Source organism: Hakea prostrata, chromosome 5 (genome assembly GCF_041222555.1).
Source record: "Hakea prostrata isolate BN-2017 chromosome 5, UWA_Hpros_2, whole genome shotgun sequence".
In the NCBI taxonomy this organism is placed as follows: Eukaryota; Viridiplantae; Streptophyta; class Magnoliopsida; order Proteales; family Proteaceae; genus Hakea; species Hakea prostrata.
In genome coordinates, this window is record NC_142604.1 from 12,294,552 (window position 1) to 12,355,499 (window position 60,948).

Below are 60,948 nucleotides of genomic sequence, written 5' to 3' on the forward strand. Positions count from 1 at the left end.
GACAAGCATTTATTTATTAGAGAGAAACTGATTTCACGTTTTATAATTTTTTTAATTAATTAATACTAAAAACTGTCGGTGATGAGTATTTTATTAATTAATTAATATAAGGACTGAACCGTGATAAGTTTTCAAAATACAATATATTATTTACTGAGTTTTGCATGATGGGATGTGAGTTATATATTTATATTATTTATATCAAATGTTATTTTCACTACAAGCATATATCGGCGAAAATCGCGGCAAGATTTTGCCGGTTCCCATGGTAACGAGCCGGTGAACTTGGCCAAAATTTCGCTCCTTGGTTGTGGGTTTTGAAAAGACTTGGAGTGACTTGGAGTGAGAAAGTTGGGTTGCCACATCACGAAACAAAAACTTGTCTCTCATTTTCCCATTCCAAGCAACCCAACATTTCACACATTTAGAATTTAAAGGAAAAATAAAAAAATTGTGAATGCATCTGAACGGAGTATCTTTGACAAACGTGCGTGTGGCAATGTGAAACCTTGAATCATTCTGGCGTTGGCAAAGTTGACTACCAACATGCCAATATTTTTATATTTTTTCCACCGCAAATTGAACTGAGCCTCCACCAGCATTACTATTTTTTATTTTTAGGCTAAATGCGATAGCCGACAATCAAGATTAAATCTTGAATGAGATTTTGATCTCGATCGTCCATTCACAGATGGTGAAAGCTCAAAGAGACGGTCGAGATCAAAATCTCAATCTTTATCGAGGGCAGCAAGGTGCTTAACGGGCAACATTGGAGTTGAAGCCACTTTTGACTTCATCAAGAGAGTGGGTGGGGAATCTTCTTCCTTGGAAAAACATTTCTTCAATATTGAAAGTTAAATTCTAACGCATGTTTTTGTTAATAAAGTATTATTTTTCGTTTTTCTTGTTAGTACCGCAAAGCTTTCAAAGAGAAATTTTGCAGACATGGTCAATAGTCCATGGTTAAACGTCAACGATTGTTTGCCAATAATGTCAACGATTTGAATAGACCACCATGAATAAGAAACCAAGAAGCGAAGCCTGAGAGCTATATAAGCAAAGCTACGCTAGAGAAAGCTCATTCAAGTGTCAAATCAAGAGTTGAAGTTTGTGAAATTTTAGTTCTGAGAAAATGTGTTATGCAGTGAAATGTTCTTCATGTGCCAAGACCACCTGGGCTGGATGTGGAAGGCACGTTGCCTCTGTGTATAAGCAGATCCAAGATGCACAACGCTGCCAGTGCCGTGAATGGCCCGGCATCACCCCCGGCGCTACTGCTAGTTCTGTTGCATCTGATTCTTCTACCTGTACCATCCTCTGAGTTTAACTACTGCTGTTATCATGTTATCGGTTTTCCCCTTTCGAATTCCACCTAGAAAATAAAATAACAAGTGTTTTCCCCTTTCAATAAGAAGAGTTCTTTTCTTTACTGCTTTGTTCTGATAGATGGGTTATGGTTTTGACTAATGTTTGTATTTGTAATCGTTGTATGAATCAAAGATAATCAAAGTTGTCTTTATTCCTCTCAATTTCTTGTGCATTTATCAAATTTTCAATTGCTGGATTTTACATTTTTTGTTGATCGGATTCATCTGTGCCCTTAGACTTGTGGATTCCTTTCAGAAACTTGGTAATGCATACAGATGTGGCCCTCAGTGTTGCAGTCATTAGAGCTGCTTCTCGGTGTTGCTAGGATACCCCATCCTGCAATTTCTTTATGTCTTATTGGGGGTTTTGGGAGCAGCGCGTGAAGGCCATAGAAGTTTTCAAGAGAGACACAGAGAGAAAGATGCGGAGGGGGGGATTTTCGGCAGGGTGAAGGAAGATAATGTTTCCTTCACTCACCTGAATTGCCCTTGAAGAAAGGGCATGAGGGCATTTGAGTCATTTTAACATACAAGGCCTAATTTGGTCATATTTTGAAAAAGACTTTGAACAGACTTTTAAAGAGGGGACCATGGCATAATAGGGAGCACGCCCATGAAGATGTTGAGGGTTTGACTTTTTGCCGATGGCATATGTAATATCTCCACTCTCTATGTATAAAAATTGCATCTTATCCAAAAAAAAAAAAGAAAAAAAATTCATAATAAGTGTGGGACCTGTCCCGATCAAAATCAAGGCAGGGTAATGTATGGCTAGGCAGAGCAGATCGAAATTCAGGTAAATTTTCTTGAAATGATACCAATGATTGAGAAGTAACATCGTTATAGGGGTAGCAATTAAAGATCAGCAAATCAAATGAAAAATAGAAAAAAGAAAAAAAAATCTTAGAACTGATTTAATGATCCAGGTAGTTTCATCCAAAGATTCCTCCTTTGAATGATTAATTCCCATGTAAGCAAACTGTTTACATTAGAACCTGCACTTGCATCCAAACTAAATTACTTGGATTTGTCTCTTTTTGATACCAACTAGACCGCTTACAATAGATATTCATAACTAAAAAATTACTGGGAGATTCAAGCTAAATTGTGTATTCTGCTCGACTCAGTGCCACTCCAGATGAACTTTGATTGCTAGAACACTGAAAATTTTGTAAGTCAATCGTCCATTTTCTAATGCCAGATTGTTGATGGCAGTGAGTTTTTCAGTGCTTTTCATCCTGTAAAAACTTTACACCGGAGGTGAGAGATCCGATTGAAGCAGAGAACTTCTGGCTCAACAATGCTTATTATTTCCGTTTTGTGAATTGCGAGTGCCAGAGTGATGTATGATACTGGATGCTCAATGCATGGTTGATATTAACTATAGGTGCTGGCCTGGGCCATTCATGAGAGTTGCAATATTGGAATTCAGTGTGTAAACAACACCGCCGCAGCAGTGTATAATCATTATTAAGCCCAATAAGAAAGAGGGTTTTTGACAAATAAAATGACCAAATGGTAGGCTCTCTTGCTCAAACTGACTCAGTCATGGGATCCGTGGTGGTCAAGCTACCAATGAACACTACCAATTCTTTTGTTCATATTGGAATTTGGCAGACTCTGGGATCATAGGACACCAACATTGTTGTGGTCAGCCCTCTTGACCTCGCTGACTTCTGGTTGAGTTTCTACAGGGAGAACATTGGTCAGTCATCTTCCTCTCTCTCTGTATAGATTTTTCATTTTTGGGTGAAAAAAATCAAGCAGCAGGTTAATGAGCGTTGGAAAATACATTACTACATGAGCAAATCGTATACGACAAATAAAATATAATAATAAATATGAAAACTTATCTTGTTTTAAATAGCATGAATGATCTCATTGTCAAAAAGTGGCGGAGTTGAAATGTGCGTGACTGGCACTTTCTTTAAGATATTTAAACGCCCCAAATAGTGCACACGGGTCAAGAATATGCGTTTTCACCTCTAAGATCAGTCAACCCCTCAATCGGAGACAGTGCACCCCGTAATTGATGAACTAAGGGATTCGTAAAGCTACATTCACCAATTTGTTTTTTATAACATAATTTAAAGAAAATAAATGCTTTTCAAAATGTTTGTACAAGAATAACAAACTCCTTCCACCTTTATATAGGAGAGCAAGAGACACCAACGAAACTGGAATGGGGACCCGTTACTGGCGAAGTCGATTCCTCTAGTGTTCGGAGAGGCTAACGTTGGTGAAGCGATGGGGATAAGAAAAGGGCTATAGTTAGTAGCCGAGCAAGGATGGCTTCATGTAATCCTTGAGACTGATTATCTCTCAATGGTACGACTCCTTTTAAATCTAGCTCTTCCAGTTCCAATTTAGTTACAAAATGTATTTTCTGATATCAGACATCTGGCGAGGGTTACCCTGTCATGTGTTTTTTCATTTACTCCAAGAGAAGCCAACTCTGTGGCTCATTCCTTAGCTCAGGAAGGCCTAGTGCTAGAGACAGCACTGGTTTGGCATAATTCCACAGTCTGGTTGAAGGAGAATGTTCCTCAGCCCAAGCTTTTATCTCTTTCTACTTAATCTAGTTTTTTACAAAAAAAAAAGAGACACCGACGAAGGTTGTCTCCAAAGGTTATATATTTTCCCTTAAGACATGTTTGTTAGTAAAGACACCTACCTGTATTTAGGAAAAAACCCAAATTTTAGAAAAATAAATTATTTGAATTTTCAAATAAATTATGAAAATTACAAAAATGAGGCGTGTTAAAATAGTTCAATACATTTTTCATCGCTAAAGAAAGGAAAAAAGAAATAGATCTATACATAGTAGACAATAAAGAGTTACATTGGGAAAGACACCATTTTTTTATTTTATTTAATTTTAAAATTAGGGGAAATGATCAAGCACTGAGGTACACGGTCCGGATGGATTGGATGGTTGAGGGTAATATCTCGACCACCCTATTTGCATTTTTTTAAAAACATTTTCAACCATATCTACCTATAACTAAAAATAAAAAAGGGAATAATTAATATTGTTTTCTTGTACTTTGATTTTATTATTACTTTATTCTCTTTACTTTTTAAAATTGTTAATCTAACCTTTAATTTTGTCTACAATTACTGGTGCCCTCTACTGTTAAGCTCCGTTAGTTTACTAATGATGTGACATCTATATATTTTTATTTTTATTCAAAATTTCAAAATAACCCTGTAATTATATTTTTACTTATTTATTCTTTTATCAAATTATATATTACCCTTAATTAACTATGTGAAAAAACTAACTTTAAATTCACTTTTCTTTTTAAAAAATACACTACCAAATAAAGGAAAGATGTGATTTTTCTTCTATAAAAGGAAATCATCAAATAAAGGAAAGATGTAATTAAATAAAACTTAAAATAGAAATTAAATATTAAGAAATATAAATAATTCAAAGTTGAAAATTGAAAATCACCTAATATATGCTGATCATTATGCACAAATGCTATCAAATTTCTTATCAATTAGCATATTATATGTTAATTTGTTTGTAAAACTTCCGTCATTGTTATTATGAAAATTTTAAGTAGAATGTGAGAGTTTCAACAATCATAAATATATAATCCCACCAAATCCAAAATTTACTTTAAAATATAAAATTTTAAAGATATAATTGACATTCAATATATCAATTATTGAAGAAAAAGAAGATAGAGGCGTAGGATCAAGATCGAGAAGCAAAAAGGGCAGAGGCCCAGTTATAAACCTGAGATCATATTTATTGAAGTAAATATTCTTATATTTAACTATTCATGGTGCCTGGCCGAGTTGATTGCCGAGTCATTGACTGACTCTGAATTCGTTGCTGAGTCACCATCTGTCTAACGGTAACTGGTCATTCTCTGGCGTGTGAATGCATGTGAAGTTGTGAACAGGGTGGGTATCTTTGACAAACGTTCGTGTGGCAGCGTGAAACCTTGAATCATTCTGGTGTGGCAAGCAACGTTGAATACCAACATGTCAATATTTTTATATTTTTCCACCGCATCAACTAATCGAACTGGACCTCCACGAGCATCACGATTTTGTAAGGTTAAATGCGCAGAACGTCCTGCCAGAAGTCGAGATCTCAATCTTAATCATAGGCAGCACGGTGCTTAATGGGCGCGCAGCATTGGAGTTCAACTTAATTTAGTCTTTGGTTAAACGTCAGCGATTGTTTGCCAATAAATGTCAGCGACCTGAATAGACCACCATGAATAAGAAACCAAGAGCGAATCCTGAGAGCTATATAAGCGAAGCTAAGCTAAAGAAATCTCATTCAAGTCTCAAATCAAGAGTTGAAGTTTGTGAAATTTTAGTGTTGAGAAAATGTGTTATGCGGTGAAATGCTCTTCATGTATCAAGACCACCTGGGCTGGATGTGGAAAGCACGTTGCCTCTGTGCATAAGCAGATCCAAGAAGGACAACACTGCCAGTGCCGTGAATGGCCCGGCGTCACCCCCGGTGCTGCTGCTGGTTCAGTTGCATCTTCTTCTTCTACCCGTACCATCCTCTAAGTTTAACTACTGTTGTTATCATGTCATCGATTTTCCTCTTTCTAATTCCACTCAGAAAATAAAATAACAAATGTTTTCGCCTTTCAATAAGAAGAAACCTTTTCTTTACCGCTTTGTTCTAATAGATGGTTATGGTTTTGAATGTTTGAATTTGTAATCGTTGTATGAATCAAAGATAATCAAAGTTGTCTTTATTCCTCTCAATTTCTTGTGCATTTATCAAATTTTCAATTGCTGGATTTTACATTTTTTGTTGATCGGATTCACCTGTGCCCTTAGTTAGACTTGTGGATTCCTTCCAGAAAGTTGGTAATGCATACAGATGTGGTCTTTAGTGTTACAGTCATTGGAGCTGCTTCTCGGTGGTGCTAGCATTCCCTATCCTGCAATTTCTTTATGTCTTATTGGGGGTTTTGGGGGCGGTGCGTGAACGGCATAGAAGTTTTTAAGAGAGACATAGAGAGAAAGATGATGGTTGGGGGATTTCCGGCAAGGTGAAGGAAGAAAATGTTTCAATTCCTTCACCCACCTGAATTGTCCCGAAGAAAAGGGCATGGGGGTATTTGAATCATTTTAATACAAAAGGCCTAATTTGGTCATATTTTAAAAAAGACTTTGAACAGACTTTAACCGAGGGGACCATGGCATAATGGGGAGCACTCCCACAAAGAAGTCGAGGGTTCCAATCTTGCTGATGCTTGATGGCATATTTAATATTGCTATTTCCTATATATAAAAATTGCAATTTACCCAAAAAAAAATCCATGATAATGTGGGACCTGTCGCGGTCAAAGCAAGGCAGCAATGTTAATGTATGGCTTGGCAGAGCAGATACAAATTCGGGTAAATTTTCTTAAAATGATACGAAGGATCGAGAAATAACATTCTTATAAGGGTAGCAATTAAAGATCAGCAAAACCAAATGAAAAATAATAGAAAGAAAAAAAAAATCTTAGAATTGATTTAACGATCCAGGTAGTTTCAATTAATTACGTAACCCTTTTGGATTTACAAGTTCTTGTTTCATCCAAAGATTCGTCCTTTGAATGATTGCTTCCCACGTAAGCAAACCATTTACATTAGAGCCTGCACTTAGTATCCAAACTAAATTACTTGGATTTGTCTGTTTTTGATACCAATTAGACCGCTTATATTAGATATTCATAACTAAAAATTACTGGGAGATTCAAGCTAGTAAGGACGCTCGCCTTCATAGTTGCCTGGAGGATCATAGCTGCAGATGACAAAGTACTCCTCATCAGGTTTGTTTTGACACCTCAATCTTGCACAACCAAGATGAACAGATTTACGCCAAACCACCTGAGTGTAGTGAAAGCACCCATACTGATCATTCCCTCTGCAGGAGTTGGACCTATGGTTATACAATGGCTTCTCCGAGACCCACATATTGATAGCGTCTGTGCCGGCACCACCGATGGCTAAGTTCTCTCCATAGGGTCCCTCTGAATGCACAAGCTTGCAATTTCCAACCTTCGTCCTTGCATAGTTGTAAGCATAGGCTGCTACCGTCTTGTTCCATGTCATAGGACCAACTCCCACCGCCGCTCTTACTTTGTTGTGGGCATTAATGTAGTCTCGTGGGTAGCTTTGTGCAAGGGAATGATAGACCAAACCAAGGCACACAAGTGAGAAAAACTTGATTTGAAGCTTGCAGAAACCCATCTTCTTGTGTCTCAGATATTTCTTGAGCAGATGATGGAGGGAATTGAAGTTGGCTTGGGTATATATATATATCTAACAGGTTCACCTTTTCTGTTGCAGGAAGTGATTAGGAGTTATCCAAAAAAACTGGTCTGAACAGTGGGATTCCAATCTTGTATTCTGTCTAACTGAATCAACAACTGTATTTGGCCAAAAAAAAATCAACAACTGTATAAAAGAACGTTTTACAAACCGAAAACTCTCTCCTTCAAATGGCTTTCGATCTTCATATATTAATTAAAAATACAAAATATTATTATTTCCCATTCATGTAATCTTATCTCGTGGGGGTTCAAACTCAAATGAATAAAAGAAAGTTCAATTTGGGTGATTTTTGACATTCATCTCTTCTACCTAATTTCTTTTTGTTAAAGGCTCTCCTTTTCTTACGTTACCCAGAAAAAGAATATCCATTCTTCTTAATTCATGTGAATTGAAGTCTAAGGGCCTATTTGGTTACATGAATCCAGAGATTTCAATAGATTTGAAATCTTTGGATTCAAGAATGCGAGATTTATACTCGTTTGATTGTGAAAATCTCTAGATTTATGAAATCAAGAGATTTGTCTTTTTATACTAAAAACATTAATCTTTAGATTTTTAGAAATGGGGTGAAATCCAAAGATTTCATCTCTACTATAAAAACGCTAAACATTTGTGCATTCACAAAAATCACAGATGAATCTACAAATTTCATTCCACATATTCGATTAACCAAACGTTAATTTCATAAATTATGATCTACAGATTTGAAATCTCTAGATATTTGAAATCTCTAGACTCATGTAACTAAACAGGCCCTAAAGTCACGGATTGGGAAGACTATAAGGGGAATCTAATCTCTGTTCCCCTAATAACGCCATGAAAACTGGCTCTCATGACCTGTGAGAAGCTCAGAAAGCCTCCAATCATGCTTGCAACTTGAAAATGCTGCGACAATACAGGGTTTGCAGGTTTATGATAACATCTCCATTAGAAACGAAAAGAAGTCTATATATGATGACATAAGATATATGTATCTTGAACATCATGCACCAAGACTCTAGAAATATGAACTTACTCTTCCGCCCTATTAAGTCAGAAAGTTTTCTTATGTTTGGCATAGATGAGGTTGAGCAGATGATCCTCAATCCTTCATTGTATGCACCCAAGGATCGTGTCAAATATATATACACGAGTAACATCCTCTACCATGCACCATTATGTGCTGTGCACTGTGTGCATATATACCAAATAAAAAGCTGAGAAAACAAAAGAACTAAAAGGTTATTTCGGACTATGAAGAGTGCATTGTTGTGCACAACAGAAGATTTTTTTTTCTCAATCTGCCAATAGAGACACTATGGCAACCACTCGTTTTCCTTTCTAGACTGCTCCTCCAGCCCCAATTTGGATTGCTGTCTTAGTTTGCCTTCAAGAAAATTGAATGGAAGGAAAACAAATAGCCTTTAGAAAATTACTTAGAAGGCTATACTATTCTATCCATAATATCTACACAAATTTTTATAGTAAATATTTATTTTGCCTCTTAACAGAATCCCAAGTTTCCCCCCCCCCGGTAAATAGACTTTTGATTCAATAGGACGGGAACCACACGAGGAACTCACCACAGGGTCGAGAAACCACGAAGTGGAACATGGCCGGAAGAGTATTCTAGAATTGCATATGAAATATTTTGACCAATGTCATCATGACATCATGGTCATTCACCAAAAATCTCTCTTTCAAATGGGCTTTTAGATTCTCATATCAATTATTAACAATTAAAAATAGGAAACAAAATCCAACTTACTGTTATTGGTTATTCATGTAATCTTGTTTGAGGGAAGAGTGAAAATCGGGTCCAAACCAAAACTCAGCATCATATGAATTGTTTTCTCCAACAACAAGAATAGAATCAATAGTACCATCATGTTGTTCAATTCTTTAAGTCCTAAAATTCTTGACCACAACAGAGAGGTAAGATAGAGAGCATCTCAAACAGAGAAACTTAGATGGAATGAAGTGAAACCCATCTAATTTTGATTGTGTAATAATGAGCATGATATATTCTCCATTTACTGACATGTGATACATAAAGAGATCTTCTCTTACAAAACTGATGTTCTTTGTTAAGAAACGCAGCCAAGTTATCACCATCATTGCTGGTTTTGTACAGGACAAAAGAAGACATACAAACAAATGCATATATATACTGCTACCCCTAGAGGCTAAAGAACTAACAGCCCATACAGATCGCAAGGCATCAAGAGTGAAAACTTAAACTTGCAGGGGTTACAACTTACCTCCTCACTTGCTTATTAAAGAAGTCAAGTGCCACACAACTACATCTTCAAAATTATTGCAGGGACTATATGTAGTAAATAAATCACAATAACAAGCAAAATAAATGTAATTACAAGCACTCACAACATTTCCCATAAATGCACGTTGCCTCGTGCATGAAGGACAAATAATACCCAAGTTTGTCATTCTCGCCTTCTTTAAAGAACTAACCAGTGTTGGGGTGCTGACATTTATATACATTTTTAACTATTAAAACTTTCCTCAAGAGAAACTCTTTGCCTTATCAAGTAGATAGAGTCTTCACTTCTGCAAACTGGTCGCCTCAAAAGAACTGTTGCAGTCCTACAAAATCTTGAAGTCTCCACTTTCTAGTGAAGAATATAAAGAGTAAAATAAAAAGAACCTAGAAGAAGAAAACACAGAGGTAGTTAGCTATAGTCAGGTATATTCGAAAACTTTCTTTTCTCTTTGTTGATAATCCATATTCGATGGGTGACCTACCAACAATGTAAATCAAATCATGAAAGTTTGATGGGTAAACACCTGATGGTAAACAAATGAATTAACTAAACCCAACTTTAAAATCTTACTGGAAGATGGCCACTTGGCATGAAATGGGCTCGACATGCCAATAATGCTAATGGGATTTTAAACCCAAATATCAGAGTATTTGACATGCCAATAATGTTCAAATTTGACAGAAACCATAATGTTCCCTTACAAGTTACAACATGTGTCATTAGTCTAAATCCAAAGTTAATTGGGATGCAATCCACCGTCATAAACAAATCATATCAGGCGCGAACCAAGACTCCTTGGGAACAACTAAATGATCCAAGACTCTAAAATTCTCAAAAGAACTAAGTAATCATTACATCCACTGAAATAACAGGAAAAAACGAAACAGATCAAACCTAAATAACAACATTTCAAATCGTTTTCTTCTGCCTTGGAATCAACTCTAAGATTTCATGCGTATAATAATTCAAACAATCATATACCAAATCTTATATCTTTTAAATACCTTAAAAACCGTCAGAAAATACATTACCACATGGGTAATCGTATAAAACAAATAAAGCATAATCATAAATATGAAACCTTATCTTGTTTCAAATAGCATGAATGATTTCCTTGTCAAAAAGTGGCATAGTTGAAACATACATGACTAACACTTTCTTTAAGGTATTTAAACGCCTCGAATAGTGCACGTGGGTCAAGAATGCATTTTCAACCCCAAGATCAGTCAACCCTTCCATTGCAGACAGTGCACCCCGTAATTGATTGACTAAGGGATACGTAAAGCTACATTCACCAATTTGTTTTCTATGGCACAATTTAAAGAAAATCAATGCTTTTCAAAATGTTTGTGCAAGAATAACAAATCTCTCCCATATTATATAGGAGAGTAAGAGACACCAACGAAGATTGTCTCCAAAGGTTGTATCTCTTCCCTTAATGCATGTTTGTTATCAAAGACACATATTGACCATTTATGTGTCCTTTACGAAAAGACCCAACATTTAGGGAAATTTTTTTTTTGAATTTTCAATAAATTACGAAATTGCAACAATGAGATGTGTTAAAATAGTTCAATACATTTTTCATCTCCAAAGAAAGGAAAAAAGAAATAATTCTATACATAGGAGGCAATAAAGTGTTATTTAGGGAAAGATACCACTTCTTCTTCTTCTTTTTTTTTTCTTTTTTTTTTTTTAAATTAGGGGAAATGATCAAGCACTGAGCTGCACAGTCCGGATGGATTGGATGGTCGAGGGTAATATCTCGCACCTGATTTGCATTTTTTTTAAAAAGATTTTCAACCATATCTACTTGTAACAAAAAAAAAGAAAAAGAAATGAATAATTACTATTGTCTCATTGTACTTTGATTTTATTACTACTTTATCTCTTTACTTTTTAAAATTGCTAATCCAACCTTTAACTTTGTCTACAATTACTAGTGCCCCCTACCGTTAAGCTCCGTTAGTTTACTGATGATGTGCCATCTATATATTTTTTCAAAATTCCAAAAATAACACTGTAATTATCCTTTTACTTATATATTCTTTTGTCAAGTTATAATATTACCCTTAATTAACTTTGGGAAAAAACTAACTTTAAATTCACTTTTCTTTTTTAAAAAGAAATTACCGAATAAAGGAAAGATGTAATTAAATAAAACTTAAAATAGAAACTAAAATATTAAGAAATATAAAATTTAATTCAAAGTTGAGAATTGAAAGTCACCTAATATATGCTAATCATTATACTTGTTACCAAATTTCCTATTAATGGGCAACACTGTAGTGTTTTCCCTGCTTAATGGGCAACACCAGAGTTGAACCCAGTTTTGACTTCATGAAGAGAGTGGTAGGAAATCTTCTTCTTGGGAAAACATTTCTTCAATATTGAAAGTTAAATTCTAACGCATGTTTTTCTTAATAAAGTATTTTTCGTTTTTCTTGTTTTTCTTGTTTTTTCCTAGTATAGAAAAGCTTTTAAAGAGAATTTTGGAGACATGGACAATAGTCTATGGTTAAATGTCAGCGATTGGTCCGCTTAAACAAGGTTAAAAGGGTTGGTCCAAGTGGTAAGCAGCTTGGTCCGCTTAAACAAGGTTAAAAGGGTTAGTCCAAGTGGTAAGCAGCTTGGTCCGCTTAAACAAGGTTAAAAGGGTTAGTCCAAGTGGTAAGCAGCTTGGTCCGCTTAAACAAGGTTCCGGTATCGAAACCTTGTGGATGCAAAAAATCCCCACTAGGAGACTCACCCATCACAGCCAAGTGTGTGACCTGGGTCGAACACCGGATTAGTTAGGGCAAAGCCTTGGAAACCGGGGTTGGCAACCAAAAAACAAAAAACAAAAACGTCAGCGATTGTTTGCCAATAAATGTCAGCGATTTGAGTATACCGTCATGAATAAGAAACTAAGAGCAAAGCCTAAGAGCTATATAAGAGAAGCTACGCTAAAGAAAACTTATTCAACTCTCAAATCAAGAGTTAAAGTTTGTGAAATTTTAGTGCTGAGAAAATGTGTTATGCAATGAAATGCTCTTCATGTGCCAAGACCACCTAGGCTGGATGTGGAAGGCGCGTTGCCTCTGTGTATAAGCAGATCCAAGATGGACAACGCTGCCAGTGCCGTGAATGGCCCGGCATCACCCTCTGCACTGTTGCTGGTTCTGTTGCATCTTCTTCTTCTACCTGTACCATCTTCTGAGTTTTAACTACTGTTGTTATCATGTCATCGGTTTTCCTCTTTCTAACTCCACCCAGAAAATAAAATAACAAGTGTTTTCCCCTTTCAATAAGAAGAATTCTTTTCTTTACTGCTTTGTTCTGATAGATGTGTTATGGTTTTGAATGTTTGTATTTGTAATCGTTGTATGAATCAAAGATAATCAAAGTTGTCTTTATTCCTCTCAATTTCTTGTGCATTTATCAAAATTTCAATTGCTGGATTTTACATTTTTTGTTGATCGGATTCACCTGTGCCCTTTGACTTGTGGTTTCCTTCCAGAAACTTGGTAATGCATACAAATGTGGCCCTCAATGTTGCAGTCATTAGAGCTGCTTCTCGGTGGTGCTAGCATACCCTTTCCTGCAATTTCTTTATTTCTTATTGGGGGTTTTGGGGGCGGCGCATGAAGGCCATAGAAGTTTTTAAGAGATACATAGAGAGAAATGATGGGGGGGGGGGGATTTCCGACAGGGTTAAGGAAGAAAATGTTCCCTTCACCCACCTGAATTGCCCTTGAAGAAAGGGCATGAGGGCATTTGAGTCATTTTAACACACAATGCCTAATTTGGTCGTATTTTAAAAATACTTTGATCAGACTTTGGCCAAGGGGACCATGTCATAATAGGAAACACACCCATGAAGATGTTGAGAGATTGACTTTTTCTGATGGCATATGTAATATCTCTATTTTCTATATATAAAAATTGCTTACTAAAAAAAATAAAAATACATGATAAGTGTGGGACCTGTCCCGGTCAAATCAAGGCAAGGCAATGTATGGTTAGACAGAGCATATTGAAATTCAGGTAAATTTTCTTGAAATGATACCAACGATTGAGAAGTAACATCGTTGTAAGGGTAGCAATTAAAGAGTAGCAAAACCAAATGAAAAATAGAAAGAAAAAAAATCTTAGAGTTGATTTAACGATCGGTAGTTTCAATTAATTATATAACCCTTTTGGATTTACAAGTTCTTGTTAATTAAAGATTCGTCCTTTGAATGATTGCTTCCCACGTAAGCAAACCATTTTACATTAGAGCCTGCACTTGCATCGAAACTAAATTACTTGGATTTGTCTGTTTTTGATACCAACTAGACCGCTTATATTAGATATTCATAACTAAAAATTAATAGAAGAATCAAGCTAGTAAGGACGTTCGCCTTCATAGTTGCCTGGAGGATCATAGCTGCAGATGACAAAGTACTCCTCATCAGGTTTGTTTTGACACCTCAATCTTGCACAACCAAGATGAACAGATTTACGCCAAACCACCTGGGTGTAGTGAAAGCACCCATACTGATCATTCCCTCTGCAGGAGTTGGACCTATGGTCATATAATGGCTTCTCCGAGACCCACATATTGATGGCGTCTGTGCCGGCACCACCGATGGCTAAGTTCTCTCCATAGGGTCCCTCTGAATGCACAAGCTTGCAATTTCCAACCTTCTTCCGTGCATAGTTGTAAGCATAGGCTGCTACCGTCTTGTTCCATGTCAAAGGACCAACTCCCACCGCCGCTCTTACTTTATTGTGGGCATTAATGTAGTCTCGTGGGTAGCTTTGTGCAAGGGAATGATAGACCAAACCAAGGCACACAAGTGAGAAAAACTTGATTTGAAGCTTGCAGAAACCCATCTTCTTGTGTCTCAGATGTTTCTTGAGCAGATGATGGAGGGAATTGAAGTTGGCTTGGGTATATATATATCTAACAGGCTCACCTTTTCTGTTGCAGGAAGTGATTAGGAGTTATCCAAAAAAACTGGTCTGAACAGTGGGATTCCAATCTTGTATTCTGTCTAACTGAATCAACAACTGTATTTGGCCAAAAAAAAATCAACAACTGTATAAAAGAACGTTTTACAAACCGAAAAATCTCCCCTTCAAATGGCTTTCGATCTTCATATATTAATTAAAAATACAAAAGAAAAAATCGAAAATATTTTTATTGCCCCATTCATGTAATCTTATCTCGTGGGGGTTGAAACTCAAAAGAATAAAAAAAAAGTTCAATTTGGGTGATTTTTGACATTCATCTCTTCTTCCTAATTTCTTTTTGTTAAAGGCTCCCCTTCTTTTCTTCCGTTACCCAGAAAAAGAATATCCATTCTTCCTAATTCATGTGAATTGAAGTCTAAGGGCCTATTTGGTTACATGAATCTAGAGATTTGAAATCTCTGGATTCATAAATGCGAGATTTATACCCGTTTGATTATGAAAATCTCTAGATTTATGAAATCTAGAGATTCATCTTTTTATACTAAAAACGTGAATCTGTAGATTTATGGGTATGGGGTGAAATCCAAAGATTTCATCTCTACTATAAAAACGCTAAACATTCACAAAAATCACAGATGAATCCACAAATTTCATTTCACATATTCGGTTAACCAAACGTTAATTTCATAAATTATGACTCCACAGATTTGAAATCTCTAGATATTTGAAATCTCCAGACGCATGTAACAAAACAGGCCTTAAAGTCACGGATTGGGAAGACTATAGAGGGGAATCTAATCTCTGTTCCCCTAATAACGCCATGAAACCTGGCTCTCATGACCCGTGTGAAGCTCAGAAAGCCTCCAATCATGCTTGCAACTTGAAAATGCTGCGACAATACAGGGTTTGCAGGCCTATGATAACATCTCCATTAGAAACGAAAAGAAGTCTATATATAATGACATAAGATATATGTATCTTGAACATCATGCACCAAGACTCCAGAAATATGAACTTACTGTTCCGCCCTGTAAAGTCAGAAAATTTTCTTATGTTTGGCATAGATGAGGTCGTGCAGATGATCCTCAATCCTTCATTGTATGCACCCATGGATCGTGTCAAATACATATACATGAGTAACATCCTCTACTATGCACCATTCTATGCTGTGCACTGTTTGCATTTATACCAAATAAAAAGCTGTGGAAACAAAAGAACTAAAAGGCTATTTTGGACTATGAAGAGTGCATTGTTGTGTACAACAGAAGATTTTTTTTCTCAATCTGCCAATAGAGACACCATGGCAACCACTCGTTTTCCTTTCTAGACTGCTCCTCCAGCCCCAATTTGGATTGTTGTCTTAGTTTTGCCTTCAAGAAATTTGAATGGAAGGAAAACAATAGCCTTTAGAAAATTACTTAGAAGGCTATACTATTCTATCCATAAAATCTACACAAATTTTTATAGTAAATATTTATTTTGCCTCTTTACAGAATCCCAAGTTTTTTCCCCCCTGTAAATAGACTTTGATTCAATAAAATGGGAACCACACGAGGAACTCGACACAGGGTCGAGAAACCACGAAGTGGAACATGGCCAGAAGAGTATTCTAGAATTGCATATGAAATATTTTTGACCAATGTCATCATGGTCATTCACCAAAAATCTTTCCTTCAAATGGCTTTTAGATTCTCATATCAATTATTAACAACTAAAAATAGGAAGAAAAAAAATCCAACTTATTGTTATTGGTTATTCATGTAATCTTGTTTGAGGGAAGAGTGAAAATCAGGTCCAAACCAAAACTCAGCATCATATGAATTGTTTTCTCGAACAACAAGAATAGAATCAATTGTACCATCATGTTGTTCAATTCTTTAAGTCCTAAAATTCTTGACCGCAACAGAGAGGAAAGATAGAGAGCATCTCAAACAGAGAAACTCAGATGGAATGAAGTGAAACCCATCTGATTTTGATTGTGTAATAATGAGCAATATATATTCTCCATTTACTGACATGTGATATATAAAGAGATCTTCTCTTACAAAACTGATGTTCTTTGTTAAGAAACGCAGCCAAGTTATCACCATCATTGCTGGTTTTGTACAAGACAAACGAAGACACGCAAACAAATACATATATATATTGCGACCCCTAGAGGCTAAAGAACTAACAGCCCATACAGATCGCAAGGTATCAAGAGTGAAAACTTAAACTTGCAGGGGTTACAACTTACCTCCTCACTTGCTTATTCAAGAAGTCAAGTGCCACGCAACTACATCTTCAAAATTATTGCAGGGACTATATGTAGTAAATAAATCACAATAACAAGCAAAATAAATGTAATTACAAGCACTCACAGCATTTCCCATAAATGCACATTGCCTCGTGCATGAAGCACAAATAATATCCAAGTTTGTCATTCTCGCCTTCTTTAAAGAACTAACCAGTGTTGGGGTGCTGACATTTATATCTATTTTATTTTATTAAAACTTTCCTCAAGAGAAACTCTTTGCCTTCTCAAGTAGATAGAGTCTTCACTTCTTCAAACTGGTCGCCTCAAAAGAACTGTTGCAGTCCTACAAAATCTTGTAGTCTCCACTTTCTAGTGAAGAATATAAAGAGTAAAATAAAAAGAACCCAGAAGAAGAAAACACAGAGGTAGTTAGCTATAGTCAGGCATATTCAGAAACTTTCTTTTCTCTTTGTTGATAATCCATATTCGATGGGTGACCTACCAACAATGTAAATCAAATCATGAAAATTTGATGGGTAAACACCTAATCGTAAACGAATGAATTAATTAAATCAACTTTAAAATCTTACTGGAAGATGGCCACTTGGCATGAAATGGGCTCGAAATGCCAATAATGCTAATGGGATTTTAAATCCAAATATCAGAGTATTCGACATGCCAATCAAGAATGTTCAAATTGGACAGAAGCCAAAATGTTCCCTTACAACATTGTGTCAATAGTCTAAATCCAAAGTTAACTAGGATTCAATCCACCATCGTAAATGAATCATATCAGGTGGTTACTCCTTGGGGACAACTAAAGGATCCAAAACTCAAAAATTCTCAAAAGAACTAAATAACAGGAAAAAAACGAAAGAGTGATCATGAACCCAAGAAACAGATCAAGCCTAAATAGCAACGTTTCAAATCGTTTTCTTTTGTCTTGGAATCAACTCTAAGATTTCATGCGTATAATAATTCAAACAATCATATACCAAGTCTTATACCATTTAAATACCTTAAAAACCGTCGGAAAATACATTACCACATGGGCAATCGTATTAAACAAATAAAACATAATCATAAATATGAAACCTTATCTTGTTTCAAATAGCACGAATTATCTCCTTGTCAAAAAGTGGCGGAGTTGAAACATGAATGACTGACACTTTCTTTAAGGTATTTAAACGCTTTGAATAGTGCACGTGGGTCAAGAATGTGTTTTCACCCCCAAGATCAGTCAACCCCTCCATTGCAGACAGTGCACCCCATAATTGATAGACTAAAGGATATGTAAAGCTACATTTCACCAATTTGTTTTCTATGGCACAATTTAAAGAAAATCAATGCTTTTCAAAATGTTCATGCAAGAATAACATACCCCTCCCACCTTTATATAAGAGAGCAAGAGACACCAACGAAGGTTTTTTTTCCAAAGGTTATATCTCTTTTCTTAAGGCATGTTTGTTAGCAAAGACACCTATTGACAATTTAGGTGTCTTTTAGGAAAAGACCCAACCTTTAGAAAAACAAATAGTTTGAATTTTCAAATAAATTACGAAAATTACAACAACAAGGTGTGTTAAGGGCCTGTTTGGTTACATGAATCTAGAGATTTCAAATCTCTGGATTCATGAATCTGAGAATTATACCCGTTTGGTTGTAAAAATCTATAGATTCATGAAATCTACAGATTCACATTTTTAGTGTAAAAAGGTGAATCTGTAGATTTATGGGTAAGGGGTGAAATCCAGAGATTTCAAAAAAGCTATACAATTGTACATTCACAAAAATCATGTCGATCAAATAAATTTTTAGGATGAATTCACAAATTTCATTCCACAACCAAACACTTAATTTTATAAATTATAACTCCATAGATTTGAAGTCTATAGATTTGAAATCTCTAGATATTTGAAATCTCCAGACTCATGTAACCAAACAGGCCCTAAAATAGTTCAATACATTTTTCATCCCTAAAGATAGCAAAAAAGAAATAGTTCTATACATAGGAGGCAATAAAGAGTTATTTTGGGAAAGATACCATATTTTTTTTATTTTAAAATTAGGGGAAATGATCAAGCACTGAGCTGCACGGTCCGGATGGATTGGATGGTCGAGGGTAATATCTCAACCACCCAATTTGCATTTTTTTAATAACATTTTCAACTATATCTACCTGTAACAAAAAGAAAAAAGAAAAAAAAAAAGGAATAATTACTATTGTCTCCTTGTACTTTGATTTTATTACTATTTTATTCCCTTTACTTTTTAAAATTGCCAATCCAACCTTCAATTTGTGTACAATTACTAGTGACCCTTACCGTTAAGCTCTGTTAGTTTACTGATGATGTGGCATCTATATATTTTTTCAAAATTTCAAAAATAACCCTGTTATTATCTTTTTACTTATTTACTCTGTCAAGTTATAATATTATCCTTTATTAACTTTGGGAAAAAACTAACTTTAAATTCATTTTCATTTTAAAAAGATTTCAGGAATAAAGGAAACCCACCACAGCCAGGTGTGCGACGCGGGTCGAACCACCGGTTTATAAAACCAGGGTAGGCAAACCCAAAAAAAAAAGAGAGAAGGAAAGATGTGAATTTTCTTCTCTAAAAAGAAATCATCAAATAAAAGAAAAATGTAATTAAATAAAATTTAAAATAGAAAGTAAAATATTAAGAAATATAAAATTTAATTCAAAGTAGAAAATTGAAAATCACCTAATATATTCTAATATATTCTGACCATTATGTATGTTACCAAATTTCTATTAATTAGCATCTTATATGTTAATTTGTTTGTAAAACTTCCATCATTGTAATTATGAAAATTTTAAGTAGAATGTGAGAGTTTCAACAACATAAGTATGTGGTCCCACCAAATCCATAATTGACTCTAAAATATAATATTTTAAAGATATAATTGACATTCAATATAGTTTCTATAAATAAGAATAATGTCATATTTTGACTTCTTAATTTTAATGAAGGGCAAAATAAACATTTCATATTTGATATTAACAGCCGCTTAAAATCGTTCGAAATGAAGGATGGTAATTTTATGAAGGAGGTTTGATTAGTAATAAAATCAAAGTATAAGGGGACAATAATAATTATCCAAACAAAAAAAATAACAATATGCAAAATGAACCGTCAACATTTGGGAAGACATGGGCATACGCAGCATTGAAGTTGAACTCCGATATGCATGCCTTATGCAAATTTTGAATTTTGGCTAGAGGAAAAAAAAAATTTAAGCTTGGGACATTGAATTGATCTCTTTGAATTGGGTGAAGGAGAGTCAGAGGGGGAGGTGTCAATTTATCCTTTGTCATTTAGAGAGTTTTGTCCATTTATAATTTGTTATTTGTTGATGAAATTGGTGAATGGTCTTAAAGATTTATAGGCAACGTGAGATAAGAAAAAGAAGACAGAGATGCCAATGGAGGAGTAGTAGGATGGTTAGGAACCCGCTTCTCAATGGAGAGGTCATGGGTTCAACTCCTGCCGGCGGCATATGTAATATTCCTATCCCCATATATAAAAAGCGCCTTTGTACCAAAAAAAAGAAGACAGAGACAGAGACAGAGACGCCATGATCAAGATCGAGAAGCAAGAAAAGGCAGAGACCCAGTTATAAACCTGAGACCATATTTATTGAAGTAAATATTCTTACTTGTTGTATTCTGAGATAAGAGATAATACAGTATTTATGGGAACAATGAACTGAAACTGAACTAAGTGATCATAATACTAGGCCGAGTTGATTGCCGAGTCACTGACTGACTCTGAATTCGCCACCGAGTCACCATCTCTCCAACTGTAACCGGTCATGATGGATTATCGTTCTCTGGCGTGTGAATGTGAAGAGAGTATCTTTGACAAACGCGTGTGTGGCAAATGTGAACCCTCGAATCATTCTGGCGTTGGCAATGTTGAAAATCATTTTTTATTTTTAGGCAAATGTGCAGTGCCTGCTGCAAAATCTCGATCTTAGTTTTGACTTCATGTAGAGAGTGGGTGGGAAATCTTCTTCCCTGGGAAAACATTTCTTCAATATTGAAAGTTAAATTCTAACGCGTGTTTTTTCTTAATAAAGTATTTTTCGTTTTTCTTGTTAGTATTGCAAAGCTTTCAAAGAGATTTTTGGAGACATGGTCAATAGTCTATGGTTAAACGTCAGCGATTGTTTGCCAATAAATTAAGAGTGAAGGCTGAGAGCTATATAAGCGAAGCTACGCTAAAGAAGGCTTATCAAGTCTCAAATCAAGAGTTAAAGTTTGTGAAATTTTAGTGCTCAGAAAATGTGTTATGCGGTGAAATGCTCTTCATGTGCCAAGACCACCTGGGCTGGATGTGGAAGGCACGTTGCCTCTGTGTATAAGCAGATCCAAGATGGACAACGCTGCCAGTGCCGTGAATGGCCCGGCATCACCCCTGGCGCTGCTGCTGGTTCTGTTGCATCTTCTTCTTCTACCTGTACGATCCTCTGAGTTTAACTATTGCTGTTATCATGTCATCGGTTTTCCTCTTTCTAATTCCACCCAGAAAATAAAATAACAGGTGTTTCCCCTTTCAATAAAAAGAATTCTTTTCTTTAGTGCTTTGTTCATAGATGGGTTATGGTTTTGAAGGTTTGTATCTGTAATCGTTGTATGAATCAAAGATAATCAAAGTTGTCTTTATTCCTCTCAATTTCTTGTGCATTTATCAAATTTTCAATTGCTGGATTTTACATTTTTTGTTGATCGGATTCATCTGTGCCCTTTGACTTGTGGATTCCTTCCAGAAACTTGGTAATGCATACAGATGTGGCCCTTAGTGTTGCAGTCATTGTTGTTGCTTCTCGGTGGTGCTAACATACCCTATCCTGCAATTTCTTTATGTCTTATTGGGGTTTTGGGGGGCGGCGCGTGAAGGATAGAAGTTTTTAAGAGAAACAGAGAGAAAGATGGTGGTGGGGGGATTTCCGGCAGGGTGAAGGAAGAAAATGTTCCCTTCACCCACTTGAATTCCCCTTGAAGAAAAAAAAGGCATGGGGGTATTTGAGTCATTTTACCACACAAGGCTTAGTTTGGTCATATTTTGAAAAAGACTTTGAATAGACTTTGACAGAGGGGACCATGGCATGATAGGGAGCACGCCCATGAAGATGTCGAGGGTTTGACTTTTGCTGATGACATATGTAATATCCTCATTTTCTATATATAAAAATTACATTTTACAAAAAAAAAAAGAAAAAAAAATACATGGTATCAAATCAAGGCAGGGCAATGTATGGCTAGTAGAGTATATCGAAATTCAAGTAAATTTTCTTGAAATCATAATTACTTGGATTTGTCTCTTTTTGATACCAACTTGATTGCTTATATTAGAGATTCATAACTAGAAAATTATTGGGAGATTCAAGCTAGTAAGGACTCTCGCCTTCATAGTTGCCTGGAGGATCGTAGCTGCAGATGACAAAGTACTCCTCATCAGGTTTGTTTTGACACCTCAATCTTGCACAACCAAGATGAACAGAGTTACGCCAAACCACCTGGGTGTAGTGAAAGCACCCATACTGATCATTCCCTTTGCAGGAGTTGGACTTATGGTCATATAATGGCTTCTCCGAGACCCACATATTGATGGCGTCTGTGCCGGCGCCACCGATGGCTAAGTTCTCTCCATAGGGTCCCTCTGAATGCACAAGATTGCAATCTCCAGCCATCTTCCTTGCATAGTTGTAAGCATAGGCTGCTACCGTCGTGTTCCATGTCATAGGACCAACCCCCACCTCAGCTCTTACTTTGTTGTGGGCATTAATGTAGTCTTGTGGGTTGCTTTGTGCAAGGGAATGAGAGACCAAACCAAGGCACAAAAGTGAGAAAAACTTGATTTGAAGCTTGCAGAAACCCATCTTCTTGTGTCTTAGATGTTTCTTGAGCAGATGATTGAGTGAATTGAAGTAGGCTTGGGTATATATATAGTAAAAAGTTCACCTTTTCTGTTGCAAGAAGTGATTAGGAGTTATCCAAAAAAACTGGTCTGAACAGTGGGATTCCAATCTTGTATTCTGTCTAACTAAATCAACAACTGTATTTGGCCAAAAAAAATCAACAACTGTATAAAAGAACGTTTTACAAACCGAAAATCTCTACTTCAAATGGCTTTCGGTCTTCATATATTAATTGAAAATAAAAAAAAGATAAAATATTATTATTCATGTAATCTTATCTCGTGGTGGTTGAAACTCAAAATATTAAAAAAAAGTTCAATTTGGGTGATTTTTGACATTCATCTCTTCTTCCTAATTTCTTTTTGTTAAAGGCGGGTTTCTTTTCTTCCGTTACCGAGAAAAAGAATATCCATTCTTCCTAATCACGTGAACTGAAGTCTAAAGTCACGGGTTGGGAAGACCATGGAGGAGAAATCTTTGTTTTTTTTCCCTAATAACGCCATGAAACCTGGCTCTCGTGACCCATGAGAAGCTCAGAAAGCCTCCAATCATGCTTGCAACTTGAAAATGCTGCAACAATTTAGGGTTTGCAGGTCTATGATAACATCTCCACTAGAAACGAAAAGAAGTCTATATATGATGACATAAGGTATATGTATCTTGAACATCATGCACCAAGACTCTAGAAATATGAACTTACTGTTTTGTGAAAGTTAGAAATCTTGAACATCTTCTGCTATGCACAACAATGCACATATTGTTGTAAACGATTGAGGAATCTGCACGCACACTAGAACTGTTGTTGTAATCACTCATTTAGAGCTGAAACGTACATGAAGTACTTTCTTTAAGGTATTTAGACACCCCGAATTGTGCAATACGGTTCTAAAAGTGTCTTCACCCCAAGATCAGTCAGCTCAAACCTTTAAGGTTGCACCCCAGAAAGGTTTATTCAAGGTATAATTAGGTTATGTTCACTACCTAACAGAATAACAGGGAAAGAGAGAGAGAGAAAGAGGAGGAGGAATTCTATGTGTCAAGAATGAGCACAAAATTGAGTTTATATAGAGCCCCAAAGGTTGTGGGTGAACGGATAAGGCTGTGAGGGTACCTTTCAGCTCAACTCTCTTCAGGAAGGTACCTCCAACTGACCTCCCTACAGGAGAGTGCCACTCAAATGGCATCTACACGTATTCACCCAGTAGTGGGCTTTCCATAATAGGGCCCATGACAAAATGTGCTTTCCGGACCAAAGCCCACGACCCAAGTCATATAGATTTATTAATATTAATATATATCTATATAACCATAGCAGGGTCACAACAGGATTCAGGCTCGGTTCGTGTTGCACAAATTAATAATACATGGACCCTAACTATATATAAACCATATAATCAAATCCTCTCAACCCGATGTGGCACTAAATAAACCATGGATGAAAGACATGATTTAAACAATATTTATATAAAATAACTTTAATAAATTTTAAACATATTTTACAACACATATATACCAAATAAATGGCTGTAAAAATAAAGGAACTAAAAGGTTATTTTGGACATTTCAAATCTAAAAATAAACTTTTAATCTCAGCCTTTTATATGACATAAAGAGTGCACAACAGATGTCAACCACTTGTTTTCCTTTTTAGAATGTTCCTCCAACCCCAATTTGGGTTGTTGTCTTAGTTTTGCTTTCAAGAAAATTGAATGGAAGGAGAACAAATAGCCTTTAGAAAATTACTTAGAAGGGTATGCTACTCTATCCATAAAATCTATGCAAATTTTTATAGTAAAACTTTATTTTGCTTCTTCACAGAATCTCAATTTTTTTTTTTTCTTTCCGATAAATAGACTTTTATGCAATAGAACGGGAACAACATGACGAACTCAACACAGGGTCGAGAAACCACGAAGTGGAACATGGCCAGAAGAGTATTCTAAAACTGCATTTGAAATATTTTTTACCAATGTCATGATGATCATTTACCAAAAATCTCTCTTTCAAATGGCTTTGGATTAAAAAAAAAAAAAAAAAAGGCTTTGGATTCTCATATCAATTATTAACAACTAAAACTAGGAAAAAAATCCAAATTATTGTTATTGCCTATTCATGTAATCTTGTTTGAGGGAAGAGAGAATTGCTCCATCACCTATCAATAGAAATTTACCTCCAAAAGTGCATTGCCATGCTAACATTATAATGCATATCAAAGGATATAACTTCACCCAAAAAAAAAAAGCACATCAAACATATTAGTATATGATCTAGATGCCAATATAGTACCATATTATTAGATACAGCATAAGCAGTATGATTTTAGTTTTGATAAATAACCATGCAACATGAGTTGACGCCCTTATCCCTGTAACACATATGCACACAAAAACAATAACCTAACATCCCACTCATACGAAATCAAGGGGCAAAATGGATAATGAAGAAAGCCTAATGAGAGAATGGTGTATAGTGCAATATGCAACTAAGTATATTGTTGGATTTACATCTTTTCCATTAGTTGTGCAATTAAAGTAATAGTTGGTATTTTTTCGGATATCATAGGAAGGCAAATGCAAAATGTTATACTTTGGGGGAAAAATTCGAACAAATTTTGGAGGGGTCAAATGAAAATTACCCAAATAGCAAAAATTAGAAATTCTTAAATGTAGCTAGCAGGTAGGATTTCATGAAAAGTCATTTTGAACACAAGAATGCTCATGGAATTTAAGAAGTACTGACAAGCCAAATAGATTTATAAATTATTCCCACAAGCAAAATCATTTTACAATCAGATCATGAGCACTTAACATCGAAACTAAAGCTATTTTTTCTTGGTGCCAACTAGACATCGCTTATTAGATCTTCTAGTAAGGACTCTCGCCTTCATAGTTGCCTGGAGGATCGTAGCTGCAGATGACAAAGTACTCCTCATCAGGTTTGTTTTGACACCTCAATCTTGCACAACCAAGATGAATAGAGTTGCGCCAAACCACCTGGGTGTAGTGAAAGCACCCATACTGATCATTCCCTTTGCAGGAGTTGGACTTATGGTCATATAATGGCTTCTCTGAGACCCACATATTGATGGCGTCTGTGCCGGCGCCACCGATGGCCAAGTTCTCTCCATAGGGTCCCTCTGAATGCACAAGTTTGCAATTTCCAACCCTCTTCCTTGCATAGTTGTAAGCATAGGCAGCTACCGTCTTGTTCCATGTCATAGGACCAACCCCCACCTCAGCTCTTACTTTGTTGTGGGCATTAATGTAGTCTTGTGGATTGCTTTGGGCAAGGGAATGAGAGACCAAACCAAGGCACAAAAGTGAGAAAAACTTGATTTGAAGCTTGCAGAAACCCATCTTCTTGTGTCTGAGATGTTTCTTGAGCAGATGATGGAGGGAATTGAAGTTGGCTTGGGTATATATATACACATAAAAAGTTCAGGCTTTGTGTTGTTGTCCAAATAAAAATTGCAGGATGTGAAGGATAGGAGATAATGACAAGAACTGGTTTTGGTAACTTAATCAATAGTTGTACAAAAGAGTGCTCTAAAACCACATCTGAAATATTTTTGATAAAATCTCTCCTTCAAATGGCTTTGGATCCTCATATCAATTATTAGCAACTAAAATTAGAAAAAAATCCAAATTATTATTATTGCCCATTCATGTAATCTGGTCTGGTTGTGGCTGAAATTTAAACTATGCAACTACAACTACATTTCCATTAAAAGAAAATAATCAGATGCTTCAACAAAATTTTGTTCTTCTAGTAACGCCGTGAAACCTGACTCTCATTTCATCCCCCCGGGGGTGATCTTTGAGAAGCTCAAAAACTTCAAATTTATGCATGGGACTTGAAAATGCTGAGACAAAGGGATTTGCAAGGCCATGGCTTCGGCCAACATGCTGAAATACAAGTCCATAATAACATCTTCATGAGAATGGTTAGTGGTACAGACCATTACACAATGTTAGAAGGCTATATTTACACTTATAATCTACCAACTCTTACAACATTTCTCTCTCACTACAACTTTTTTCTTTACCTCTGTTTTTCATTTGTTGGGGGTATTTGAATGCAAAGAACAATTATGAGATTTTGAAAATAATAAGGATAAATATCACTTACCTCCCCTCTTAGTTGGATAATATCACTTACCTCTCCTCTTGCCTAACAAAGTTATCAAATGCCTCAATTCTGCCAACTTTTTCTGTTAAGTTCTAATTTTACCGTTAAATATTTTTCTAAAATCCCAAACTACCCTAAATTAAAAAAATACTTTAGTTTAAATCCCAAAATTACCCTCAAGTAATATTATTATTAAATCTCAAAATAACCTTAATTACCTTAATAGTTAAAATATTAAATTACCCTTAATTAATTTTATTCTAAGACCCACAAATACCCCTATGTCTTTTTAATTTAAATGCATTTCTTTCATTAAGAGAGAAAAAGGAAAAGGAAAAGCTAACCTAAGAAAGACTTTTAATTTTTTTTATTGATTTACTTTTTTTTTTTTTTTTAATTCTAATGAAAAAGAAACGAATAGATAAAGAATACAAGAACATTTTGAAAATTTAATAATAAAATTAATTGAGGGTAATTTAGGGTTTTAATAATTAAAATAATTGAGGATATTTTATGTTTTAATAATAATATTAATTGAGAGTAATTTAATATTTTAATTACTACAGTAATTATTTAGAATGTAAATTAAAATATATTTTCAATTTAGGGTAATTTGGAGTTTTAAAAATATTTAAAAGGTAAAAATAGAATTGAATGGTAAACGTTAATAGAGGGGAGGTGTTTGATAACTATGCTGATATTATCTAGTTAATAGGGGTCAAAGTGTCATTTGATCAATTAAGAGGGGAGGTAAGTGATATTTATCCAAATAATAATGATGCTTTAATAAGATACTCAGTAGTGGATTAGAGGAATGTATCCAAGGATGGGTTGTTTTTGCTTTTCAAGGATGACTAAAGTGAGATGAGAGTATTTAAAGGCCTTTATTTTTGTATGCCAAAGTAATTTGTTATAAATGTTAACCAAAGTAGCATCTCAATGCATAGATTTGGGATTTTTTTGTTAGAAATTTTTTTTTATTCAGAGTGGTTTAGCAAGATGCAGCAAGAGCGTGCTGATTTTATTCGTGACATTGATGCAGAAGAAGGAATTGGGAAGTTGAATTGACAAGAGAGGGGAGGAAGTAGAAAATTATTTAAAGAAGAGGGAAGAAGCCTTTGAGCAAGAAAAATCTAGAGAACTTCGTCATCTCAGTTATGTAAAAGAAAGAGTCACAAAAGAATTGGAAGACATTGCTCCGGAGTATCTTGGAACATTAGCTATACAGGAACTGTGTTACTGCTGAAAATTGGAACAACAGACGGAGAGAAAGAAATGGAAGAAGAAAAAAAAAAAAGGAAAGGATGACCTGGTTTCACCATTGAAGACCAAGGGAGGCTTCGTTACCACCAAAAATCCTTGGTTCTTCAAGTTTTGTTACATCATTTTGCCAAAAATCAATGGGAAATAACGTAATTATCAGGTCATCCTTAACTGGGCTATTCATGAGAGTTGCAATATTGGATTTCAGTGTAAAACCAAAACTGCCGCAGCAGGATTTAATCATTATTGTATCCAATATGAAACAGGTTTTAACAAATTAAATGACCAGACGGGAACTCTCTTGTTGAAATTGAATCAATCGTAAGAGGAGGTCAAGCTGCCAATTCGTTCCATGAAAGCTCGCGTTCTTTCTTTTATAATTTGGCAGACAATTTGGATCCCAGGACACCAACATTGGTGTGGTCAGCTCTGTGGACCTCGCTGAATTGTAAAAAAGGCCATGTTCTGTATTAAAAATTAAATTATAACGCATGTTTTTCTTAGTAAAGTATTTATCATTTTTTATTGTTGGTACTGTGAAGCCTTCAAAGAGAATTTTGGAGACATAGTCAATAGTCTAATGTCAGCGATTTGAATAGACCAACGTTTTCATGAATATGAAGCCAAGAGCGAAGCCTGAGAGCTATATAAGCGAAGCTACCCCAAAAGAAAGCTTATTCAAGTCTCAGATCAAGAAAGGAGAGTTAAGTTTTTGAAGTTTCAGTGCAGAAAAAATGTGTTATGCGGTGAAATGCTCTTCATGTGCCAAGACCACCTGGGCTGGATGCGGGAGGCACGTTGCTTCTGTGTATAAGCAGATCCCAGATGGACAACGCTGCCAGTGCCGTGAATGGCCAGGCATCACCCCCGGCGCTGCTGCCGATTCTGTTGCATCCTCTTCTTCTATCTGTACCATCCTCTGAGTTCAACTTCTGCTATTATATATCATGTCATGGGTTTCCCCCTTTTCCCACCCAGAAAATAAAACAAGAAGGGTTTCCTCTTTAAATAAGAAAAATTCTTTTCTTTACTGCTTTGTTTTGATAGATTGATTGTGGTTTTGAATGTCTGCATTTGTAATCGTTGTATGAATTAAGATAATCAAAGTTGTCTTTATTCCCCTCAATTTCTTGAGCATTTTATCAATATTTCTTTTGCTGGCTTTTACATTCTGTTGATCGGAGAGGTTGCAATTCACCTGTGCTAACGTGTTCTATCCTGAAAGGTGGGGAGAGAAGTGGGCAGGGTGTCTAAGGCCATGGAAGTTTTTAGAGAGATGGTGGGGTTGGGGGGGGGGGGGGGGGATTTCCGGGAAGGTGAAGGAAGGAGATGTTCTGTTTACCCACCAATATAATTCAATAATTATAGGGTTAAGAATACGGTATACGAGGTATTTAAGTCATTTTACCACAAAAGCATAATTTTATTATATACTAAATTTGATTTGAATTTGCTAAAGACTTTGAAGGGCTTTGACTGAGGAGACTCAAACCTAATATATAGCATAATGGGGAGTTTTGGGCCAATTTAAAGGGGTGTAATCATTAAAATAATAATAGTAATAGTAATAATTATATATAAGCAAACCCTTTACACTGGAGTCAGCACTTGCAAAATGAAAACAAATTACTTGAATTTCTCTACTTTTGGTACCAACTAGACAGCTTATATTAGATCTTCGTAACTAAAAAATTACTGAGAGATTCAAGCTAGTAAGGACGTTCGCCTAAATAGTTGCCTGGAGGATCATAACTGCAGATGACAAAGTACTCCTCATCAGGTTTGTTTTGACACTTCACTCTTGCACAACCAAGACGAACAGATTTACGCCAAACCACCTGAGTGTAGTGAAAGCATCCATATTGATCATTCCCTTTGCAGGAGTTGGACTTATGGTCATATAATGGCTTCTCCGAGACCCACATATTGATGGCGTCTGTGCCGGCGCCACCGATGGCTAAGTTCTCTCCATAGGGTCCCTGTGAATGCACAAGATTGCAATCTTTGGCCCTCTTCCTTGCATAGTTGTAAGCATAGGTTGCTACCGTCTTATTCCATGTCATAGGACCAACCCCCACCTCAGCTCTTACTTTGTTGTGGGCATTAATGTAGTCTTGTGGGTTGCTTTGTGCAAGGGAATCAGAGATCAGAGCAAGGCACAAGAGTGAGACAAATTTGATTTGAAATTTACATAAACTCATCTTTTTGTGTCTCAAATTTTTCTTGAACAGAAAATGGGGGAATTGAAGTTGGGATTGGGTATATATACACATAAAGTTCAGGCTTTGTGTTGTTGTCCAAATAAAATTGCAGGATATGAAGGATAGGAGATATTGACAAGAACTGGTTGGTTTTGGTAACTTAATCAATAGTTGTACAAAAGAGTGTGCTCTAAAACCACATCTAAATATTTTTGATAAAATCTCTCCTTCAAATGGCTTTGGATCCTCATATCAATTATTAGCAACTAAAATTAGAAAAAAATCCAAATTATTATTTTGATTCCATATAAACAATACAATTAATTCTCGTTTCCATAAATAATCATACAGCATGACCCCATTGAAGGGTTGTTCATTCAGAAATGGCCGACACCTCTTGGTGAAGAGACCACAGATTAGAGTCTCTATTGATATATGTAATAGTCCACACCCCATAATATAAAGCTGCTAATCTTAGAAGCAAAAAGAAAATGAAAAATCAAACCATGCAGCATGAGAATCCGGATCATCACCCCGTCAAGGGAGCACCCTGACGGGTTTACCACCACAAATCCTGTTGGGCCCAGAGGTAAAAAATAAAAAAAAATAACCCATCACCCAACCCCTAAGTCCCCTGTATTTATGGTGGTAAAGTCGTCGGGGAGCACAGAGAGTGCTCCCCCAACGGGTAGCTGATCCGGACTCGCAGCATGACACCCTAATGCCCCGAAAACACGCACAAACACTAAACCCCTCTTAGATCTACTCTCTTAGGTGTTTAGAACGGTTTCTAAGTAATAATTGGAATTCAAAATATTTTTTAAACATGACCATAATACTTTCTACGTGTTGAAATGATCTAAATGTTCTTAACTTACATAATTTTACACAATAAAAATAGATGAAGGGAAATCCTTCACCCACCTCAAACGTCAAATTAATTGTTATTATGCAGTAGGGCTCTGATAGGTTGAGGCACACATTCAATTCATGCATAATTCAATTCAAGAGACTAAATTCTCAGGTGGAATTACAAATCAACGTTTTGGGGAAAATAATAACGTAGATCTCTGAAAAGGTCTTAATGTAGACATTAAAATTTAGAGGAATTGAGTCATAGATTAAATTCCCTCCATTATAGAACCGCGTACCTTGGTTATAAAATCATGCATGGATTAAACCCTCTTCTTTCCTTTGCTATTTGAGATAAAGTAAAGCAAGAACATCAAGTCATGGATTGAATTTGGAAAATCCAATCTAAAGTTCAAAGCCTAATTTACAAGGGAAAATAGAATCATGGATTGAACTCAAGAAACCACCTAATCTTGGATTGTCGTTTGGGTTTCCATAGGGAAGATGTTGTTATGTATGTGGACCGAATTCTGCGTGACTGCCGGGGGTGGTAGACTGGTAGGGGGTGGCAGCTCCCCACAGGGAACGGAGCAGGCAAAGCGAGCGAATGCCAACTTTACAAGGCTGATAATTGCTTTGCGCCCAAAATTATTTTTGTGTACCTGATTTACATGCAAATTCTTCATCTGACGGCCCAGATTCCCTTGAGTTACGGACGGGGACGATTTTGATTATATCTCAGTTTAGGATTTTTTGGTATACATGTGTAACTCTTGTTCTTTGTAATTGGATTCTCACTTCGTTGAAATTAGTGGATTGTTTTTGTGGCCGTGGGTTTTGTTCTCCTAGAGGGTTTTCCACATAAAAATTTTGTGTTTTGTGTCTGTTATTTTTCATTGTGTAATTGTTCCTTAATTTTGATCTTAACAGGTGTTGCCACACGGGTAGGGAATGCTTGTTATTTGGGAATTAAAGAAGATGGGTGAAGAGAGTATAGTGTATACTGCACCGAGGACTATGCATGTAAAAATAACTCTAACGTGAGATATAAGGGATGTAAACGTAATTGAAAACTTTCAAATGATGTAAATGAATTACCATACAAATCTAGGGTTGTACATGTAATTTACTTAAAAAATAATATTGTACCACGTGGCCAACTCAATCACTCATAACTGAATCCTTTTGACTGGTTTTGAAATTTGAATTTTTTTCCTTTTAAAATTTGAGTAACCCTTAAGATATAAGCTGACCAACCGATTTTTCGATTTACAATAAAAAAACATAGGAAGAGCCGAAGTGAAATACATGCAAAACAATATAGATTCTTCTAACCCAAGAGTGCTGTAAAGCTTCTGACACAAGCTTCACTCTTTGCGATAAACATTTAAACTGATATTTATCTACCAAATAAATAATATTTAGAAACAAAAATAAAAAATGAGCGATGATAGCAGGGAATAAGGTCGTCAACCAAGCTATACATAGCATCCACACGTACATTGGATTGGAATCTTTTGAAATCTGGGAAAATGGATAGACCGAAAGAGGTGTGTGATAAAGATTCGGATGATCAACCAGAACCAAGGAGATCAAAGATTCAGATCTAACGGCTTTCTCATGTCACTCTACAGTTAGGGTTTTGGTGAAGAGAAATGAAAACAATATAAAGTAGCTGGGACCGTTGTGTGCTGTGGAAGCTTGATTTCGTCGTTTCGAAAAAGTAAAGAAAAGAATTTATTCCAAAAATAAAAAGGATTCGTTTTCGTGATTTTCTTTATTCTCTTTCATGCATTCTTGCTTCGTGATTCCTCTGTGAGAGTTCTGGGCGTTCTGGCCAAAGTGTGTCCGCGTGGATTTGAATCCGTTGATGGTAAAGTGATCTGTAATCATCTCCACTTCTCAGATAGAAAGAGAAAAAGAGGAGTGGAGTGAGGAGAGAGAGTGAGTGGAGCGGAAAAATAGAGTAGAAAGAAACAGATTTTGATTTTGAACTGGGGTTTCCTTGATCGTAAGGTAGGTTTCAATGGCGAGTCCTCAACAGCAAGGACGAGCGACCACTCTTATGGGTTCAAGTAGTAAAGCTAGATCCCCTCCTGGGTCTAGGGTTTTAGAACCTTCAACTCCAGTTGCAAGAAATGGTGGAACTCCTCTTGCCGATGATGCGATCTGGAAGCGTCTTCGTGAGGCTGGTTTCGATGAAGACTCCATTAAACGTAGGGATAAGGCTGCTCTCATTGCTTATCTCGCCAAGCTCGAAGCTGAGGTCCTTCTTTTCCTCTTTTTTCGATATTTCAGTTTAATTTTCTTTACCAATTGCGTCCTGTAGTCTACGATGAACTCTGTAGACAAATACTCGCTATAAGTATCTGATTTTGTTTACAGTTTAGAAAAACAGGTGAAATGCGTTTGTTAACCATGTTGCTAAATTAAGCCTCTTTTACTCTTAGAATGGTCCAGTGTGGTGATCTTTACCGCATTTCTCTTCCCCCCACCAAAACCCTAGTCTTCTGTAGCGAGTGAATTTAGTAACAATTTATTAGAGCTTCCATCTAATATTAATTATTGTATGCGGTATTGGGGTTATGCTACTTTCCTTAATTGCTTCCGAAGTGTTCTTTGCGTGTCCTTGTTCTGTGAGATCTCACTGCATTCTCTATTTCATTTCATTTAGATTTTTGACTATCAGTACCAAATGGGTCTTCTTATATTGGAAAGAAAGGAATGGGCATCTAAGTATGAGGAAGTTAAAGCTGCAGCAGATGCAGCTGAACTTAATCATAAACGTGAACAAGCTGCTCGTTCAACTGCTTTAGCTGAAGCTAGGAAAAAAGAAGAGAGTTTGAAGAAGGCGTTGGCAGTTGAAAAAGAGTGTTTAGCAAACGTAAGTTTGTGGCATGATCATGTCGGGATTGGTTTTTCACTGGAGTAAATTTTCACTTGGGTCTCAATTGTGCTTTTGATGTTACCACTGATTATTTTAGCCATGTTTCCCCAATGATTAATTTTTAGATTGAGAAGACCTTACATGAGATGCGTGCCGAATCTGCTGAAAGGAAAATTGCAGTGGAGAGTAAGATGGCCGAGGCACAAAGTATGATGGAGAATGCTCAGAAAAAATATACTGAGGCAGAGATGAAGATGCGTGCTGCTGAATCTATGCAAGAAGATGGTAGTCGATATCGCCGTGCTGCTGAAAGGAAACTGCAGGAAGCTGAAGCACGTGAAGATGAACTACGTAGACGTCTCATATCTTTTCGTTCCGAGTATGTGTCTCTGCTTCTCCCTTGACCCACAATTTTCTCTAGGTATATGATTCAATTGAGATGCAATCATAGATAATGATGTTGATATATGGATGAGAAATATATATTTCTTCATAGAGGAACAACTGGACCTTGCCACCAATGTGATTCTAATTAATATAAGGAATTTGAATACTTTCATGTCAAGAACATTTTTTTTTCTTTTTAAATTTTTTGTGGGATATGATTATTTTTACTTGAGTTTATTGTCTATTATTAAAATCTGGTAATAACTTTTGCAGTACTCAAAATCTGATACATGAGAATTTGTTTCGAGTTGGTGGGTGTTTATAGATTTGCTGGAGAATATTTTCCCACTTCTCTGTTGCATTTGCCATTATGAATTTTTTGGGTAAATTTACCATGATGGATTCTGCATGAAGCTTTTTGATTGCCCATTGGTTATCTTTTGCTTTTACCTCCATTAACTAGCTAACTATTCTTCAGTTGTACCGATAAATGGGCTATCATGCTTGAATACATACCTTTTTGAGTGCTTATTCCTGTTCTTCAGTTTATTTTCTGGGAACTAGTGAACCAACACTCAACTGAGTTCCTGAAAGCATGTATGCATTTGTTGATGTTAGCATCTTTTTATGTGCTAGTTGTGATGCTAAAGAGAAGGAAATCAGTCTTGAGAGGCAATCATTATGTGAAAGCCAGAGAGTTTTACAGCAAGGACAGGATCGATTACTTGATGGTCAGGCGCTGCTGAACCAAAGGGAGGAACATATCAGTAAAAGATCACAAGAACTAAGTCATTGTGAAAATGAGTTGGAGGCCTTAAAAGAAAACATTGAGAATAAAAGTAGGGCACATAATGTGGAAAAATCTAATCTGGACTTGAAATTGTCTTCCCTTTTAAAAAGAGAAGAGGTGTGTCTCTTTCCACTTTCTTTTGTTCTGAAGATGTTCTTTGGCTGATCCTTTTTTCTTTCAAGGTCATCTAACTGATTCCCCTTAAGTGGGGAAAAAGTGAGTTGACTTGAGTTGTATTTACTTCAGGGGTACATGGTGCTAATTGGTTACTTCTCTTTGTGCTTACAGGCTACCATTGAAAGGGAAGCACTACTCGACAAAAAAGAGAAAGAGATACAGATTCTACATGAAAAGATAGCAACTAAGGAATATGTAAGTCAGACTTTTAGAATTGGTTTAAAGTGGTTATTTTATTTGCAGAAACAGATGAGCCCCTGATTTAGTTTGTATCTTTTTCATTAGTAACTTTGCCTCCCTTTGATCCTTGTTCTGCATTACTGTTTTGTTTAACTATTTTTTATGACTGGCAAATGCTGTTTTCAAGATTTTCAGTTTCTAAAAATAATTCATATTGGATAAACTATATGCAGGATGAGATTCAAAGACTAACAGCTAAAACAGAACTTGCCCTTGAAAAGAGGAAGTCTGACTTTGAAGCAGAGCTGGAAATGAAGCGCAAACAAATGGACGATGAATTTGAAACCAAGAGGCGGGCTTATGAGTTGAGGGAGCTTGATCTTAATCAAAAGGAGGAACTGCTCCTGGAGAAGGAGCATGACCTTGAGAACCACTCAAGAACAATGGTTGAAAGAGAGCAGGATTTAATGGAGAGGTTAAAATTTCTTGAGCAGAAAGAAAAAAATCTTAATGAAGCTGAAAAAGAGGCAGCATTGGAGAAGATACGTTTGGAGAAAGAAAGAGCAGAGATTGATAATATGAGGTTGGACCTTCAAAAGTCTGTTGATTCACTAGAAAATAGTAGGAAACAAGTTCAGCAAGAGGAAGAAAAATTAGAAGCCATAAAGAGTGAAAGGGCAGAGTTACTGGTCCTAGAGATGAAACTTAAAGAAGAACTAGATTGTATTAGGGCTCAGAAGCTTCAGCTACTGACTGAAGCAGATGAACTGAAAGAAGAGAAGGCAAAGTTTGAAACTGAGTGGGAGATGATTGATGAAAGAAGAGCAGAGTTGCAAAAAGAAGCTGAGCTTATTGCCAAGGAGAGAGAAGCAGTTTCCAAGTTGCTCAAAGAAGAACGTGACAGCCTAAAATTGGAGAAGGATGCACTTCAGGATCAATTTAAAAATGACGTGGAATCCATTTCTCGTGAGCAGCAAGCCTTCATTAGTAAGATGGAGTGTGAGCATTCAGAGTGGTTTAGCAAGATTCAACAAGAGCGTGCTGATTTTGTTCGTGACATTGAGATGCAGAAGAAGGAACTAGAAAGTTGCATTGACAAGAGACGGGATGAAGTAGAAAATTATTTAAAAGAGAGGGAGGAAGCCTTTGAGCAAGAAAAATCTAGAGAACTTCGTCATCTCAGTTATCTGAAAGAAAGAGTCACAAAAGAATTGGAAGACATTGCTTTGGAGAAGAGAAGACTTGAAAATGAAAGAATAGAGATCAACCTTGATCGGGAGAAAAGTGAAAAGGAATGGGCTGATGTCGGAAAAGCTATCGAAGAACTGCAGATTCAAAGGGAGAAACTCAAGCAGCAGCGAGAATTACTGCTTGCTGACAAAGAAGCACATCATATCCAGATTGAACATCTTAAAAAGTTGGAGGATGTGAAAATTGCACCAGAACTTGTGGTATCTGAGAATCATGTAAATGATATCAAGAATGGCAGGCGGAGGTTTCCTGCCAAGAGATGCTCACATACACCAACTACTTTACAGCTCACTGAGGGAAAACCCCATGTATCTAAAGAGGTTACTTGTGATGCCTCTGGGCTGGGGTTGCTCTGTAAGAAAGAAGCATATAATGCTTCACCTCCTTCCTCTACCCCTCTCTCTTGGATTAAACGATGTACTGAATTGATATTCAAACATTCTCCTGAAAAGCCTGCAGTTAAGGATGAAGAACAGATGCTTGTATCTGACCTCAAGGACCCAAATATGAAGTTTCTAGGGAGCAAATATGCTGAAAATACTAAGAAGGTTGCGTTGGCACAATTTGAGACTGTTGAGTACCTGAGATCAAGAGAAAATGACAGCATAGGAGAAAAGCTAAATAGGACACAACCTGCGTCTTCTTTTCTTGAAGAGCCCAAAGTGATACTTGAGGTGCCTGCTGTTAGCAAGGATGGAAGAGGTATACATAATTTGGCGTCTGAATGTGGAATCGAGGCAGCTGAAAATTGTGAAACTTGTGTTGACTTGGTTTCTAAAAAGAAGCACCCTGCTGGAAGGAAAAGACATCTAAATTCTTCCTCTGACGACCATGTTGATGCAGAACTAAAGAAAAGGCAAAATAATAAGAAGCAAAGGCAGAAAAAGAGGTAAGAGACAGGGACCAACTGTCTTAATGTTTGTCCTATGATGTTTCCTTGAAAGTTAATTTGTTGTCAAAATTGAGAATTTTCCTTGATGCATTCATTTTTAATCTGCTTCTGTTATATGGCTTTGTGCATTGTGCATTATTCAGTTTTTTTTTTTTTTTTTTTTCAGTGAAACTTCAGTGCCATTGCTCTCCCTGGATGGAAATAATTATATTGAAAATTCAGTAGAACATGAAAAGGGAATCTGTTTGCAGGATCAAGTGCCAGCATTTGACCTGGATAACATTCAAGATGGAGAACTAGAAAAACAATCAAATAATCACCAAGTAGGGAATGGCACCTTATCTCATGGCTTGAAGACACAAAAGATGATGAACGAAGAGAAATTGTTGGAGGAAGGTGAAGAACTAACAGGGAAGCATAATCTGGTGAGTTTAAGCTTTATTATGATGCCAAATATAGACAAGCTTTGAGGATTTGTCCTAGCTTCTTCCCACAAAGGTGAACAGAAGGCAAAATTTGTGTGGTTTTGGCTGATTAGATATCTCTAATATTTTGTTCAGAAAATTGACAATTTTTTAACTCGCTTTCTGCTGTACGTTTTCTTAGGGCCTGTTTGGTTACATGAATCCAGAGATTTCAAATCTGTGGATTCATGAATCTGAGAATTATACCCGTTTGGTTGTAAAAATCTCTAGATTCATGAAATCTAGAGATTCACCTTTTTACACTAAAAACGTGAATCTGTAGATTTATGGGTAAGGGTGAAATCCAGAGATTTCAAAAAAGCTATACATTTGCACATTCACAAAAATCACATCGATCAAATAGATTTTTTGGATGAATCCACAAATTTCATTTCACAACCAAACATTTAATTTTATAAATTATGATTCCATAGATTTGAAATCTCCAGACTCATGTAACCAAACAGGCCCTTAGGTTTTGGTCTTACTTTAGGTAAAGGATCCCTTTGATGTTTATTTCCATGTCCTCTCACATTCTGACCATTTGGGTGCTGACAGACGTTCTATGTCCTCTCTGACTATGCTCCCCTTACTGGATGAACCACTTCTTGTTCTCCCCCCCCTTTTTTTTTTTTTGGGGGGGGGGAGAGAGGGAGAGGGAGAGGGTTCTAGTATACTTTCCTTAGTTTACTCAACAATTTTCGTATTTCTCATCTATTTTCTTTGTACTATGTTACCTGTTATGCCTAGATATATTATAATATTCATTAATTAATTATTTCTGTTTAATAGACCATGACTGTTGCGTTTCAAATCTGTCTTCCATTCTCATTTATTTACAGCATTCATGTTTTTACTAAGAACTCCACCTTTCTTCGATTATTTGTTGCTGGTCCAAGCTTTAGAGATAGGAGGGTTGGCTTCATCCAAAAGTCTTTTTCATGGATTCATGTCTTATTCTTCACATCCATGAAGGGCTTTCTTATTGATACATGCCAACTTGTTGGATCCTCGCCTTTTGCCCTCTATTAAGTACACTCTGCTTCTTCACCTCTCTCCCTTTTTCTCCTGTTTCCATTGAGAGTAACCAGTGTCTTTTCACCTTTGTGCTAAAAGAATGTACTAGATGATGATAACTTTATATTTGCATTATGATATGTCACTCTGTAAATGATGGATCTTAGATATTTTAGATAATCACTTTATACAATCTCCTCCTCACTAATATTCACTGTTTTATTATCTGTCCTGCTGTTGCTGAGTTATACCCCATAATTCTGTATTTGACTTCTGGTTCTACTTGTTTTGGACCTTTCAATACCTAGGTGGATCTCCACAATTAAACCTTGGCATAAGTCATTACTTTTTGTGTCATCCATCGATATCATTCTCCAAGGTATTTCTTTGTTGTATGCTTTTTTTTTTTTTTTTAAGTCCATCAATAGATAGGGCTTAAGGCTATTTTTTTAATGCAACTTGATGAACATTTTAAGTTGATTGCGTTGGCCTCATGCAAATTAAACTATAGGGATTGAGAAAATTTTGAACTTTCAAAGATACTGAACATTTTCCTCATTGGCTGTAAGCCTGTAACATGAAACAACTGCCTGTTCTCTAAAAAAAAAAAATTCTCCATTACTATTGAAATTACAATGTTGTTTTTTTGCACTTGCATTGAAAAGCTTCTTATAATTTCCTTCCTCTGGAACTTTTATGTATTTTGGCAGTCTCAGGGTGAAGTTATAGGGAGCAGTCCCATGGTTAACAATCAAGTTAAATCAATACAGAATGGAGGAAAAGTTGATGTAAACAATGACGATTGAGCATGACAACATTAGTTTGGAAGCTATGGTGAGAAGATTTCTGGTCTGCCGTGCTGCGAAACACAATGATAGCTGGTAAGTTCGAAGTAGCTGGATGATTGGCTGTTATCGTCTACAAAACTCTGTAAATGCTTTGTCCATTTTGTATTGATATATAATTGTGTTAGAATTTGATCAGGTTTGTATGGGGTCCATAATTTTTTGGTGATTTGGTGGTCGTTGTATATCTTCAAAGATAGTGATTATGTTTTTAGAAAAAAAATAGAAGTTTGAATCAGAGCACTCATCCATCTTAGCATTCTCAGCATCTTAGCATTAATAGTAGTCCAATGTTTTATACCATACATCATCTCGGTCTATGATGCTCTCCCAAGCTCTTTTTTTTGAGCTTTTGTTACATATACTACAGGAGAGTTGAATCTATGACCTTTTCACTAAGAGGTATCGATTATTATTTAGTAAACCACTGTTTGATGTTATAACCTTACATAATCTTTTTTTTAGACAGCTGAAGGTTAAACATGAAGTGAAATTTATTAAACAAATCTTCCAGCTCAGCGTGTGATGACCAACCAGGATTTGTTGGACCAGATCTGTTTGCTTTTTTGCATTTGTAAAATGAATTTAAATTTAAGGGATCCTGTTTCAGTTCTGCACATTTAATCAATACAATAGGGTTTTTGGGCTAGGCAATCTGCTATAGAGTTGTGGTTCCTAGTAATATGATTAAATTTACAGTAAACAATAGAAGAGAGGTGAACAATATCATAAACAGTGCGAGAGAGAGATATTGGATAGGTTGTGAGGGAAGTGAAATAACTTTCTTTACTCTCATGAAAGTGAAAATATTTGAAATGATTGTCTTACTCTCAAAGTGGAATTATTTAGAGAGATTTTATTATTATCAAGTGGAGATGTTTTCGTAAGCTCTCATTGGACATGTGTGGGAAGTGAAATAACTTTCTCACTCTCATGAAAGTGAAAATATTTTAAATGATTGTCTTACTCTCACAGTGGAAATATTTAGAATGATTTTATTACTATGAAGTGGAAATGTTGTTGTTTTCAGATCTCATTGGACATGTGTGGGAAGTGAAATATCTTTCTTACTCTCATCAAATTGAAAATATTTGAAATGATTATCTTACTCTCGAAGTGGAATCATTTAAAATTAAAATGATTTTGTTACTATCAAGTGGAAATGTTGTTTTCGTAAGTTCTCATTGGTCATGTGTGTACAGGAAATATCTTTTCATAAATTATTTAAATTTTTTTTTTTTAGTTTTATAATATATAAAATGATTTTATTACTATCAAGTGAAAATGTTGTTTTGGTAAGCTCTCATTGGACATGTGTGCACTGAAAATATTCCATAAATTATTTTTCATTAATAATTTTCGTTTTTTTGAGTGAAATTGATAGTTTTGTATTAAGGCTCTTTTTGGTATCAATTCTCATTCTCTATTATGCCTATTTAAAATAAATAAGTACAAGAATTCATTTTTGGTCAAGAATGAAAAATGGTTAGGTGAATCTGATCGAAAATAAATTATGAAATGGAAAATAAGTTTGGTGTCAAGATAAAAAATTGTTAAAAATGATAGTAAACAAGTGAGAAAAGAAGGAAAAAGTATGGTTGTTATAAAAGAATGTGTATTGACTATTTTACCCTCATCTTACTTATAGAACTTTAAGTAAACTTACACAAATGAAGATAATGAAATTCTCATCATAATCCATAATGGACAAAAGGTTCATTATGGATTTTGAAGGTTTTTCTATTATTTTAAATAAAAATAAAATTCAGAATAGATGTCAAACAATTTAAAATAATGAAAATTTCTCATAATTGACAATGATAATTGATACCAAAAAGAGCCTAAGAAGTAGGGTCGGTAACTACCACCCAAACAACCTTTCGATGATGATAAAATTAATTTTTTTTTATATAAATTGAAATCTATAAATTATTTAAGACCTTGTATTTTATATTAAAAAAAATAAATAAGTGGTCCTCACTCTCTAGCCAGTTCCATATTAAAATAAATGAGAGGTCGTGAGTCGTGACTCATGAGTCATGATGCAGAGCATGGATACTGAGCAAAGCTCCCAGGTTCTGAGCTTCCAGATAAAAATTAGTCCGTACCATAGGGTTCTCAGTTACAGAGAAGGGCAAAATGGTCAGAGATTCATTTTTAAAGAAATTGCGTGACATTGTTTTATAGTATAATTGATTCCTCTTGTTGGAAGAGATTCTTTATTAAAATATTACACGTGAATTCTATATAATTCATAAAAGACCGACACCACTGCGTATCGGTTTCCTAGCGAACGATTTCCGTTCTGACACTTCGTACAAGCACGAACGAGTCTTTCCAAATGATTGTACTGCTGAGCGGGTTCCACTTCCACTTGTTAAAAATATCGTATATTGTGGCAGTGAATCGGTGTGGCCTCTGACAAAATTTGAACCACGTCTCTCATTTCTTGACTTTTGCTCTGCACTTTTGGGTCTGAAATCTCATTACAATATTGCGATGTCGAGTCCACTTCACACCAAGTGGCTACTGCTGATCAAGATTTAATAAGTTGGGTTTAGTTGATTCAGTCACTGTTGTCAAATTTTTAACCTTTATGTCACACCAGTTGGCAGATCATCCATCGAATTTGGGTTTTCAAGAGAGAGAAAAGATTCTAAAAGTAGAAAACTCTCTCTCTTTTAATGCCACCGTGTTCTCCTCTTCTGGGTTCATTTTGATTTTCAGTTTTTCACACCATACTCTTCACTGGAGAGTGGAGATTCCAAGGTTGTTTGCTACACTCTAGCTCTTGGTTTCTCTGTTTCTTTTGTATTCTTTCTGATGTTGTTCTTCCCATTTTAGATTTTGCTGGGACGTGTAAGTTGCAACAGTTCACTTAAAGAGAAACAGAGGCAACCATGTTCCAGAAGAGTATCAACCTTCGGGGTTTGGTTCTCTTTTCAAGTAATGGTCGCTCGTTTACCAAGGTTAGATTTCTCTTCCTTTCTGTCTTTAAATTGCCTTTAGTTTTAATTAGTTTTTGGATCTAAAAGAGCTATCACTACAACTTTTTTTTTTGTGATTTCTCAATAGTCTCTTTGTTGGTTGTTTTCATTAAAAACGTTGTTCGATGAGAAGCAAAGCCAGGCCTCGTTTGTGTAAAGGTAGGAGATGATGAATATTTAGATTACATCCCTAATTCCTGGCTCTGATGAACCAAAACTAGGAATCTGGTTTTGACATTGGGCTTCCAGGATTGCAGGTTTGATTTGCATTCCTGATGATGAAAGTTACAGGTCAGGACAAAAGATAGAAGATGTCCAATTATTAAATCCTTTTAGTTCTCCTTTATGCTTTCTCAAGGAAAAAGAAAGAAAAAAAGCGGCAGAAATAGCAGAATTTTCCTCATAGGTTTTTCACCATTTTCAAACCACAAAAATGGACGTAAACTGGAAGATTTTGATGAGTTTTTCCAGGTTCTTACGAATGGAGCTGGTCCTGAGTGACCCAGCAACTTGCACAACCTGGGTCTTAATTCTCGACGCCTTTTAATACATGTTCTATACTCCCAGCAAGGCAAGAAAATCTTTAAGGCGAATTTGGAGGGTCAAAATGGCTTCATAGAATTAGTCTGTTTAAGTTTTACTCACTGTTTTAGTGGATGGAATTCAAGTATACATGAATATCTAGTGAATGATTCACCATGCAAATTACTGAAAGCAGCAATGACGGGATGATGCTTTTGGTGCTGCTAACTATTCACCGTTCCAATGATAACGAATAAAGATTAAGAATATGATTTGGATAACCATAAACAGAATTACTTTTTTGCATCTTTGCAGTTCTTTACATCTCAGGCTGCATCTTCTTTGCAATCGGTGGCTGAACCTGCTACTTACAGGTAATCATATTGAAAATGCAGATTAATGCTATGTGATCCGGCTGTATTTTTTATTTTTTTTGTCACTCTACAATTAGATTCTCTTTTTCTAGTTCTAGACTTTGGTTAAGATGGCATCTGGACAGTTAATGTTATTCTTTGTGTATTTTTTTTTTTTTTTCCATTTATATTAGGAAATGAAAGTGTCCATCTGAAGGGTGTCAGTGCTGGCATATTAATGGTTTTCCACCTTTTACCGAACATGAATTTCTGCTCTCTCTGTTGATTAGGATTTGGGTCTCCGTTCGATTATGTAGAAGTGTAGAACTTCCAAAGCATCAGGAATCATTAATAGCAATGGGTCTGCCGTTTAGTCTTGGCAGTATATAAAATTGAGCCTGAAAACTAAATCGCCATATGCAGAAACTAATAGGGGGCTTGAACAGCAGACTCTGTAGCATGTTGTATGTGCTTTATTTTGGCATCAATGTGTTTCCCATCCTACTCTGGAACTCTGCATGATGTGTAACTCGCAAGGGTTTCCACCAGTCTTTAAGATGTCTTTAATGTGTTTTTCTTTTGGCCCAGTGTCCTCCTAATTGGATTTTACTCTGATATTATCCACCATTCTTTCCAATGAATATTTTATTATGGAACTTAACTTTTTTGGTGGAAATTGTTCTAGGGGAGATGCTGAGTATCCTGACTTGGACTGGGATAACCTTGGCTATGGTCTTGTCCCGACCGACTACATGTACATAATGAAATGTTCAGATAATGAGAAGTTCTGCGCTGGTGAACTCAATCGCTTTGGTAAGATCGAGTTGAGCCCAGCATCTGGAATCTTAAACAATGCGCAGGTTTGTACTTGTCAAATTTCCACTTCAAGATACAAATTATTAAAATTTAAAAGAGCTCCTCCTCTAGGGGAAAATTTTCCCATTTAATCAGGAAACATGATTGAATAGCAAAAATATACAGAATAATGGTTCCAGTGAGTAAATATGCAAGCTTATCACATGTTAGGTTTCTTAGGCTGCTGGATTTAACAGTATTGGATTTTGCTGGCATGGTTTGGTGGGTACTGTCAGGTTGGAAAAGCAAGGATTGCCAAAAAAGTGTGGAGTTCAGGCCATTTGTGCACAAAATGGACCACTAAATATACCTTTTCTCTTTTTTTTTTTTTGGGGTGTGGGGTTGGGTAAAGCCACTAAATGTACTTGAGTTTCAGATGGAGTTCACTTTTGAGTGTCCTACAAGTTTTCATCCTACATTCGACTTGGGTTTTGTTTGGAAACTACATGGCATGGAATTTGAATGGCCTTTGCAGATGTGCTGCAATGTAAAAAGAGGATTCACTCACTTTAGGATTTCATGGACGGTTAATGATTTTGCGGGGTCATGAGTTTCTTCTATGGAGGATTTAAACAATTGGATAAGAACTAGAGGCTCATTTGTGTGAGTTTATATTTGCAAGATGTCAGTTGGGATTCTCATGTAAGAGTAGTAATCAATAGCTACTGCCCATGTTCACTTTGAATCATTTTACTTCTTCAGGAGAGCTGATTTTCATTTCTCTTGAAAACTTTCACAATAGTTCCATCTTGAGATCATAAGGCTGTAAAAAGCTGAAATGGGATTAAGTTTACAGACACACCCTTACAAATGTAGATTGATATACATAATTTGTTTTCCCACTTGCCATGATTAACTTCCAGCCATGAAATTTACTACACTTGATGGTAACTTTATCTCTTGAAAATCTAAACAGGGACTATTTGAAGGTCTAAAGGCCTATCGGAAAGAAGATGGTCGTGTCCAGCTCTTTCGTCCAGATCAGAATGCTATGCGTATGAAGATAGGCGCTGAGAGAATGTGCATGCCATCACCCTCTGTTGAGCAATTTGTTGATGCTGTGAAGCAAGTAGCTCTGGCCAACAAGCGTTGGGTAATCATCCTAATTTAAGACAATAAACAAAAGAGCAACAAAAGATGAATCTCAAGATGAATCTTTTGAGTTTTCTGTTCCTTCTTTTTCTGGAATGACTTTTTGTCATCAACGACTACCATTTGAACTTCTGTTGTTGTTTCTGTTTTCAACTGGCAATTTCTGGAAACAGGTTCCACCTCCAGGGAAGGGATCCTTGTATCTTCGGCCTCTGCTAATGGGAAGTGGAGCTATACTGGGTTTGGCTCCAGCTCCTGAGTACACATTTGTCATATATGCTTCCCCTGTTGGCAACTATTTCAAAGTATTTTGTCTTTTCCTTTGTTTTTGTCCAATTTACGTATTTTGGTAAGTTTTGTTATTGAAAGATGAAGAGGGCAGGTCTTAGTGCAATGGTAAAAATTGCTCCATTGGGTTTGAGTATAGAAACACCCCTCTGTGAAAGCAGGTTAAGGCATGTGACCCTCCCTAGACCCTGCAGTGGTGGGATCCTTGGGCACTGCACTGGGTATGCCTTCTTTTTATTGAAAATCAAATTTCAACTTGGCAATATTGATTCTTTCATTTATAGGAAGGTACAGCTCCCATCAATTTGTTTGTGGAAGATGAATATCATCGTGCCACCCCTGGCGGGACTGGGAGTGTGAAATCCATATCCAATTATGCACCGGTAAGCAACACTTTGTTTTCTCTGTGCCCTCATCCTCACATCTGTACATACCATGTTGAAGTTTTTATTTCCACTTTGTACCGTATTTTACCCTAAATTGCCTTATTTAATTTTTGGCATTTCTTCCATTTTTTAATGTTTATGCCTTCAATTTTTTTTGGGGTTTCAGGAAGGAATTCTGTGCTGATTTTCTTTGTAATGATTTTATCTTGTGTAACCTTATTCCTGTTGCTGTCAAGCCATGGTTTTGTTGAAGCATTCAGCATTAAGATGCATTGTCCATTGCACAGGTGATGTTTACTTAATGTCTATGTCGCTATGTCTTCACCTGTGGCCTCCTTTAATTGTGTAGGTTCTGAAAGCTCAAACTAGGGCAAGGAGTAAGGGATTCTCTGATGTCTTATTCCTAGACTCCATGACAAATAAGCATCTGGAGGAGGTGGCTTCTTGTAATATTTTCATCGTGAAGGTACTACTAGTTGAACAATCAGTAATTTTCTTAAGTTTCAACACGTATAATACAGATCTTCCTTGACTGAAATTATCATGTGCAGTGTGAAACTTGTCATTTTCTTTTTCTGAGAGCCTCATTTATCTGTAAAACTTTAAATATCTGAGCATTATGTGGAAGATTCTCTTGGTAACCACCTCTGCTGCATAGGCAGCACTAAGGCTGTGTACATTTGCCCCTTAGATCCTGCAGTAGTGGGAGCCTTATGCACTTGCGCCTTATTAATATGTGGAAGAATCCCATTCCAAATCCAGTCAACTGGGTTCAGTCCTTGCCCAATGCATTAGGTAAAGGTTCTTAGATTAAAAAAAATGAAAGTTTATTTACAACAGAAAAACAATAGTGACCTATTTGAGAAAGCTTACTCTTGACGGTTGCCTATCAAAGACACAAAACGTCCACCAATTACCTTACATTAAGCAATCAGAGGCTAACCAACCGAACCTGAACCTTGGTTTTTGAGCAGCATCCCAGTCCTCTCCTGCTGAATCATTGCAGGCCAGATTTCCACTGGCTGCAAAGTTCGAATTTTTGCTGTCGACCAAGCTAGAAATTTATCGCCCAATGCATTGTCGTACAAGTTATTTATAAATTCATTCTTTATGCTGTATTGGAACTTTATGGGATCTAGAAGGACCCTGGAGATTCAATTTGGAATTCTGGTCATGTGTCATAAAAAGAACTAGAAATTATGAATTCTCAAATGAAGACAGTGAAGAAGTTCACATCATCGATTTTAGTAAAACCACAGTTGGGTTTGGAATGTCATAATGGGTCATTATTCATGCAAGATAGGAATTGAGAGGAAATAAGGTCATTAGTTGGAGTTTTGCTCAGGAGAAACAGAGTGAACAGCAGATTCTGTTTGCCCTGGCAAAAGGTGTTGCCCCATATTTTCCACCTACGTTTTGCAAATGGTTCGCTTCTAGGTTGTTTGTTGGAAAGTTCACCATCATTCAACCTTTTTTCAACTCCCTGTTATTGTGAGTTTTTTTGGCTTTCATTATGATTCAGATCTTCGCATTTGCAGGGTAAAACTCTGTCTACACCTGCTACCCATGGAACTATTTTGCCTGGAATCACTAGAAAAAGCATCATCAGCATAGCTAGCGCACATGGATACCAGGTGATCATACAATTCTTTACTCTTTTAAGAACATCTTTGTCTTAATCTACGTGTTGAATTCATATTGAAACTCATATGTTGCGCTGGGAAGGCACTGCAGTGGTGTGGCTAGGCAGAGGTGTGAACTCTGAAACACCAATTTATACACCCGGCCCATCTTAGGAATTTTCTTTTCTTCATTTTTTCATCTGGAAGATATCCCAAGCACACTACCGTATGCCACAAATTAGTTCCTTCTATCTGTGTCTCTCTTCCCACATCTTCTATCCCTACAAATCAGTGCTCCATGGTTTGATGCTGGTTTTTTCCTACCTTCCTTCTGGTTCTTTCTGGCTTCATCCTCTTGTTCTTCTGTGGCCATCTGTACGGCTGTTCCGACACAGCTACATCTAATGGGGAGTGTTAGTCCCAGATCAATTTTGAGTGAGAAATCTCTTTCCTTGTGTATATGTGGACACCTTTTGATATAGATATTTACACGATGAACGGGATTTCCTTGCAATTACTTCTTGGAAGTATATCTTAAGAAAGGGCTGTGGTGATGCTATCTGGTTATTGTAATATTCTGAAGGATAGTTCCATGAATTATATGTCATCCATGGCAGAGTTTCAAAAAGCAGTTAAGGACTTGGGAGTCCTGAACTTTGGGTGCTACCATGCTAAAATTCTGAGGAGACTGAACATTTCTGGAAGGAGTTGATTGCAACTTCTGTATTGGATTGAAGTTCTTTCCTTCTCTTCCCCTCCTTTTTCAGTTATTAATTTCTTCCACTCCCTGTTCACTAAGATCATTTCAGGTTAGCTGTATCCGCTGCCATCATAAACTATATGTTATCAATGTTATCATTATCAAATGGATGATTTGAGGTTTCTGTGATCTTGTGTATATTATTCAATTTTCTCTTCTTCCTTCTAGAAATGCAAGTTTTTGCCTGTTAAACTTACCCAGACTTGATCAGGTTGAGGAACGTCCTATTCCAGTGGAGGACTTGCTTGAAGCTGATGAAGTCTTCTGCACAGGAACTGCTGTTGTTGTGGCTCCAGTAGGCAGTGTTACATACCAGGGTAAAAGGTAAACTGCTCTGCTGCTTATGCCTTACATTGCAACTGTAGGACTGAAGGTGAATTGCTTAAAGAACTCAAAAATGATGAATACCTTTCTGGGTAGTTCTAGCTTTTGCTCCTCCTCACTACATTTTTTTTTGAAAATTCTAAAGTCACGCATTAAGTAAAACATAAATTAAAAGCTAGCTCATGAATTTGCTATATCATGTGTTGCTGAAGTCAAATCAGTCACCACTTGTTGAAATTCGAAACTGGGTATCATGAGTTAATGAAAAATTTTGTTCGTGTACATCTTTTCTCTGAGCACATATTTGTGAGTTTATCTATCAAATTTGGTGCAGGGTCGAATACAGAACTGGAGATGGGTCGGTGGCTCGTGAATTACACTCGACCCTTACTGGCATCCAGAGGGGTTTGGTTGAGGACAAGTTGGGTTGGACGGTGGAGGTTGAGTAAGCTCTTCCTTTTTCATGTAGAAATAAGTACTACAAGGAGATTCACAGATTGTATTGCCATCTTCAAGCAGTAAAGGATGATTGCTTCATTGTACTTTGTGTTAACTGGTTTAGACTTGATTACTGGAAAACCTTGCTCCTATCAAGATATTGATTCTTCCAATGAGTGAGGCTTGAGAAGCTAGATGATTTAACTCAAACTACTTTCAAATTTTCTTGCAGAGCTACTTCTCTTATCCGGTATTGAATGGTTGTGAGAAAATGATTCTTCCAAATTTTCATCCCTCCACACATTTCCCGCTTTTCTTTCTATCCCTTGGTGATGGGTCTTTTTTCCTCATGATACCTTTTTACTATACATTAGGAGAGGGTTTATCACTGAATTTTGATAAATAAATAAATAAATACCTTTTTAATGGATTTATTTAATACACTGATATGGGTTGACTAGAAAACTAGTTGACTAGAAATTTTATAACATTCAGGTCGGTTGTTAGTCTTGGTTTGTTCATTGCAAATATTTTCTGTAAAAGGAAACATAGCGGCTATTCTCGAACGAGTGAGAAGAGGTAAAATGTAATTTTCATCCCATACCATGCACAAGGGTATAGTGGTCTTTATAGTAGCACTATTAATCATTCTAACAGAATTGGAGCGATGTGCTTTCCAAAGATAAATAAGGCCTAGTCTTTAAATGCCTTAAAACCATTGAAACAAGGACAAATTATATATATACCCTTTAAATTTGTAATTAATTATATATTCTATATTTAAAAAAAATCAATAATAAATATATCTTACTATTATTATCATCATTCAGTTTTACTGATTAACAGTAAAGAGGCATTTGTAATTTATTTCTTTTTAGGAATAGTAGACATAATTGATTGTAGATATAGAGTGTTTACGTGTAATTTACCCTTAAAAAAATGCCAACCAAACTAACTTGTGCTAGAGTTATCTAGAAGCTGATCTATGACTATACCGGTCGTGGGTCATTGTAACTTTCTCACTTCTTCTTACTGACATCTTGTTCTTTGACCATGGGCATCAAGTAAAGAATTTTGCTTCAGTCCTGCGTATTTATTGCGCATGACTGTCAAGCCTAATTTCGGATTGTCGGATCTAAAATTTCGGTTGAGATTTTGATCTTTGATGGTTGAATATCAACGGCAGAGCACGGCCAAAATCGATTTGTTTGACAGTTAATGCAAAGAAATGAAGCAAGTTACCCAAGGAAAAGAGAAGATCTCTCTCCTTTCCCCTTGTCAAAAGAATATTTTCAAACACGTGGACAAAGAGAAGGTCATGCGAAAGAGGGGAGTGTAAGAAGACCATTGCGTTGCTTGCGTGTTGAAACGTTAAGTGAGGAAATAGAATAAGAACATTAACAGAAAAATCAACAAGGCACGGACAAGAGAAAGAAATATTTATAAGATAGAAAGACAAGAAGGAAAATGGAAAAGATCTTTGAACCTTTCACCATTTCATGAATTTCTTGCAGGTTAAGTCTCTCCGTGGGCATGAGACGAGGCGAGGTAATCACCACCTTCATCATGGTATTTAAGAAAGTTGGTTTGAGCTGAAGACTCAAATTTGCAAAAGGCCAATCCCAACCCAACATTGAAATCATGGGCGTGGTCAAAGACATTGTAACCCTTTCCTCTTATGTTGGCACGGTTAGTTTTTGCTACATTCTTAGGGAGCTTAACAACATGGCTGACTCTCTAGTCCGGAGAGCACTCACCTGTACGAACACAGGACTGAGTGGACTACGTCCTTTCCCTAGTAATCAACTCAAACAGAGTATAAATAGGTAGGAATCATCATATTTTGTCGAAGGCTTTTCAAATTAATTTGCCTTGCTTTCCAAGCTTGGATGATGTCAATACAAGATTGCATCACTTTTACTGTGAATTTCAGATTTGTAACTTGAATTCAAACTCTAAAGAAAGAACGGAAACTGCTGCAGGTGTTATCTATCAAGCCCATGTTCAAAAGAAGGTTTCAAAAGGATGCTCCACCGAAAGGAAAATTGAGGAATGAAAACGACTAGAATATTCCATGAGGAAACCCTAGAAACCTCACCATCCTCCAAAGTAGGGGCAGAATTAGAAGGAGAATAGATTAAAACAGCAGAGCTATGATCTTCAAGTTTCATAAACAAGTAGTGTCTTATGTTGAATCCTGCATTGCTTCACAGTAAAATGCCACCAATATCCAGCAGCAAAAGAATGATTAGAGCTAGACCACCAGCAATGAAGCTTTTATCTGAAGGCTTAGGTTAGGTTGCTGTCTTTAATTTGTCATCGACAAGTGATATATTGTGGATATATTCAACCTGAGTGGGTTAGTAAGAGTGGTTAGGTCATTTTAATGGTAAGATGGATAAGTAATGGTATTATGGGTTTTTCAGTTTCAAACTCAACAGTGCTAACTTTCAAAGTTCATGTATTTGTAATTTATTTTTCCTTTCTAGTAACCTTTACTTGAGGAGGCAAGAAAACACGCCCATGGTCACCGACCAGCCGCCAAGACCAAAACAAAGGAAAGGGGCCGCCCCGAGGACGGGAACCCCCGACGACGAGTAGCCAGGCCAGCAAACAGACCCAAAGGAATTAAGACCAAGAGACGATGAAAACAGCCGAAGGGAGCAGCAAAGAGAGATTGGCGGGCACTATCCGCAAGCGGGAAGGGAAAAGATTCATACCTCCAGAGAGGCATGCAGCCGGAGCCCGCCGGGGGGGGGGGGGGGGGAGATGGCGCAGGAGGACCGAGGCGCAAATAAGGGAGTCGCGCCGGGGCCATCAAAGGGGAACCCGGCCACCAAAATGACCGAGGCCCAGAAGTGTGAGCCGGACGGCCCCGGGCCGAGGAGACCCGGTGATATGGATTCGACACCGGGCACCCAGGAGCACAAGCCACGGCGCCACGGGACCCCTTGCAAACAGGATTGGTGACCGAAGGACCTACATACCCGGCCGGGGGATTCTTTGATGGGATGATAATTGGGGAAGAACAGCCCGGTCGCCGAGGACGGCCCGTTCTTTGGACCAGATGAGAATGTCGATAACAATTGCAAACAAGATCTATATAACTAAAGGAAAAATGGTCATTTCTTTTTAATTAGGCATTTGACTTCATTCTATGTGAAGATAAGAGCTGGAGATTACAAAGTTGAATCAATAAAGGCGCATCATCACTCAATCTTCAAATGGGTGATGCAAGTTTCCTATAGCAACATGTAGGTACCCTTCCTGCATTGCCAACAATTAGAGTATTGTTAACTCATGCATGCCTACTTGTTTGCCTCAATTGGGTTGGTAGATAATATGTGGTCATAAGTGCAGAAACGTAAGACATGATTTTGTGGTTCAGTAACATCATTTATGACTTTTGATTTATTATTAATGGAGAAGAGGTTTATCTTAACATTGGTATCTTCCCATCTCGTCTGATTATTGGAAGACTTTGTGTTCCTGTCAAGATCTTACCAAGCGAGTTACTGAGTGGGGCTGAGTGGGGCTTGAGAAGCTAGATGATTTAAACGACTTCCATATTTTCTTGCAGTGCTTTACTTTTCTTATCCGGTGTTAGAATGATTCTGCATGAGAAAAAGGATCAATAATTCTAGCTATGAAGGTAACATAGGGTCCAAAACTAGACTTGACCGTGTTAAAATAAACACCACAAAATAGCAAACTGAAATAGAGACAAAACAAAAATACACAGAGATTTAACATTGTTTGAACATCAATGTAGTATGTTATGTCCATGAGCGAAGACGAAGAGTTTTCACTATGTAGAAGAAGAATAGAAGGAGATTTCACAAGCAATCACCAAGAACGACATTACAAGAACTCTCACCCAAAACCCTAATTGGAAATTTTCAAATCTTTAAATAATGTTGTAGACGAACATAAGATATATACATATACACTCCAATCAGGTAAATGCGTCGACCACAACCCCTCTGCTTTCATCACAAATCTCCAAAAACGGGTCATTCGGGCGCCCACCAAAACATGTTGATGCTGGTCCATATTTCAAAACGGGTATCAGAATTCCAGTAAAAAATATAACAGGCCAAATCTGGATAATAGAAAGAGAGAGGGTAACATTACCTTGGTCCAAAACTACTGGGAGCCCAAGATAGTTGCAAAAGTTAGGTGGGTCCAAAACTACTGGTAGCCCAATGTAGTTGCTGAACTTGGGCTGGGTCCAAAATGTATTACCTTGAGGTGTTGTTAGGCCACCAACCAAAGAAACTTGATGTTGAAGAAGAAGATGATTCTAGAAAAGTTAAGCAATAATGAAGCTCTTGATTTTTGACAGGAATATTGAAGTAATCAGAATCATAAAACCTTTCTAAAATGTCAACCAAAGTAACTTCTTACTGGGTCAGGGTTATCTAAGAAGCTACATGATCTAGACATAGCCGCCATTGCTCACTGCAATTCCCTCTTTCAAAAGCAAATTTCTAACAATTTCTCATTTTCTTGCTGACATCTTATTCAATGACCATGGGCACCAAACCATAGCCCCCCAAACTAGGGATCTATACAGAGAATCAAAAATCCATCATTGAGACCTTTGTCTTGTTGTGGAAGTTGGAAATTGGCCACTTACTGTTGAGTTTTAATGATTCAGATTATTTCACTTCATTTTGATCTACACAGTCTCTTGCTCAGGAACAAGCAAAAAAGAACTCCCTCATTGATTTTCCTTCCTCACATCCAAAACCTCACCTTTAATCCGGCAATTACAGTCTCCATCAACCAAATCCCTACCAACCTGAAGAAAAGAAAAGAATGGACTTGTATGCACCTACCCTTATCATACAGTTCTCTCATTGACATATTGGATCCCCTGAGCTTCATTAGGGTATCTTTACCCTTAAAAAAAGAAGAAGCTTCAATACTTTATAATCTCAAAATTCTGGATTGAGGGTGGGTGATAGTGCAATCAAGGCAGCCTTAGATTACAACCAAGTTCAGTGGGATTACAACATCAATATGAAATTATGCATTATTTCATTATTATATATTTAGAATCAGATGGTATTTACAATTAGGGTTAGAATTTTAAAAATATTCGATCTAATCTCATCTTATTGAAATCCTAATGATAAATAATTAATTATAATAAAAATAAAAACATAAAAATGAACCATACATCAATCAAATCAAGTATAGACTATTCCAGTGCGTATAATGGAACCCCACATAATTATCCAAGCTAGCTATGGAGATCTTTCAATTTCAATACAGTGGATGTACTTAGAATCCTAAGACATGCCAAAATCCAAAATCAAAATGTCATTTTTTTTTGTTTAATCAAATCAAAATGTCTTTGTGTGGTTGCTGGCATTTTTATGGGTGAAACTGTGAAAGTATCTTTGACTTTGTTACTCTCATCACAGTCTTGGGCTGTAACATCCATTGAACAGTGATCACTGATTGAACGAGGCTCTCCAACACACAAAACCATGGTCAATTCAGTTTTCCCAAGGCTCACATTGTCCTATGGCTGTCTAGCTACTGTCATTATCATATTCATATAATTTCCTACAAAGGGTTTTATATTGAATTGAGGTCTTCTATTTTGTTGTTTATGAATTGAAAAGGTTGATATGATTGGTTTCGTCAAACACCACCCAATATATATACCCAACACACACCAAATGAACCTTGAGAAGAAAGTTGGCTTGAGCTGTGTGACTGAGAAGTCTCCCTCTCTCTCTCTCTCTCTCTCCCCTTGTCAAAATGATAAATTCAAACATGTAGGTCCATGGCTGCAAAATCAAAGAGAAGGTCATACGAAAGAGGGGAGTGGCCTACCAAGAAGACCATTTCGTTGCTTGCGTGTTGAAACATTATGTGAGGATTTCACTTTATTTACCGTTGAGGAAATAAAGTAAGAAGATGAGAAGAAAAATCAAAAAGGCACAGCTAAGAGAAAAGAAATATTTATAACATAGAAAAAAAAAGATGGGAAATGGACACGATCTTTGACCATTCACCATTTCATGGATTTCTTTTTCTCATCTCTTCCAGCTTAAGTCCCTCCGCAGGCATGATACATGAGACGAGGTAACCATTTGAGTTGTTGCTTATTGGAAAGATGGGTTCTTTTTTTTAACTTTGTAGCATTTTTTATTTGATTTGCCTTTCCTGAAACCACAAAAGCAAGGACTAATATAAGCATCACAGGAAGAAAGGAGGTGTGGAATAGAGAAAAGCAGGTACAAGCTTTGTCTTCATCCTGGGTGAAGATAATAGAGCTGCAGATTATAAAGTTGAATCAATAAAGGGACATTATCACTCACATCAAATCTTCAAATTGGTCAATTTGGTGATGCAACAATATGTGGGCACCCTCTCTTTCTCTCCTGTTTTGCCAACAACACAGTAATCACTGGTCACTAACCCTTCATTAGGGTATTGTTAACTCATGTATGCCTACTTGCCTGCCTGCCTGGGGTAGGTAGATAAAATGTGGTCCTTAATGTAGAAATGTAAACTTCATTTGGTGGTTTGGTAACAATATTTGTTTATGATTTTTTATTCACAACTAATGAGAAAGAGGTTAATCTTAATGTTGTTATCTACCCATCTCATCTCATCCTTCCACCTCATCTTCCAATTTTGAAGGTGTGAGTCATATTTTCAATTAAAAAATGTCAGGATCCATTAGGATTTAAGTACAAGTAATTACATCTCAAGCATCTAGTTTGGAATGCTCAAATCAATACTAAGTTCTATAGTTAATGTATTCTTCCATAAGGTCCGCTATATCGTTGAATCGTAACAAATCCGTTGACTTGTATTAGAACATAAGCTGGGTACGTATAGTACAAGAAGGAACTCCTACTTCAGTGTGAATTAAAAAAAACTTGATCCTATTAAATACCTAATTAATTTCTTCTTCATTACTTGTTACCTACTGCGTAGTTAAATTTCATGACCATGACCATATCATCTTCAACTTTCTATTTCTAATGAACTTGCACTTCCATTGCTTGGTCACTTTCATTTGCCCACCTACCAATTGGAAAATAATCCATCTTTCATACTTACTTTAGCATCACCTTTAGGGCCTGCAACTCTTCTAGATGTCTTGGGTTGGAACATTAATTAATGTATAGAATACTATAATGGTCTTTCTTTGCTGATTTTGTTATTCATTAGATCCTATGCACTTACTGAACATCTCATGTCTCCCACTCACGAAACAAGTCAATCAAGTTGGGCTCATCACTTGCATGGAAGAAGCAATTGTATATGATCTTTCTCTTATAAACCCACTTTGAGATTTTATATATATGGTTTTTCTTTTTCTTTGCCAATGAATTTGATCTTGCCTATCAATTCAAAGTAATACAGATTGCGACTTCCACTTGTAAGTTTTGTGATGCACACCTACAAGAAGTTTATTCCACCTGCTTTTGACAAGAAAGACCTCTATTTTACATATGAAATTCATGAGGGAACGATATCTAACAATTTTGGTGTTCTTTTATTCTTTAAAAACCGAAGAATGAAGAATAAATGGTAGATGTTTGTTAAAATAGTTTATTCTTTTCCTTTTTATGAAAGAATCGGAGAGAAAAGGAGTGTGAAGAATGAATTTTTTCAAAATGTGTAAGACATTGAGAGAACAGAAATAAAATAAAATGATCTTGAAGGTGAAGGTTCTCGGGGACCATCCCATTCCAACCCATACTCATAAACCTGGCCCTTTCACTTAGTTCTCCAACCCGTACCTTTCAAAACAAAAAATTTTCGTATTGTTGATCCAACGATTCGGTTGGGTGTAGCAACAAGGTCAAGACGTTCTGATACAAACTATGAGATTAATCGGTGGGAAAAATCGAGAAACTTGGAGGGTGAGGGGAAGGAATCAACCTCATTCAGTGCATGCACGCTAAATGATGAGAAGAACTCAAATAGTAGATGAAGGAGATTACTTTTGAAAAAATTATAAAAATTGATCAACTATTAGTGGAAAAAGAAAACATGGTATAAACAATCAAACTTAGATTATAAGTCTTCTAATAGGAAAGGAAAAAAAAATTTCTTTTAAAAGAAACTTTATGATTATGTCAAGGTGTGACAAAGAAGGCAGGATCAATGTTTTACAAATGTAATTTTTCTTTTCTTTTTTTAATGAACTATTAGTGATTTTTTTTAAAATTTTTTTTCATATTATGAACTTACGAAAAAAATATTCAGAATGAGTTTATCGTCTAGTAGAAAAATAAAAGATAGCTATTTTACACAATAACTGATCGCCAATGTTAATTACCAAATACATCGATGATCTTTAGAACCAAACCAACATGAACTGTGCAACCCGTTTAGGAAGCCAATAATTTATAATTAATTGCAATAATGAAAAGGAAAAGGAGGGTTCTCTAATTTGAAAAGAGAAATTAAGGCTCAGGGATTGATCTAATTTTTTAATTAAGGGTAGGGGAGGATTAGGGGAGGCCGGCCCAGCAATAAGCTGGTGACGTTTGAATTGTAGATTCTAGAGTAGCAAAGAAAGACAAGAAGAAAAATCCTGGTCTTCTGTTCTGGCATTTCTATTTTAATACTCTAATTCGTATTCCTCGCTTATTTATCCTATAACTTCTCCAGGTTCATCTTTACACCATTTCATCTCATTCTCTTTTTTATCAATCTTCTTTTAATCGTGACTTTTCCAGGAACTTTGTCTCTCCTTTTCCAGCTATTCTAAAAATTCCTCTCTCTCTCTCTCTCTCTCTCTCTCGCTCTCTCTCATGATATATACAGTTATACACTAACATTACCATCAAGAAGAGAGAAAGAAGAAGAAGAAATAGCTGAGGTTCAACCTCTCTGAAGACTCAAAAGAGCTAGCTGGGAACACAAAAAAGAAGCCATGGGAAGAGCTCCTTGCTGTGACAAAGCCAACGTAAAGAAAGGACCATGGTCACCAGAAGAAGATGCCAAGCTCAAGTCTTACATCGAGCAGCACGGCACCGGTGGCAACTGGATTGCCTTGCCCCAAAAGATTGGTACTTAATTCTACCTTAGTTTTTAAACCATCTAAAAACCCTTCTTCTCTTGTTGCTTATCTAAATTTCTGTTCAATTTACATGTAGATTTTGATGGATTGATGGGTTTCTGTTGGTTCTTTTAGGCCTTCGCAGATGTGGGAAGAGTTGCCGACTCAGATGGCTGAACTATCTTCGCCCTAACATCAAACATGGAGGTTTCTCTGAGGAAGAAGATAACATAATTTGCAGTCTCTACATCAGTATCGGAAGCAGGTGATCCCATCGATCATGGCCTTCTTCTTCTTCTTCTTTTTTCTTTTTTCTTTTTTCTTCCTCTCATTGAAAATGATAGCTTTCTTCATGTCTTTGCTCACTATTCTTTTTTTGAAACTTTTTTACATGGACAACGTACAGGTGGTCAATCATAGCGGCTCAGCTCCCAGGAAGAACTGATAATGATATAAAGAACTACTGGAACACAAGGCTGAAGAAGAAGCTTTTGGGTAAGCAGAGAAAGGAGCAACATTCTCGAAGACTCAACTCCCTCAAGCAGCAAGAGATGAAGAAAGCAGGCGGAACTCTTATTCCTTCTGACACTGACCACTGCAACCAAAATCCGTATTGGCCGGAGATGCCAGTGGCTACACCCATATCACACCAGATCCCTCAAGACCCATGGCTCAACGACCATTCTTCCCTTAAGAAGTTGTTTACCAAGCTTGGTGGAAGATTCCCTGATGAACATGCTCATGCTCATGCTGGAAGCCCTAATTTTCAATGCTCTCTTGATGTCTTCTCTATCCAACAACCAATTTATGGAAATTCCATTGATTTGTCCTCTATGAATTGCTTCAGTGACATGGGTACTTCTCAATTGAATCAAAACACCCAACTCGACCTTGCCATGTTGAATGAAATGGTCTATAGCAACCCACAAGGATTGGAAGGACTGGAGTGTTTCTATGATGCGAATGGAATGGTAAATGATAGCTCAGCCGGGACAAGTTCTGCAGAAAGTGCAAGTTGGGGTGATATGAGCTCACTGGTTTACCCTCCAGTTTTAGTTCCGGATTTTGAAGTCTGTCAACAACCCATGTTACAAGAATGTGCTTTCGAGGAGCCGAGGTATCTAGAATAGCAGAAGCTACACCGGAGATCCAGATGGTGTAAATTTGTATCGTTAGGGGGAGAAGATAAAGATTGTGTTTGGATTAATAGCCCCAATAAACTAAATTCGGTCAGGCTTTTTGTTTGTTTTGAGCTTAATTTCCTTGTCTCTGTGTCTAGTATTTCTCAGTTCCAATGCACAGTTATTCACTTATTTGAAATTGTGCCTCTCATTTTGTAGTAATTTCTTGGACTAAGTTCCATATGTTTATATATTATTAAACTAGGAGAGATTTCTCTGCAATCATATCCATCTTTTGTGCGTCTGTTGTGAACTTGTGATTGCTGACTTTGTTTGCTGAAAGATGATCAATTCTTAGTTCCACATGAGAAGAAACAGTCTCTTTTCAGACACTTCCTCGGAATCCACCTCAGAAAGAAGGCAGTAAAAGTAGAAAACGGCTCTTTGACAATTTTGGCTACAGCTTGTGATAGGCTCTTGCAAGTAGGGTATCCTAAGATGGCTGGCATTCCTTTATTGTTGTTTTTTTCCCATGTCTGCAATAACGACAGTGTCTGTGAAAGCACATCTCATCAGTCTCATGTCATATGGCTTCAAAATAATAACATGAAGAAGAAGAAGAAGGGAAACCATACTGAGATCACGTTTGATTCACCGTGTTTATGTAAGGAGGCATTAATGGGTTTTCTAGCTAAGCTAACATGCTTTTGCCAGATGGTGCTGTTTCAACTAGCATGTATGCTTGTAGAAATTACTTCCTAGATC

The 60,948-nt window shown here is 36.5% G+C and overlaps 7 protein-coding genes and 1 pseudogene across 9 annotated transcripts; 3 read left to right on the top strand and 5 right to left on the bottom strand.

Annotated features, from left to right (window-relative positions):
- Nucleotides 1–7,100: 7,100 nt before the first annotated feature.
- LOC149015183 (pathogenesis-related protein 1 pseudogene) lies at nucleotides 7,101–7,595 on the bottom strand (annotated as a pseudogene).
- Nucleotides 7,596–14,302: 6,707 nt separating this feature from the next.
- Nucleotides 14,303–14,797, bottom strand: LOC149015184 (pathogenesis-related protein 1-like). Its single transcript, XM_089156363.1, has one exon. It carries the CDS (start codon nucleotides 14,792–14,794, stop codon nucleotides 14,303–14,305), a length of 492 nt encoding a protein of 163 aa, XP_089012489.1. The 5' UTR covers nucleotides 14,795–14,797.
- Nucleotides 14,798–22,377: 7,580 nt separating this feature from the next.
- On the bottom strand, nucleotides 22,378–23,035 carry LOC149015185 (pathogenesis-related protein 1A-like). The gene has a single exon (XM_089155976.1). The coding sequence runs from the start codon at nucleotides 23,017–23,019 to the stop codon at nucleotides 22,528–22,530; it is 492 nt and encodes a 163-aa protein (XP_089012102.1). The 5' UTR covers nucleotides 23,020–23,035; the 3' UTR covers nucleotides 22,378–22,527.
- Nucleotides 23,036–25,922: 2,887 nt separating this feature from the next.
- Nucleotides 25,923–26,429, bottom strand: LOC149015186 (pathogenesis-related protein 1-like). Its single transcript, XM_089156248.1, has one exon. The coding sequence runs from the start codon at nucleotides 26,412–26,414 to the stop codon at nucleotides 25,923–25,925; it is 492 nt and encodes a 163-aa protein (XP_089012374.1). The 5' UTR covers nucleotides 26,415–26,429.
- Nucleotides 26,430–30,158: 3,729 nt separating this feature from the next.
- Nucleotides 30,159–30,650, bottom strand: LOC149015187 (pathogenesis-related protein 1-like). Its single transcript, XM_089156202.1, has one exon. The coding sequence runs from the start codon at nucleotides 30,648–30,650 to the stop codon at nucleotides 30,159–30,161; it is 492 nt and encodes a 163-aa protein (XP_089012328.1).
- A 2,565-nt stretch (nucleotides 30,651–33,215) lies between these two features.
- Nucleotides 33,216–40,687, top strand: LOC149015188 (nuclear matrix constituent protein 1b-like). Of its 2 annotated transcripts, XR_016173481.1 has the most exons (9): nucleotides 33,216–33,768; nucleotides 34,177–34,386; nucleotides 34,515–34,768; nucleotides 35,413–35,683; nucleotides 35,855–35,938; nucleotides 36,157–38,063; nucleotides 38,233–38,491; nucleotides 39,856–39,926; nucleotides 40,258–40,345. XR_016173481.1 is itself a non-coding variant. In XM_089155747.1 (8 exons), the coding sequence occupies exons 1-8, from the start codon at nucleotides 33,529–33,531 to the stop codon at nucleotides 40,351–40,353; spliced, it is 3,321 nt and encodes a 1,106-aa protein (XP_089011873.1). In that variant the 5' UTR covers nucleotides 33,216–33,528; the 3' UTR covers nucleotides 40,354–40,687. The 2 variants fall into 2 exon arrangements, 1 of the variants encoding a protein (XP_089011873.1); XM_089155747.1 differs by lacking the exon at nucleotides 39,856–39,926 and having other exon boundaries at nucleotides 40,258–40,687.
- A 2,160-nt stretch (nucleotides 40,688–42,847) lies between these two features.
- On the top strand, nucleotides 42,848–50,309 carry LOC149015189 (branched-chain-amino-acid aminotransferase 2, chloroplastic-like). Of its 2 annotated transcripts, XM_089155570.1 has the most exons (11): nucleotides 42,848–43,161; nucleotides 43,237–43,361; nucleotides 44,217–44,275; nucleotides 44,940–45,114; nucleotides 46,026–46,202; nucleotides 46,375–46,506; nucleotides 46,774–46,872; nucleotides 47,225–47,341; nucleotides 48,414–48,509; nucleotides 49,469–49,581; nucleotides 49,916–50,309. In XM_089155570.1, the coding sequence occupies exons 2-11, from the start codon at nucleotides 43,293–43,295 to the stop codon at nucleotides 50,028–50,030; spliced, it is 1,152 nt and encodes a 383-aa protein (XP_089011696.1). In that variant the 5' UTR covers nucleotides 42,848–43,161; nucleotides 43,237–43,292; the 3' UTR covers nucleotides 50,031–50,309. The 2 variants fall into 2 exon arrangements, with proteins under 2 accessions (XP_089011696.1, XP_089011695.1); XM_089155569.1 differs by having other exon boundaries at nucleotides 42,848–43,361.
- Nucleotides 50,310–58,834: 8,525 nt separating this feature from the next.
- LOC149015190 (transcription factor RAX1-like) lies at nucleotides 58,835–60,492 on the top strand. Its single transcript, XM_089155999.1, has 3 exons — nucleotides 58,835–59,072; nucleotides 59,198–59,327; nucleotides 59,469–60,492. Exons 1-3 carry the CDS (start codon nucleotides 58,937–58,939, stop codon nucleotides 60,190–60,192), a joined length of 990 nt encoding a protein of 329 aa, XP_089012125.1. The 5' UTR covers nucleotides 58,835–58,936; the 3' UTR covers nucleotides 60,193–60,492.
- Nucleotides 60,493–60,948: the final 456 nt, after the last annotated feature.

What these genes read in the sequence shown, in the direction of transcription:
- LOC149015184 (XM_089156363.1), bottom strand. Translation starts at nt 14,794, where the DNA reads ATGGGTTTCTGCAAGCTTCAAATCAAGTTTTTCTCACTTGTGTGCCTT.
- LOC149015185 (XM_089155976.1), bottom strand. Translation starts at nt 23,019, where the DNA reads ATGGGTTTCTGCAAGCTTCAAATCAAGTTTTTCTCACTTTTGTGCCTT.
- LOC149015186 (XM_089156248.1), bottom strand. Translation starts at nt 26,414, where the DNA reads ATGGGTTTCTGCAAGCTTCAAATCAAGTTTTTCTCACTTTTGTGCCTT.
- LOC149015187 (XM_089156202.1), bottom strand. Translation starts at nt 30,650, where the DNA reads ATGAGTTTATGTAAATTTCAAATCAAATTTGTCTCACTCTTGTGCCTT.
- LOC149015188 (XM_089155747.1), top strand. Translation starts at nt 33,529, where the DNA reads ATGGCGAGTCCTCAACAGCAAGGACGAGCGACCACTCTTATGGGTTCA. An exon ending in CTCATATCTTTTCGTTCCGA is followed by an intron (nt 34,769 to 35,412) that starts GTATGTGTCTCT and finishes TTTATGTGCTAG; the next exon opens with TTGTGATGCTAAAGAGAAGG. An exon ending in CCCTTTTAAAAAGAGAAGAG is followed by an intron (nt 35,684 to 35,854) that starts GTGTGTCTCTTT and finishes TTGTGCTTACAG; the next exon opens with GCTACCATTGAAAGGGAAGC.
- LOC149015189 (XM_089155569.1), top strand. Translation starts at nt 43,293, where the DNA reads ATGTTCCAGAAGAGTATCAACCTTCGGGGTTTGGTTCTCTTTTCAAGT. An exon ending in CCATATCCAATTATGCACCG is followed by an intron (nt 46,873 to 47,224) that starts GTAAGCAACACT and finishes TTAATTGTGTAG; the next exon opens with GTTCTGAAAGCTCAAACTAG. An exon ending in CTAGCGCACATGGATACCAG is followed by an intron (nt 48,510 to 49,468) that starts GTGATCATACAA and finishes AGACTTGATCAG; the next exon opens with GTTGAGGAACGTCCTATTCC.
- LOC149015190 (XM_089155999.1), top strand. Translation starts at nt 58,937, where the DNA reads ATGGGAAGAGCTCCTTGCTGTGACAAAGCCAACGTAAAGAAAGGACCA. An exon ending in TGCCTTGCCCCAAAAGATTG is followed by an intron (nt 59,073 to 59,197) that starts GTACTTAATTCT and finishes TGGTTCTTTTAG; the next exon opens with GCCTTCGCAGATGTGGGAAG. An exon ending in TACATCAGTATCGGAAGCAG is followed by an intron (nt 59,328 to 59,468) that starts GTGATCCCATCG and finishes GACAACGTACAG; the next exon opens with GTGGTCAATCATAGCGGCTC.